This window comes from Tinamus guttatus, unplaced genomic scaffold (genome assembly GCF_059628265.1).
Source record: "Tinamus guttatus ecotype Peru unplaced genomic scaffold, ASM5962826v1 Tinamus_guttatus_pri_ptg000007l, whole genome shotgun sequence".
In the NCBI taxonomy this organism is placed as follows: domain Eukaryota; kingdom Metazoa; phylum Chordata; class Aves; order Tinamiformes; family Tinamidae; genus Tinamus; species Tinamus guttatus.
Window position 1 is genome coordinate 564,452 of NW_028288541.1, and position 72,089 is coordinate 636,540.

General features: G+C 40.6%; 2 protein-coding genes across 3 annotated transcripts; both read right to left on the reverse strand.

Annotated features, from left to right (window-relative positions):
• Positions 1 to 5,036: 5,036 nt before the first annotated feature.
• On the reverse strand, positions 5,037 to 11,741 carry CUNH5orf47 (chromosome unknown C5orf47 homolog). Its single transcript, XM_088521337.1, has 5 exons — positions 11,468 to 11,741; positions 10,013 to 10,101; positions 8,721 to 8,827; positions 5,937 to 5,982; positions 5,037 to 5,063 (listed from the first exon to the last, which is right to left on the reverse strand). Exons 1-5 carry the CDS (start codon positions 11,739 to 11,741, stop codon positions 5,037 to 5,039), a joined length of 543 nt encoding a protein of 180 aa, XP_088377463.1.
• Positions 11,742 to 18,265: 6,524 nt separating this feature from the next.
• Positions 18,266 to 60,556, reverse strand: CPEB4 (cytoplasmic polyadenylation element binding protein 4). Of its 2 annotated transcripts, XM_088521394.1 has the most exons (9): positions 58,786 to 60,556; positions 48,442 to 48,523; positions 33,042 to 33,065; positions 31,016 to 31,189; positions 28,313 to 28,402; positions 27,567 to 27,685; positions 26,552 to 26,666; positions 26,152 to 26,333; positions 18,266 to 22,692 (listed from the first exon to the last, which is right to left on the reverse strand). In XM_088521394.1, the coding sequence occupies exons 1-9, from the start codon at positions 59,905 to 59,907 to the stop codon at positions 22,465 to 22,467; spliced, it is 2,136 nt and encodes a 711-aa protein (XP_088377520.1). In that variant the 5' UTR covers positions 59,908 to 60,556; the 3' UTR covers positions 18,266 to 22,464. The 2 variants fall into 2 exon arrangements, with proteins under 2 accessions (XP_088377520.1, XP_088377525.1); XM_088521399.1 differs by lacking the exon at positions 33,042 to 33,065 and having other exon boundaries at positions 58,786 to 60,554.
• Positions 60,557 to 72,089: the final 11,533 nt, after the last annotated feature.

The window sequence follows — 72,089 nt, forward strand, 5'->3', positions numbered from 1 at the left end:
CAATAGGCAGGTATGTGCAGAAAAATACTGCATTACTCAACCCCCTCCTTAGCATTAACTAACTTACATTTCCTCCAGATGCAAGCCCTCTAGTTACTTAAGGACGGCATGCCCCCTTTCAGTTTGAAAAAAAAAAAAAAACCCACCTTTTTGCAAATTGCCAGCTGCACAAACAGATACAAATTACCAGGGGTAAGCTCATGAAGCAGGATGCTTCGCAGAAGAAATGGATGTTTAAAGTTGAGAACAAGATCTAAAAGGAGAACAGTCCCTAGGGATACCATTAAAGCAAAGTCAACAAAATACAACAAATCAAAGAGTAACTTACAGCCTTTTCTACAAAGCGAATACAGCCTGCATTTCCACCCACACAGTGGATCGGTAACTGGGAAGAAGACAAAGCAGCAATACGAGCGACATGAGACTCTGGAGAAACAAAATATTTCTTCTGTCAACAAAAATATATGCTTCTTTTTATTCTTTAATAAGACTTTCATAATATATTATTAAACGAATCAGAGGAGAGTTACTGTTTTCATTATCTGTTTGCACTAAAGATTATTGGTTCTCTTTGAGACACTTGAGATGTTTAACAGGCCCTGGCTATGACATTTCACTGTACGTTAAAGTCTGTAACTTGTAAACAAAATGTCTCAGTCACAGCATAGTTTAACTTCTATCAATTTCTAATCTGAGTGTATAAAACAACTTCTCCTCATGATCATGAATATAATTTTGCATTCTTCTTCCATGATCTATGAATTTCTTACACTATTCAACTCTCTATAGAAAATGTATTTAAAGTACAACATACTTTTTTTTTTGTATAGCTTTTACACAATATTGTAACATATTAATTCTGTTTATTTCCATCTACTGAATATCTGGGCTCAGATTCTCTGTGAAAGTATTCGGAATCATAAGGACAGGCAGTAGAAATTACTAGAAAGAGAAACTACAAAACTTACGGAGAACAAAATCCCAGGAATTCAGACCACCGTCAGATAAACTAAAATCACAGCAGTCCTAGAAGAACCTTAGCCCCATCGGAGACTGCTCTGTGGAAAGATCAGGCTTTTTTCAAGCATTCACATCAATTCTTCCCAAAATGCTCTAACAGGTCAGGAAATAAAGTGAGTACAGAATTTCAAGAGAGAGTTTAAGCCAAACCCAGTCTTTACCGGAGTCTTTTGACTGAAGAGATTTGTATGGTCATGAATTTGGACCTGTATTTTCCTGGAAATGACATGATGTGGACAGAAAGTTACATTTAGATAGAGCATGTCAACATGGGACGGATTCCTAGTACATCCTCTACCTCAAATAGCATATGGGACTATTCCCACCAAAGTGCTTGCCTGAGGGAACTGCTGAGCTGCCGAGGTGATGACGGGACAAGTCTGATCTCTGCCTAGGACCTGAACTGCTCCTTCCTGCAGGTTTCCAGTTGTTCTGCTCTGTCTAGGACAACAGAGCCAAGTGAGGGGGGCATTTCTGCTCTTTTCCCTGGAAGATTGCTCCACAGACAGATTAATGGCATAGTAAGAATTCTATAGTCAAAAAGAGTAAGTAGTTAAAGGAGTTTAAAATTACAGCAGGTATAAAAAATGATTACATATTTTAAGTAGGGGCTAACTACTTGTAGCTATTATTATGGAAGAAATCTTCTGTTATTCAAAGTTACATCACACTGTGTGTCCTATCACACACCTGTTAGTAACCACAAAACAACTATACAGCAGAAGAGGGAAAAAGCCATTTTAATTTATCATTCATTTTAAAATACAAGGATTACTACGATTCTTGAGGAGAGGCAGCAATTTTGGGGGCCTGAGTGCAATTTGCTCTTATAATCTGCCTACCTTACTTGTCTCTGCAAGGACAGAAATGCAATAAGTTTCATGCATTCATAGCATTAATGTATTCTTCTGGTGATCGCTGGGAGGATGCACAGATCAGCTTTGTAAACAGTCCAGCAACACCCATAGTTCAGCAGAACCACTTATCTCAGCCACACGACAGGGTTCACAATTTAGAGCAATAGCAAGAGATCTTCTCATTAATATGCCATAGGCACACAATACAGAACATGCAATAAGGCCATGTTAGGACAAATGCCACCATCAGTGAGTGCTGGGAGTCCAAGTCTCTCTGCGAGCGTTCAGCCTCTCTCTGGATCAAGGCATACTTACTTCTTCCTTAGGGACTGACCATATCTTTTGCTTCCAACAGAATGAAACTGTAATTACACACACCAGAGTTTTACTAGCTATAAGGCCAACAGAAAGTTCCACATGCAGTTATTCACCATCAGATCAGATGCCCATGATGCCGTCACTAAAACATTTGTAACTGTTCATGAATATTTATTAAAAAATCATGCTGGACTTAATATGCTTCCATAAAACCTGCTCTTTTCATCATAAAGTAAGCTTTATGCAAGTAAGCATAGCTTTATAAGTAAGCTTTAAGTTTGTGCAAATTTCTATTATCATTGTTATATAACATCTTGTGCAATGAAAATATACCTAATACACAAAGGTGCCTATGCCACTGAAAATCATTCACAAGATCTATAATCAGTTTGCATCCTGTTTTGTTTTGTGTTCAAGACTCTACTGCACATATTCATAAAATGTCACATATTCCCCATAATTTGCTTTAAGTCACTTTCCAAAGGAAAAACAGAATTGAACTGCTTGCTGAAGGTTAGAGACCATGCAAAATTCTAATAGAACCTTTGAAGTTACAGGAAGAACATTGACTACTAGGGAGGGCCCTACAGACTGAGGCAATTAATGAATTTGACTGTTAGTGAAGACAAAGGTCATTTTATAAATTTCCAAAATCTGACCATGATAGAAACTCCACATCCACTTCTCAGGATTTGTTTAAGGGTTTAAATTTTTATATGGAAGAAATCAGCAATTAAATATTATTAACTTTGGTGACTGACTATGTTATTATAGGCAGGTCACAATAATCTCAGGGCACGGGACTGCAGAATCTCTGCTATTAGACTGGAGGAGTCTGATTCATTGCAACAGCAAAAGAGATGAAGAATAAGCAGAAGGGCTGCCTGACTCGCAAGCTTGCAGGAAACAGGGTTTATCTGAATCAATGGCTTTGCTCCAAATCAGGCAGGAAACAAACTCTTTTGAAAATGCCCCAAACTGGGAAGTGCCAGAAAGGTCACGTCAGAAACATCAAAACATTTCCAAAACACAATTCCCAAGTTCCCACCCTGCAGCTGATCTGTCCCCCTGCGAAATTTAGCAAATCCCCTGTTGTTGGGCAGTGCTGGGGCTAGACTATCTCACCCTACTGGCTTCTAACACACAAAGCAGAAGCTGCTACCACTCCACTCCTACACGTGCGAGCAGTAAAAGCCTGAGCCTGCCCTTGTGCTTCCTGCATATTCACACACACACAGAGTGACTGCAGCAGCAGCAAGGCACTAGCAAAGAGTCCTGGCAGCCACCGACAACCAACCCATACAGACTCTTTAGATTACAAGAGGTGTAAGGATAGGGATGATCTAGATCCATGGTTATCTTCTATGAGTTCTTCCTTTTAAAATGAACCTGAAGACATTGGCCTATATTTATCAAAAGATTGTCAATGAATTTGGTATATTTCATTCAGAGCTTTAGGCTAAGGTACCTTACTATCCTCTGAAAAGGTGAATTTTACGCTTGTAAGAAATGCTAGGATTCCATGGTCCCTTAAGTCTGTGCTAGTAAAGGTATCAACTGCCGCTGTAGTTTTCAAGAAAACAAATTTTAGAGCAGCAACTCTAGAAATTATAATCTGGGATTGTAAACTAAATCCTCTCCATGCAAACATTTCAATGATAAAACTGTAAGAACAGGAAAACCATCTCCTTTATTAAAAATATACATATATGTGATTCCAAACATGTTTTTTGAAAATACCAAACTATGACATTTTTTTTCTCTGCCAGAAAAACGATCACATCTTTATGCAATACTTTGCTTTCTCCCTTCCTTTTCCAATCTGAAATGTCAGCTATTTCAGGTAAAATCAGAAAATTACTCAAATACAAATCAGAGAACTTCGATGCCAGAGTACTTATAAAAAGGCACATTCCAACTATATTTGCAGGTTTTCTATTAGGAAAACTGACCAAACCCTTCCAAATGTTTTGCTGCTTAAGGACACAAGCACTGGCATGTTACTGAAGTTCAGTACTCTGCAAATGCAGTTGTTACATCTGCAAACACTAAGACATTATGAAACGAGAAAACTATAATTTCACTGAAGAAAACGCATGTCTAATTGTCACAGGTGAATGTTTTATCTGTAGAGAAGAAACCCGTATATACATTATTTTTATATGGTCTTCATGTTCCTTTTGATGATTTTATTAGTTTAATAGGATCTAACAGTCAATCTAAAGCCTAAATATTAAATGTCATAAGGGAAGAAAATTGTATCATGTTCTTAAAGTCAGTCAGATAAACAATACCTTCTGACTGCGATATCACTGTGTTTCACAATGAACAGTAAAACAGAAAACATTCACCTGTTTTCATATTCAACATACTTGCTAAGATTCATGTATAAATAGCGGAAAGAACAGAACAGCAATTGCATCTTATTTTAATGTAACAAAATCAAAATTATTCAAATCTATAAGAATAAAAGTGCTTCTACAGATTTTATGTAGAGTTTTACTGATTTTACATTTGTTTATTATTCTGACAGGCTACAAAACAGTATGATACAAATACCGCCAACACTGAATGGGTATCTGTATTCTCTTGCAAACAAACTGTCACAGCATTATGCTCATTAAACTATCAGAGTGAAATAGTAGACTTAATGACTTCAAACAAACATCTCACAACAGTTATGTTTCAACCATGTTGCAATCAAACCTTTTAAACAGTAGCAATACATACTCCAAACAAAAAAACAGGGGACCTAATCTAGCGTTCACTGGAACTGGATCAAAAGATAAAATATAGCTACTTGTTCCTTTCTGTCAGATTCAATCGTCTTTTATTTTCTTCCTATACCCAGCCAAAGATGGACTCCTCCTAGAGGAAAAGAAGGAGACAAAAGGGAATTTGGATAGAAAGTGTGCTAAACAAATACTGTTCAAATTCTGTGTGTTGTATGTTAAACTGTTGCAGAAGGATTTAACTCAAAAGGGCACACATCACATTTCTAGACTGCCTAGGCATAGACCACAACTATATACATGAAATTACTTTAAGAAGTAAATTCAGAACTAATGGGGAGCTTCCTTAGTACCTAAATATAAATGCAGCCTCAAACTTTGCTTCATTCCCAAGATATTACGCATGTACTTCCTACTCAGACTCTTCTTGGACTAAAGCTACATGTATTTTTGTTTATTAAGTTGTGCTCTTTGCACCAAATACCACTCATGATCATAGCAGAATGTTCTAAAATAAAATCATGTGATCATAAAGATTTTACATTAAATTATTCCTAAACACTGTGGTATTCAGGCATCTGCACTTGTGCTCTGCTGTCTGTTAAGGGGAGATATGAAATGTCAGCATATGCATATAGGCAAATATCATACTTCAGCAAATTTCAGGCACATTGACTTGAGTTCTTTAACAGACTGAGTATTTTTCCAGGGGTAAAGGAGAGGAAGTTGATGGTGATGCACACCCACACTCCAGGCAAGTCAGCAAAGAGCTATGGAGACCAGGGAGGCAAACAGCTCTGATGGGAGAAGTAGGTAAGAACAGAATGGGAAGAGTCATCAACACAAATACACACACGTTTGAGCCCAATGGCAGTAATACTGAAGACGACAATTGTTACTTATTTGTAATATCAAACAATATCTATGCATCTTTTAATTTTTATTATTTTATCATTTAACTTACTTTATCATTTAAGTGTGCTTGACAGTTAACAGACTACATACATACCCTGTCCAGGTAGAATGCCTCTTTCTGTGAACTCTGGTTCATATCACTGCCTGTGCAAGAATATGATAGACAGGCGCGTCACCATTTTCAGTCATACTGAAACTAGCATTAATTGTAGCTTTCCATGGATTAAATAGGCAGCATTAGAACTCAAGAAGATTTTTGTCTCACAAGAAAACTATTTATAGAGGCAATAAAGTGCAGCATTGGTTTTCTAGTTCTATTAATCTAGTAAAAATTGAAAAGCTGAAGCCAATTAATTCAGATTTGTTGATTCATATCTAAATGTCTGCCAGAATTATTCCATTTGCTTCTCGTTTAATGAAAAATTCAAATCTCCTTGATGTGATTTTGTTTAAAATCTGTTAATTAAAAAGCAGATGTTAGGGTTGACGCTTTACAAATAAATAGAGCTTTATAGCAGATCCTCACATAAAGCTCCTAAAAATGAGGAACAATTAGGACTGAGCGTAAAATAAGTGCTTGCATGTTTTTTGTTTATTTGTTTGTTTGTTTGTAAGTCAGTGCAATTGCAGATAGAGATAATACTGTTCTCTACTTCCCTTCCCTCCTCCCACCAGATGACAAAAAGAAGTGAGTATAGGAAATGCAACAAGCCCAGTCCGTTCAGTCCCATGATAAGTACAAGCTTGACAAAGTAGCACACTGCATATCTGTAACAAACAGAAAAGTAGATAAGCAGCCCTGTGTTAAGATGGGGAGCCCAACAGAGAGACTTATATCAACAGAATTCTTGCGTTTTTCACAAGAACTTGAAATTTCACAGGCAATCACATTAAAGATTTCGATTCCTTCCTTGTCTCCTGTTCTCCCTCTCTTTAAAAATAAAGAAACAACGAAAAAAGTTATTTTTTCTTTGATAAATGCTAGACCCTACATCTACATTAAGGGTTGTGCACACACATTTCCACAATGATCTGTGGGAGGAAGTATATTGCAGGTGCTGGACCAAACCTGTACGGAGCGATGAAGCACAGTTTTGCAATGGCTGCTACAACAGACTTGTAGAGGAACAAGTCCAAAGTGCCTGTGGGGTGAAAGCCTCCCCCCTGCAAACCTCCCTTTGCCTGGCAGGAACAGAGTAGCTCAGCAGGAGGATACTCATGCCTGACCCCGTAGATTTCACAGGAACTTACTTGGACCATCACGAGTCGGATACTGTGTCAGAGCTGCCAATATTCACTGTCTTTTATTAATGCAAACACATAAGCAATAGTATCAGTGAACTAAGAACAATATACAGAATCTGGTAGCACTGTCATAGATGAAGAAGGTAAGGAAGATTATTAGATTTGGGAAACAGTTTCTCTATGAGGAAAGGGTTTTGAATTGGGATCTTCTCAGGCTGAGAGAGAGAAAACTGAGTAGAAATATGGCAGAGACCAACTGAATCATGACTGGCATGTTGAATAGTAGATAACTGATACTCCGCATCCTATAATACCTGAATTAATTGGGTTGCACTCTTTAAGCAAACAGAAAAATAAGTCCTTTTCTACATATACATAAATCATGAAAAAATATTGTTTTAGCAAGCTGTGGAAGATAAAAATATAAACGGGCTAAATAAAAAGATTAGAGAAATAACTTCAGGACAAGTCTTTTGGAAGCTAATGAACAGGGGGCCTAACAAAACACCTGATTTCAGAAAGTCAGTGAAGGCTTTTTTGGAGGGGTTAAAAGCTGAGGGGAGTACCCAGGGAAGAATAATTCCGTACTTCCCCTATTTCTTTTACTATTTCCATAACATCCACTCTCCATCACAGATTCCTGGAGTAAACGGATTTCCATTCTGAATCAGAATTGCACTTCTTTTGTTCTTACAAAAATATGTTTGATGGACTATTTTCATAGCATGCATGTGGAAATCTAATCAGTATGCAACATGCAAACTTTCACTAAAATAAGATACTGGAAATGATTTGCATACATTTTGGCATATATCCTAACATGCATATATGTGCAAAACACTAATGCAAGCTAAGCAGAAGCACTGAGGGGTGAACATACCATTTGTAATTTCTCTCTTCTGGATTCATGTATTCTCTTCCCTAAAAACTAATCAAATTGTGATGCTAGAAATTCCAATTATGTTTGTAAGCATTCACTGTATTATCTTAAATTGTACAGCAACTACAATGTCTCTAATTGAAGCTGTCTCAATGCAGAGCACCAGTTTTAATTCCCAAGCCATTTTACAGTAATGAAATAGCTGTATTCAGGGCACAGTATGAGGACATGTTTGATGGTTATTTTAAATTATATTACAGCTACCTTTGGGGAGCATCTAATTTATTTATTAGCTCAATAAAACAAATGTCTATTTTCCAATTTCCCAATGTGAAAGAAAAAAAAAAAAAAGGGCAGTATTCACCTGAGTACTTCCACCTGAGTACTGCCTTAGACCAGTCTGTGAATAATAGTTTAATTGCATATTTCATATATTCAGAAAAACTTGCAAACATTTTCATGATCTTTTATGTTAATATTTTTCATGTTACAGATGGCAGCAAACACTTCTTGCACCCTCTCCTCCCACCTGCAACTAATACACTTTCCACAAGACCCTCTGTGGAGTACAAGAGTTATTCACATATGCCTAAAAGTGTTTAAAGTATGTAATGATTCCATAACCTCAGAGTTGTAAAGCATATTATCCAAATCAAACAATCTAATGGACCTTAAATCTAGGAATCTTAAGTGAAGGCATATGCATTTATACCTTGGTTTCTTTATTATAACAAAACAGTACCAGTTCAGTACTTACCTTCTCCATTACACTGACTGCAAGCCATCAGTCGACTTCTGAACTTTTCATTTTCCTCAAGCATTTTTGAAATTACTTTCCACACTCTAAGCCAGACTTTAGACTAAAAGATAAAATCGGACTTTCTCAATACAGCATGTAAAAAAAAGGAAAAAAAAATATATCAAAACTTCTTCTATAGAACAGGACGTGGAATTCCCCAGGATGACTTTGCAGCCCAGCTTTCCTGCTTAATCTCTCCACAGCAGCTCAGTTCAAACCCCATGCTCAGATTCCTGCTCAGCAATGACCCAGCCTGTTTCCTAGCAAATTAATATTAGTCTTTCTTATAGACACTGATGACCTTTATTTTAGAGGCATAAATCTCCATCTATAGCTGGCACATTTCAATTTTTTGTCATGATAAACAATAAACTGGAACTGTTGACAACAGCATAAGCATTAAGACAGAGAGGCAAACGAGTAAATATAAATGGCTGTTAACATGCAGATGTTGTGACTTTTGCTGGACCTCATCTATGAAACTGGTTTAAATCTAAAGGACTCCTTTCTCATGGACATTTATTGCTAAAGCATAATACATATGCCTCATTCCATTTGAAGACTATTTAATGAGCTAGAACAGCAATATTATTGTATGTTATTAGCTCATCTTCTGAAGTCAGTAGTATTTTCCTAGTTTTAAATCAAGTAGCTGTGACATTTCAATATTATAGTCTAGCTGATTACTTGTAGTTCACACATTACAAAATCTCATAATGAGTTACTATTTTAATAAGTGTGTTTTTTAAATTTCAAGCACTTGTTGAACTACTGAACAGGAACAGAAATGCTTTTATGAAATGGTAATTTTATATTGCTACTAGCATAGCGATAATACCTATTACTCTGTCCTTTGCTTATTTGTAACCTGCGGACTTTCTTTGTTCAAAATAATCAGAAGAGGAGGAGCAGTAACAGAGTTTTTCCTTGCCGGGTTTCACCCAGCAAGGTGTGGAGCTCCCTGGCCCCAATCCAGGAAAACATTTCAGTACATGCTTTAAGTCAATAGAATACTCTCACTCCTCAAGGTAAGCACATACTTAAGTGCTTTATTGAACGAGAGCCAGAGTTTTAAAGCCCCAAGAGAGAGAAAATAATCCCATTTTTCTTTCCTGTAAGTGAGGTTTTCAGTAACAGACTACCAATTCAAGCTTTTAATCTCCCTCATGCTCTCCCACACAAAGAACAAGTGGGCCACTATTTTCATAGATGCAAAGGCAGCTCATTCAACTACTGTGTTTTCTACCTTTTGCGTCTTTCGTTTCGTTGCTTCATCAACATTTCTTGAAGGGCAAGGAAAATCAAAGACGTCAGCCTTATCCTCTCGACGGTCACCTAGAAAGAGAGTTTAGGAGGCATACCCTGGGTGTTTACACTATATTTTCCTGGGGAAGCTGTAGATTCCACATCTTCCAGAGAGGTATTTACTTCTGGTCTCAGCAGATTACAAAATATAAGCCCTCACACGGCACTATCACCTTGCTTATTTTCTCCATTAGAAGCAGAGGGCAAATCAGTTGCTCCCACGCTTCATAAAAACAGATTTGAAAATGCTACAGCAATCAAAAGTGAAGACATCAGGCTTCTGGGCAATACAGCCTGTTGATAACTCCCTCTTTTCTGCCCTCAGTATAGTAGTTACTAATATCTTGCCTGAGCTAAAAGAGGAAATGGTGACTGGGCTGAGGCAAGAGATCAGCCAAATTGCCTCTAGTAGCACAGAAAAAGGAGAAGAAAGGACAGGCAAAACTCTTGGGCTAGTTTCCTCTCACAGCAAGGCTGCAGAGAAAGCAGTGCCCTCCAGGCCACCACAGCCCCTCGGCCACCATGCGAGGTGGCCACGTCCCAGGAGCAACTGCTTGAGCCACTGACCACCACAGGCATCACTTAGATCAGCAAACCAGCAGACCTGGGCTTCTAATGCAAACTCATGCAGTGCAGGAGAAAAATAATCCAAGAGCATCATAATATCTGAGGATCAGCGAGTTAGTGAACTCGCTAACTTGCAGATTGGTCTGACCCTCCCCAACGCTTCTGGCTGGCACCTCTGCATCTTCCCCAGCAGCCAGGTCACGTTCCCTGTTTTTACCCCCTTTCATCCCATGCAGTAAAACTGTGTTTCATAATAGACTGTAACCAGTGGAAAGCTGCCTAATCTTTTTTGTTGCCTTAAAAATAATAATAAAAAAAAAAACACACCCAAGCCCATCCCAACTTTGTTTAGTCCCAGCCACAATGAAAGAAAATTGAGAAACATATTTAGGCTCTCACAACGAGGGAGCAGAAAGTACATGGGCACCCCCTCTGCGTGGTGGGAATCCAGTGAGAAAAGGCAGAAAGGATTCAGATGTTCAGTGTGGAAAAGGGCTGCTCCGAAGGATTTATTTGAGTTTTGGCCTTACTGTTTACATGATTGCTTTTGGAAAGGCCCAGGGAAGGCTCAACAGCCTGGCATTGCCTTGCCTGAGATCACGGAGACACTGCAGCACAGCAGCAGGGGAGCTTAGGGTAAAAACAATGAGTTTTTTACCTCCCACCCTCCATTAATTTAACATCTTTTTTTTGGAAATCCTTCCTATTGGTGACATGAACAGCACGATGCCCCACAAGAAAATGGCGGGTTCCAGGACAAGGAGGGACCTGGGGCTCGAGCTCCCCATGCTGGGGAACACATGAGCTCCATGGGCTCCTCAGCACGTACCATGGTGCCGGCCAACAGCCTCGGGGCTGCCACGGCTCCTCGCTGCACGCGGCTGGCCCTGGGCAATGCCCGCCGGGGAGGGTGATTCTATCACAGGGCTGGGGCACCTCATGTCAGCGCTCGCAGCGCCCGTCTGTGGGCTGCCCTCGCTCCCCGACCTGCCGGTGCCTGGGACCCAGCCATAGCGCACGACAGTGCCGCAGCGGTGGGTGCCAAAGCTGTTGACGTAAACCATCGGCACGCGGGGCCAGCCAAGGGCAGAGCCAGGCTCCATTTTGGGCAGGGCCGCGCTGTGGCAGCGCTGTGAGGAGAGACGAGAGGGATGGCGGGAGGCTGAGCGGCGACGGCCGCCGCCGGGGCCCGTGGGGTCCCTTCTTGCTCGCCCCATCTCAGCAGTGAGAGCCGGGAAGGAAGCAGTGACTGGCAGCACACAGCGTAGGAGCTGCTTTGTCCTCACAAACGGCTCCCCACAAAACCCCCTGGGTCTTCACGGGGTGGGCGCTCTCGTTGGTGACCCTGCTCCAAGCGCGTTATAATTCACTCCTCTGCCTAAAAGTAAACGACCAGGCTGAGAGCGCAGCCTCCCGCACCCAGCTGCACTCGGCCAGCATTAATTACAGCTTAGCACAGAGCACGCTGCCTTCAGCCCGGAGCCATGTATCGATGTCTTTGATGTATATCGTTGATACGCGGATAGATGAGACTCCAGGCTGAAGGCAGCGATGTCTTCCTGTGTCCCTGCGGACGTGCACAGGGCAAGAGCCAGCGCCGGCCCTTTGCTGCGGGCGAGTCCACAGCGTCTGCTCAGATACTGCAGATTTCCACAGCGAACCATCAAACAGGCATCTGCCGCTGCACAGGCAGGGAGGTCCCACTACGCCATGAACCCTGTTTAAGTAACATCAGTCTTAACATGCGAGGTCACTTTGCTCCTTGAGCAGCAGCGGGTATAAAGGCTGGTGGCCAACCCTGAGAAGCTGCAAATTCAAAATTCCTGCCTTGCGCCTTTGCGGAGAAGATACTTCCACCGCAGCGCATGGTGTGATTTGGCACGGCCTGTGACAAGTGGGATTTCTCCAGTCACTTAAGACCCCAGGTCGCATTGATTTTTGCTTTCACATTGAAATACGGCTCAGTATTATTTCTCAGAGCTTCAGGCTGTAGAAGTGCTCACAGGAATGAAAGTGCTACAAATGAGAGTAAATTCCACCAAAATGCCTTTTTTTAAAAAAAAATCCCCAGCAGCAGAATATGAATTGCATACGAGATGCGGCACCCACCAGATGGCAGGCTTACCTCCTGCAAAGGAGCCTGGCGGATCCAGGGAGGGAAGAAAAAAGGGGGAAAATTATTTTAAAAATAAATGTTAAAAAAAAAGAAGAAAAACAAGCCCTCCCTCTTAAAAAAAAAAAGAAAAAAAAAAACTCTTCTGCAAAGTATCCCAGGATTTTCAGCTAACTTTTTTTTCGGCTACTATTATATCCAAACACCAGAGATGCCCACCATCCCTGCAAAAACCTGAGCTAACGAATTGGTCTAGTGAGGTAACCTACGAGTTCAATTCGGGGGCATTACACAGAGAGAGAAGTGGGAACAGCTTCATTAAAAAACGATCCTGGAGTGCCAACTTTGTCACATCCATTAATCACAAAGCCCTGGGAAAGAAAGTGCTTTGCTCCCAATGCTGAAAATACATGAGCCTCAATCCACCCCCACATAAACCTAAATAGCACCCTTTTTCTTTACACAACTTTCTTAATGCTGTGCGTGAGCGCTTGCCTGCATCTTCCTAACCAGGAGCATGCCCTTCTGGGTGACAGGCAGATCTCCTTCCTACTGTTCAGAGCCTCTTCACACACGACAGCTTTAAAAGGGCTCCCGAATGAGAGGATTTCCCAACATCTGTGTTTCATGGAATATTCTTCCACTGTGCTGATGCAAATACGCATCTCTTGTGTGACAGCTTTTTCCCAACAACAGATTGCTGCAGTTCTGATTTCAAAAGCAAATTCAGCTCAGATCCCATCCATCATTGCTGACAAAAATCAATGCCATCTAAGATCTACAAGCATCCTGCAGAACGGGAAAACTCGGCTATTTTGGCTGCACACTGATCCTCACTCTCCTTTCCACACACATAAATTGCCTCTACCAGCTAGTCACTACCTCTGGTGATACCGGGGTGCTATTTGTTGCTTTGAACAAACATCTTGACTCCACCACTTCTTCAACTGTCTGGTTATAAACAGATCAGATTCTAGCTTTCAGTCTGCAGCTCATCAATGCCATTTGTTTTGAATTCAAATGTCAGCTCTCCAATTCGGAGCTTGCATTGTTTCCCAGATCCCATTGTTCAGGACGCCTTGTCTCCCCCTGTTAACCTTGATTATTGTTTTAAAATACCACAGGTTTTGGGGTTGGCATGCTGACGCTTATGCCAGGGAGAAGGACGGGAAGTGCCAAGGGGACATTACTGCATGCACATTCAGTGATTTATCTCATCCCTGCAGAAAGGAATCTTGCTCTGCTGCTTAAGATGTGTTGCTTCTCTGCGAGGCCTTTTTGCAGTGGACTTGCACAGAATACTTACATGATTCAACATACCACTGGCAAGGCGGAGTGCTTATGAAATATTTCTTTGTCTTGATCACTTTGCCATCTTGAAAGCATGAATCCATCTGAAATTGGAATCCTTAGCACTGTTAGCAAGTTTTCTTGTGGAAACTATGCCAGTTCTGAGAACTACGGCTACCCTCAAACCTTGTTAACTACCCCTGCTGCAACAGTGCAGATACAGTAATTCTCGTTTTCACAGACAACTTATTAAGAACCACTGGAATGAAGTGTTTTTATTAGAATGTGGTTACTTTACAAAATACACTGGAGACTATTTATTAGCATAACAAGGAATCATTACAAAAACAAAACTCACCACTTTCTGGTAAATTGAAGCAAGTGTCTTCAGTTTTTGCTTACTTTTACATTTCTTAATTTACTATAGGTTTCACAGTTAATGCAAGCAACAACACAGTGCAGCAGAGATAAAGTGGCTAGCTGCATTAAAACACCTGCATTTCATACCAATGAACTTGCATAGCTCTGATGGCTTTATGAATCATATATGTGGGAATCACTTCATTCACACCACTCATAAGCATATTCTCCCATTTATCCATGTTGCACATAAATTTAGTTAGCAGATTATGAAGTTTGTTACATGAAAGTCTAACTCTCTCCTTGAGGGATTTTCAAATCCACAGATCATAGTCAGAACTCTGATCAACAAGACTGCAACCCTTAGCTCAGAAAGACTTTGTGTTAGAGTTTTTAAATAAAGAATCCCAATCTGAAATAAAACCATAGGAGAACTCAAAAGGGCAAAATCACTGAAACTGAACAACAGAGCTAAACAGCCTTATTTGGGAAGAAGATTTATAGTCAATGGATGTGGCACAAGGCAGACCAGGACTGCGGTTTCTCTGACTCCATTTTCCCTTGCACATGTGCAAGCTACTGGCATTAATGATGACACAATTGCTTCCAAATTAAAGGGAGCAAAATTTCACCTTCACTCTCTCAAACATTGGGCTACAGGGACCACAAAACTACCTGTTCCTAGTTATTCTGGGGAACATGTGGTGAGGCCCTTGGTGAGCACACAAAATTTACTCTCATCCAAGATAAATGCCCAGATACTGTTCTCCCACATCCTGGAAGCACAGCCGTTCAGTATAGGATAAAAAAAGCAACTAAATCATCAGATTCAGCAATCTGGACCCTCCAAGACTCCCTTTCCAAGCACAGAAAGTTCATGTTTTCTTAGCTGCTGAAACCTAACAATCTCAGTTCGAAGCATGCCTGCAGGTTAATGTAATCATCAATACATCTGTCCACATAGTTCAGACAGTTTTATTTAACTACAGTACTAGTATCACTGAACATACTTGCTCCTTAGCAGTAGATCCACTTTGTAACGGTCCTAAGGTCTTTGCAGAACTATTCCAAGCCTTGTACATTCACTGCCTTCTAGCCCCAAAGACATAAGGCTGCTGCCAAGAAAGAAACAGAGTAGGGCTTCTGTCTCGAAGGATTGCTAGTTCTGCAAAGAAAATTAAAGCAGTCACTGCTTTGTTCTGTTGCTGACTTCTTCCAAAGACATTTCCCTGAAAAAAGGCAAGCCTTGAGCAAATTTTCTTGCTACTGACTGAAGAACTGAGTCAATTCTGCCAGTGTACAGAGCAGCATCTGCCTGGGAGCAGCTGGCCTGCTGGAGCCGAGCTGGGGGCTATTCCATGATGCTTATGATGAGAACGTTCCTCAGACAACCCGAAAGTCACATTTAACTCACTGAAAGAAAATTTAGAAACACTTGGGATGAATGTGCCCAGTACCCAAATCAGTACTGAGCATGAGCTTAGAGTAACTTGCACTGTCTTGAAGAAAGGCACTTTTCTCAAAAGACCTCTTAAAGCTTCCATATGCACAGCAAGGCATAAACCATCCCCGAGCAAACTGAGCCCTGTTCATGAGTCAGCAGCAGTGAGTTAGACGGGGCAAATATTTTCACAAGCCCTGGGCTGGGCTGTAAGGGTGGGCAGAGACATCAAAAAAAAAAATTTTTAATGCATTATTTTGCATGTGAATTGATACCCTGCAGATCACAAAACTGCGTTAGTGCAGCACGCAGCTCCTGTCAAATGCATCTACACTATTAATCCATCATTTAAATAAAACCAATTTTCTCCACTCATAAAAATGACCAACTCACCCTATCGTATAGCTTCAGAATTGAAAAATGCCACTTAGCTAAAACCCAGTTTAATAACACATTAAACACAAAACGGACAATGTGTTCCACCAAAAACCCTTTACCTACTTTGTGTTTAGAGGACTTAATCTCAGAAGAAAGACAATATCAAAAACAGACCTTATGCATTTCTGTATTTTACACATACAAGGAGGATTGATGACCTTAGATACCTTCAAATAAAGCAGCATTTAGAAATCAAAAACCTCCCCAAAAGCAGCCCTACAAAAAGTCAGATTTTAGTTTGGATACCAGGAAAATGGCTGCTGAGAATTAATCAGAGCCTCGAGCTTCAGAAAGCCTCTCCTCCCATCTCCAACGGGGAGTTCAGAAATGTACTTAGAGCACCAGTTCATCTCCCCCCCACTCAACTCCTACAACTGCAGAGACAGCTGCAAGAGTATTCTTATCCCAGAGGCTGTTTTCATACTGACAGACTGAATCAGCTTATTTTACACAGAGGAGGAGATGTCAGTGTTTCTGCCTCATCTCTCCTTTTTGAGGCTGTTATTTGTCTTAAGATTTCCTGTAGGCAAGCAGTGTGCATCCAGGACCGTGCTTGAGCCGGCTATCATGGCACTGAACAAGCAGCAGCTGCGGATTCAGGAGCGACAGTAGAAACTGCCCAGCAACGACCCAACAATTAAGAGACTTTCTTTAAAGTACACCTTTGCCTTTAAGTCTGCAGATAGATTTATCTATCACTATGGATATCCACCCATGACCAGATTTCTTTCATCTCCACTCGAGTTGCTTTCACTGATGTGAAATGCAGCAGTTCATTTACTGAAGGTAGTGCCCAAGAGAAAGCCGGTGGCTAACTAAGTGTTCAACAAGCGGCTTGTGCTGAAGGAAGAGTTGTGCTTCACGTACTGTGGAAATTCTCCAGTTCTACCCCCCAGGCACACCTCTAGCTTCTGCAGTCCGCCTGTAGTGTTTATTTGTAGTTTCAGGACATACAGAAACCCAAAGGGATTTATCATTTTTCCCAGAAAGCTGCTTCTCAGCAAGTCAGATTCAGGCAAGGCCATCACTACTAAGAGTGACTGTTATTTTTGACCACTCCAGACTTTGGGCATTTCACCTCCTTGAGCTGTATTTTTTAAACTCTGCCTGGGAAATGAGATTTAACCTATTAAACACTTACAGAGTATTTCTGCAGTCTTCAGACAGGAAAAGTCAGACTTCTCCGAATCTCAGATCACAACCGCGACACATGTAAACAGACCCCTAGTTCATCCACGCCATGCTTGGCCATATCCAGCATCCTTTCTGGCTTGGCAGTGGTTCTGTCTGATGTGCAGGACTCCCTGTGCCGCAGGGGTGCTCCCCTCACTGAACACGCCACCTGCCCAGGTATGCTGGATTTCTTAGCTGTGTACTGCTCTTTATCTTTGTCCCTATTACCGTGCAGCAGAGAACACCAAGTAGAAACAAGTGATCAAACACGTGGCTACCGCTCTTTGGCCATACTGGACATGTTTAAGGCTGTTTAAAAATAGTGCTGAATCTGAGGTGTGTTTCCAAAGCTAGATGAGATTTCTAGACAATATTCAACAAGCTGCAAATTCACAATATTTAGTACTCAGCACCCAACAACCCCTAAAGACACCACCTGGACAGCAGCAGTAAAGACGCTGCTTCCTTTGCCCTGAAGCAGAGTGCAGTTCTGCAGCCCTGGAGAAACATCTCCCCGCCGTTTCTGCAGTGCTGCACATCTGCCTCACGCCAACTTAACGCAGTGCTCAGGGTACCAGCATCTCTCACGTGGTTAGTGCTCCCCCCTCACACTTACCCCCTGAGAAACCAAGCTCCAAACCCGTATGAATTCTGACCAGAACTGCAGAACGTGGCCTAAGGCACTTAGCACATCGCAGAGCCACACGTGTGCTGTATTCTTCACCAAAATCACTTCCCCAGCCCCATGCGCCGCCGCCACAAAGGAATGTGATGCTACAGGAAGCTTAAAATAAAACAGTTAAGAAGAAAAACTGAGTTAAAAGTTTTATTCATTCAACATCTCACATTACAAATATTTAAAAATTATATGCATACTGGTATAAATAGTCATTTGCAAACTATTTAATAACATTAATTTTTCACTAGCACTTCAACAAATGAACTCTTTAAAAAAAGTAACTTGTGTTATATAACTTAGAGTAGAACATACAAAAATATGAACTTAAAACGTGAAAATGACTTTAATAAAAAATGAATTACCCTTATTTAAAATGCTATAATAAATACTACAACCTCCCCATACACAGTAAAAACTATATGGAAATTCAGCCAAGTAGTACAATTAACTGACATACTTAAATAACTTTTCCTTCTGATAATATGAGCAATACGTTGGGGGAAAAACATATTAGGGATTAGTAAAAACTAGACACCCACTTGCTAAAAGTTTCACTTCCAAAAAATATAACAAAAAATCTGATGAAAATTATAAAAACTAATTATACTTTAAAATTTAAAAATATAAAAAATAAAACAGTTGAATACAATATTGTCCCAATTCTTACAATGCTATCACAGTAGCTTTAAAATAAGATAATAAAATAAAGCAAATGACCAAAACCTTTTATTCCATTTTTTTAAAAATAATCTCAAATTTACATTAGTAGAAAGATTGATTTCTGATTCTTTTCTTTAGAAACACCAGCAAGAAAGAGGATTTACTAGAACAGTAGAAAATGACATTTTTAAATGTCTGCAATTAAAAACAAAGAATTACACTGCAAAGATCTTCCAGAAGTCTGAAATAGGTATTGCACATAACTTGAAGTTAACTTGCCACAATTCATCACATTCAAGTTTTAAATCACCTTTTAACAGAAGGTTTTAACTCTTCAAAAACAAAAGGGGTGAATTATCAAGTCTTTCCAACAGCATCCTTATAAAACGCTAAATTCATTCACTGCAAGTTTTAAATTTGCATTCTGCAGAGGTCTGTGTATGGAGAAGTAGATACTATACCAAAAAGCACGGGGCAGTGGGGTTCCTTTACATATAAAATAATCAGAAACACTTTATTTTACATTGCAAAAATAACCATGTAATTACTCTGTAACTACATTGTAAATACATGGCCAGTGCCATGCTAGTGTGATAAAACTACATGCTTGTTAACCCCTTTGCAAATCGAAGTGATACCCTAAGACTTGAAACTAATTACATGTTAATTATATTTGGAGCAACTTGGTCGCTCCAACTACAAATCCCATGTAACCAGAAGGACATGTAATCACTATTTAAGTACAGAGTAATGTATATAATTGTTTATGCCCTGTAAATCGAAGTGTAACCAAATAATCTGTAAACACGCTTGTCACACAATCACAAGTGAATATTAGTAGAATAACAATTTCTTACATTAGTCATGCATACTAACATTACATGCCTGCCACCTAGCAGGCTCTCTTTTATTCTTTAAATATAATTTAAAAGAGCAGACACATTTCTGCATCAAACACCTAACATCAATTTGTTATTAATATTAAAAATGGCTAAACATTCACCAAAAACGTCTGCATTTGTGTATAATTTTTAAAAACTTAGTAAGAAGCGGTAGACAATTTTGATGTTTCTTTACTTTTAAATTTCTACACTATATTTATGCATTTAAATTTCAGGGTCTAAAGACAGTGTCATTTGTCACTTTCATGCTTTTCTTCTTTAATTCTCAACTTTACATATACTATTTCTTAAATTATATGTACACCAAATACCTGGTGCTGGGCTAAGATGTTTAAGCAACATGCTTTCTTTTCTCTGCAGATTCTAAAATAGCATTGCCAGTGCACAACATCCATAATTCAAAATGTATGCAGAGCACTGAAATGTATAAAAAGCAGAATATAAGAAAATAAAATTTATTAAAATTATTTATATTAAAAAATGAAGTATATGAAGATCTCTCAGTAATAAAAGTACAAAAAGCTACTCTTTGCAATATGAAAAATTGAGGTATTGCATAAAGAGATATCCCGTCAGTGAAAAGTGTGCCTAAAAATGCTCACTGTTGGAAAAACAAGATATACAAAAGTAGTGCATAACAAATATACATTATGTGCATGACAAAATAAGTTAGCTACAAAAACACTGTACCGAAATTCAGCAGGTCATGTACAAAGGGAAAATTATTATTCAAAGCTAGTTCTCAAACAGTGTTATTTCTTGTAATGGTAACCCATCTCACCTGTTAACTGGGTAGGATCGGCACAATAGCACACCCCAAGCCAACTACAAGCATTAAAAAAATTAAAGGAACATTCCAACTATAATTATGTACTTCAGAGAAAAAAAAGTCCCTGACAATCTACACAAGAGCACTCTGCATTTGCATTACTGTTGTCAATATTTTCAGGGATTTCATTAAAAGCAGCTCCCTTTCTATACTTGACTAGTAGACAGCAAATGTCTCCATTTTGACCTTTGGAACTTGATAAGGTATAGTTCATTAAAGCCTGTATTGAAAATAAAAACTGCTTCTCATAAAGATAATTTGGGGTGGGGGGAATGGGATGAGGGGGGCCAGCAAAGGCTTTTAGGGAGCAGAAGTTATCCAAGCAGTGCTGAGGCAGGTCTTTGGTTTGAGGGAGTCCACGATGGTACCATGCCGGTCGGGCAGCTTACAACATTGCCACTGAGTTTGTTTGCACACTGCTAAAAATCACTTTAGAAGTTGGCCAGGGCATTAGTTTAAAAGCAATAAAAATAGTTTTCAGAACTACTCCTTCATTCGACTATTTCAAACTAAACCGCTGCACCCACTCGTCATCATTCAATTAACACAGACTGTGTTAATGCTTCTCAAGGTAGAACTTTTTATAATAAAGCAGACATTAACTTAGCAATGTTGGCACTTCAAATACTTATGTTTCCTTATTTTCCCATATTAAGTTCTGAAGAGGAGGAATTTTAGTTGGGATATTTTTCTACAGGAAGAGTAAGAAAGGCATATGCATGTCTGCACCATTTCACACAAAATTCAGGGAATAGTGCAAAGCACAACTGGGAAGATACTTAGATATATGCCTTCTGTTACAACTAAGTTAGAGGATATTCAAAACTAACTTTACATCCAAGATGGGAAACTAATGAGCAGTCAATTTCACTTTGTGTGACACACACTGGAATATCAAAACTTCAATAAAAATCAGTCATATCCTTGAGGTATCTTTAGGTTTTCTACTTTTTTTCATGTCAAAATGGAGAGCAAAGGCTGACCCCTGAAGAACGTTAGTAGATTAGGATATAGAATTATATATAGCCATCAAAAATAAAATCTATATATTCATCCTTCAAGAGAGGAAATGCCAGTTAACTAGTTGTCATTTTTCTAGCTTTGGTAGAATTTCTAGGGCTGTAACCAGACAATTGAATTCTCTTAAAGAAAAAAAAAAAGTGCACCCCCCCTCAGTAGTAACTTTACTCAACTTTTACATTCAGAAATTCTTAAAATGTGATCATTCTGATGAAAATATAGTAAGCTCTGCCTATCTCATTAGTAATTTGGATGTGGGTGGTCATCAGAGGCATGGCCAGATACATACCAAGCTAAAATTCGGCCTCAAAACCCTTAACAAGATTAAAAATTCACTACTATAATGCTGCTTGAACTTTGCTCATGCATTTTTGTTGCTTTAAACATGCTCTTTCCTTTTGATAGGTAAATGCTAACTTCATCTGTTGCTGGAAAAACTGAAAAGTCAAAGAAAAAGAAAGGCAAAAACAGGCTTCCCTGGGGGAAAGTGTCAGAACAGACTGATAGTGTTATTGTTACATGGTTATTTTAATAAAAGTATTCTTATGTTCTTTATTAACAATAATTTAATTAAAAAACCAAAATACTCTATTGTTTCAATTCTCTTAATATTTTTCTCTCCTCTAAGAAAATGTTGCACGAAATTAAGTGTTCTCTTGGTAGTAAAGACAAGAGAATGCAACTTGCTCGCAACATGTTATCAATACGAAAAGGAGTTCCCAATACAGTTTTCAATGACAAGATTCTACAAAATACCCATATTATAGGTCATTCTTCCATTATACTATTGTTAAATTACAGACTACTACAAAAGGACATGCTATCTTGAATAAGAGAAAGGGTCAGGTGGGGTAGGGACAATCAGGATAACAGAAGAGTGCACTTAATTTGACGCCTGCATATGAGCACTGCAGTAATCACTTAGTTCCAGCGGAATGAAATATGTCTTGGGCGATCTCCTCCCTCCTTCACCAGGGGCTTGTGGAATTCCCTGCCAGCGCGTGAATGGATAGCAGCCCAGCAATATTCACAGTAATACTGCAGACAGGTAACGTTAGCACAGAAAAATGGAGCGAATTTTCCACCACAACGGGCCCCCTGACATTCATCGCAAAGCTGATCATCCAAGACATATGGCTTAACTTCCACCTGTATGCAGAAAACAAGAGGAAAGTTTGCAATTCTTAATAATACAGTAGGCAATGAATATTCCACATTATATCCCATCCACATAATATCCTAGCAGGATTGTGATCACTTGATCATAGCCATTAAACACTCCAAACTATGAGCACTTAGCTTGAGAAGAGCCCTGCTCCCACTGTTCCTCCTGCAGCTTAAAAACAAAAATCAAAAAATTGATGCTCACCATCTTCATCACACATGCTGTAACCTATTTACAAAAAGTACCAATCAGCACGTCGTTAGAGAATTCACGTGCACAGATATTTAGCAAAAACTTGGAGAATTCTGCGGGGTCTGAAAGTATGGGGATGCACAATTAAGCTCCTTTCCTTTCAGGTAAGAATGTAAAATGCTTGCACAACACTGTAACTGCAAATTAAAATTGCACACAGTTTGCAAATTTCAATGCCTGAATTTTCAGCTTAAAAAATTATTTCACATCACATCATTAATAAATAGTACATTTCTGTTTCCTTTTACTGTGGCTTACTCCACTCAGCAAAAAGAACTAGTTAATCCTGCTGGTATCAAATCTGGAGCTTAAAACGCCAACCTACACAGCTGGCATTAAGGATAAGATGATGAGCAGTAATTCAGCACAAGAACAGAGAGGAAATTTTTCTTCAAGTTCTTAACTGTTAATAACTCACAGGAACTTACCAGCTGGTGCTCCAAGGACACATCTACACTACAACATCTGCAGGCTTTTAATCTATGCATTTGCTTACCAAAAACAAGCCCACCACAAAACCCTGGCCTCAGCACTCCAGAGTGCTTCCTCCTCAGTGCCCGAGCTGCTCATGTAGACGTGTGTAAAGTCACAACTGCAGCACTGCCACCCCCTAAAAGGGTCTGTTTCACCTCATACCTAAAGACCCCCTTCACTCCCACTCCTCTGCTTTTTAGGACTGCTCAAGGTTGATGCATGGACTGCTCAGAAAGGCAGCACAAAGCCCCAAGTTAAGAAAAAGTGTAGCTACACCATGAGTTCCTATTCTAGAAGTACTTGTGAGCCTTCTCTGGAGCTTGTGAAACCATTTTCTTTCAAAAACATTTCCAATTACGTACACCAAGAGCAGTATCTCGAATGTTATCCTTCTCTTTCTGCATCTGGCACAGTGATGTCTTTCGTACACGTTTGGGATCCCAGAGCCGTTTGCCCACTAACCCAAATAAGGACATTCACAAGTTCCTGTGTTTTTAAACTTACCCAGTTTTACCATGGTTGAGAAAAGTCACTGCAGTGGTTGGTTCCATTTGTGCTTACAGCACAAATAAACTGCTCACAGCAATGCAGCAGCCTTGCTTTTCCCCTCACTAGTTTCTGTTGGGCAGTATTCTGTTTCTCTAACATCCTTCCACGCTAATCCAGAACAATAAGTGTGTCAAACAGCAGAGACCCATATTCATAACCCTTCAACACCTACTTTGTCTAACTAGTCTCAGGCAAGTACCCAGTGATGTTTGTCTTCTTCTGCAAGCACCAAGGAGCAGAAGCCACAAGTGCTCCGCAGGCCTCCTGCACATGGCAGGAACCTTCCTCTCCTACCAGCCTTCCCAGACATACTCAGAGGCTGCTCCTGGCTGTAACCTGAAAACCCAACTGCAGCACCAATAATTACCCCTCTGCCTGCCTTGGCCTGCAACCACAGCAGTGGCTTTTGTGCGAGTCAGCAACCCACAGACACCAGAGTCTTCAGCACATTTCCCTGTGCCACGTGCTCCAGGTGTCCCTGCTGGAGCACGGGGGTTGGACTAGATGATCTCTAGAGGTCCCTTCCAACCTTAACCATTCTGTCATTCTGTGATTTACTGCGTGCTGAAACACATATGCCATGTTTGACTTTTTCAAAACATTACTTGCAAATATGACCTGCTACTTGTGCTACACATAATCAAGTTCCCCAAATGTGCACTGTAAAGTAGCTTAAGTTAACAGCAGTTTCATCAGAAACTGTTAAGGGTGGCAGCTCTCATGAGAACCTCTACAGCGCTGGGTGCTGCAGGCCCTGAGCATTTAACTCGTGTTACCTCACTGAAGGGCACACCCTTTAACCCTTGCCTCATTCTACAGGAAATCCTTCTTTGTTGCTCATTTTTATGTATATATTAAAATGTATTATACAAAATAATTAAAAATAGTATCTTAATAATAAATAGTAGTATTGTTGCTCTTCCATTTTTTCCTCTCTCGTACATCCAAAACCACCGTTCTAACGAATCCACTGAGCATCTGTCTCCCCATGTTTCTTCTGAACCCCGTACAAAATGGGGAAATAAGGAGGAGCCGGAAGGGAGAAGGAAGGGGAAACAGATTGCAAAATCTTTGCTAGAGTTCACAAGTACTTACAGCACTCCTACCAGCTTCAATAGAGCCATTCACCCAAGTGTCTGCTTATGCAAACAGAAGTTGCACAAGGGGGAGCGGGGGGCAAATTATTTGTTCAAAGCCATACAGAATTTATTCCTGAGCCAAGATTAGAACAAAGACATTCCAATTCCCAGGCCCACAGTCAAACTGTTGTTCCAATTCTTCTTCCCCAGCTTTTTAGCCAAGCAGGAGTGAAATGATAATCGACTAATCAGCCATTTAGTGATGACTGACTGAAGTTTAAAGGTAAAGGCTTTGGGGCTTCCCCTCTCCAGTTATTATAGAATTAAAAATCAATAATGACAGTCACATAATCCTGAGTCCTGAAAATCTTGAGACAAAGACCAAACTAGAAAGAACAGGGTATGCAAGGATCTGAGTTTCTCAAAACTGCAGCCCTAAGATAACCAAAATAGGTCAGTTACATTCTATATTAGAGTGCAGAGAAAAGCAAGCTCCAAATCCATTTGGTGTACTACTTTAATTTATGTTAATTCATGAATAAGCTGCAAATAATTCTAATTATTAGTTAAGAAGTTAACTGTGCATAGCCTTGAAGAGAATGGAGGGTGACCCGAGTTCACCACGCATTGCCAGGATGCTCTTCAGGACCAGCCAGCAGGTATAACAACTGGGCCAGACTCTGACTACTCTCTACAGAGAGCAGAACAGGAATGGGAACTGCTCCATCCTTAGCAGCTACCTTGCTTCCTGCCTTTCCACAAACACTAGAAAGGCAAACACTTGCAGTGGGAGTGCAATACGTGTGGAATATTCTTACAGAAGGGCAAGGCAGCTGAAATGCTTCTCATTATGCTAGGATATTCAAGAAAGTCTGCTTCACAGTTGCCACCCACGCTCCCGAAGTGAGAGCTCTGCACCACTCCTTCATTTTTATTCTGTGTTGTATCTAAGTGGCACAATCTAGCCTTAAATATGCAATGAATCCGATCTAACATTTACAGCCTTCACAGTGACGCACTCATGTTTACAAGGAAAACCATTTCTAGAGAAGGCACAAAACAAAAATAGAATGTGCTTGAAGACCTTACCCGTTTATCTATCTCTCCATGCTGCAGCTGAACAAAGCGAGCGCTGATAGCAGCTATGTAACTCTGTTGATTAGAAAATGCAACCCGCCCAGCTCCTTTTGGGTATTTCAGCTCAGGGTCTGTGTCAATTCCAGCATAGCACACCCCTCCGTACAGGCGATCCATTATCATTGCAAGTTCCACTAAACCAGAAAGGAAAAGAAAACAGTAGTGTCAATTCAGTATTTTTTTCCTCCCTTCCTAGAAGCACCAAATATGGCAGTTCATTTGTATTCACGTTCCCCACTTTAAGCGTCGAGAGCACTAAATGTTTCCCTTACTGAAATCATCTGTCTCCCCCGTGCTCCCCCAATCAGACAACATATTCAACATGCCCAATGCTGCAGAACACACAGTGTACCTGCTCGTAAAGGCCGAGGAACACCACCAACAAAAATGGTTTTTCGTGGGTCAAGAGGCTGTGAACCATCCATAACAAAATCACTATCACTAAGGTTCCAAGGCCGGATCTGAACCTATGGACAAAAAGCCTTTTTTTTTTTAAACCATTCACAATCCAGAAAATATTTCAGTAACAGAAATTAACAGATTCCTATAAAGCATAAAATCTCTTCAAAAATATTTATTTTTAAACTCATTTTCTACTGGCTCAGCAACTGCTTCCTGAGATTAAATGGTAAATACTGTCTACTGAGACAGACCTCTTGATCATACCAAATTTCACCAATTGTGTACGTGCATTTTTTTCTCCTTACAAATCCAGGTAACATTTACTTAATTGTGACTGAACTGCAGTGTATGCACTATGTTAATGCCTGTGTGTCCATGCTATTTGTGTTGTGCTAGCCAAGCGTAAGCACGAGACTAGCGTTATCTCAATGGAACAGGCTCCAGTGTGCAAGGTTGTGTGTTTATTTACTACGCAGGACTAGCAACTTTGCCTACAAGTACAGAAATACAATCTACATCTCTCCCATTACTGACTTGTTTCAGCCCCCAAAATCATATGTACTAGTAATGTACAATTCATTGCCACGTTATGTTTTTTTGCAGTTCAGTTTACAGCACTACATACAGCATGAATTCTGCATCATATTCAATAATAAGCATAAAATACCTGTTTGCATTTATATTACATCAACAAAAAGGAATGAGTAGAAAAATAGGATTTTTTTTGAACTGAAACTAGCCTAAAAAACTCGTGACTTCTATGTAATGCACATTATTGAGGATTAATTTCAGAGTTTAGAAATACCCATCTAACTTGATCATTTCTTTGAGAACTTGATGATTTAAAGAAATTTAGAGACCAGTGCTCTAAAGGCAGAAAAAAGCGAAAAGAAAAAAGGGTACCTGAAGAGCACAATTTCTAATTATCCTACAGACACTGCACAGCTGCTGAAAATTTTACCTACCGGTTTGTCCTTGATAGTGGGGCTGGAGACACAAAGATACAGTTTTCCATCTTCTTCAATACATGCATCAATCAGTGCCTGAACAGAGCTTTCATCTTGGAACAGCAAAAACGCATATCCTAGAAAAACAAATATATCATTTCCTTTTTTACTGTCACATAGGATATAGTCAAGAACTTAACCCAGAATTTTGCTTGCCGCCATTTCATGAGGCTACAGCACAATAAAGGACAAATTGAACAGAGCTCTTGGAAACTCACAGTCTGGTCTGCTGCAAGTCCTCTGCATTGACAAGAAGGAAAGCAGGGCCATTCATGACCAACACCCTCTCTCCACCTCATCTTTGGCAAAGGATAAGCCAGGAGTATTAAATGAACAAGAGGCAGAGCATGTCTCAAGTAAGACTGTGAATATAAGGTAGAAATCCTTCTCGAGTTCAGTGGGGGGCATTCAGCCCCTTTAGGAAGGGCTGATCTTGACTATTACTATAAAAATGAGTAAAGCAGAAAAATGAACAACAGAAAAAAAAAGGAATAAAGTAAAAAAAAAAAAAAAAAGGAAATTAAGGAAGAAGTGTAAAATAATCACGACTATGTTCTACAGACCATCTGTGCACAACTGCCCTAAGGATTCACTTTTTCTTTTCTAAACGTAGGCCCACACACAAAAATCTTACCCAAAATGGAACTTTACATAGAAAAAAAACAATTAAAAAGTAATTGTATGATAGTAATTATCAAATTTACCTTTAGGAGGAAAATAAGATTTGCTCTCTGCCTTGTGTGGCCAGTCTACAATCAGAGGTCCAAAACGGCGAAAACTAGCAGTAATCTCATCTATAAAGGTGAAAAAAACATTAATTGAAAATGCGAACATGAATGAGTCAGCTCTCTGACATGTAAGACATTTGAAGAACATGGATCTTGGGTGATTTCTTCCCAGTCTATGCACATTTTACAATCCTGAAAGTTGAGCAGTTTGTAGAAATGCTTACTAAGTGATGGCAAATCTTTCTGACAAGTCAGAACATTCATTAGAAAACAAGGCAGTTGAAAGATTAAGATTTTCTTCCTACCAATAGTTATAAACAAAAGCTCATAACTCTCTAATTCACAGAAACGGAATCAGTGAATCTATACAGCTACCATAATCTAGCTTCAGGCACTTTCCCACAAAGAGTTTACAGACAACTTGCTGACTTGCTAGTAGGTCATCAGATCTGCCAAGCTGGCTGGCAATTGTGAAAAGACTGGAGAGAAAAGGAGGAACTATCACAGCAGCCAGCCACGTCCGTCCATGTCACTTGCTAATGACACATCTGCAAATCTTATCTGAGCCTAAGCCCGGACTAACTTAAGAGTAAGCTTGCAAAACACAGTTAAAACATCTTATAGGAGAGATGGCAAGCAGCATGTCACTGTAGCACCACTGTTGCATAAAGCAACTTCATATTCATTCAAATTTGTCTTACATTTCACATTTCTGGAAAAGAATTTACATATGCTAGCCCTACGGAAGCTTTCTAATTACAGCTCTGCTCTTCTTGAAAATGATTATTCCCTTCCCTTCTCCACAAACACACTTGAATCCTCAGCAGGGAAAAAAAATTCTCTGGACAAGGAACGTTAATTAAAAAATTGAAACAGAGATAAAATGTCCTGTTGCTGGAGTGTCATCGAAGCTGGCACACTGCTCAGCAGCATTCTGCTCAAGGTATTACAGGGCTTTCCATATTAGCAATATTTAACACAACTGCTTTCCCCACAGCCATTTCAACATCCTTCCCTTTGCCATACTGTGTTTCTCAGAAAAATGTTTAATTAAGAAATCTCTCGATTTTCATCCGCTACTGACACGGTCTGAAGAACAGCCACAACTCCACTGGGGGCTGCTCAAAGCTCTCTGACAAACAGTCAGAATCAAAAGCATACAGGAAGGTACTTCACGTGTTCCCGCCTGTCCTACCCAGAGGGTACTGCAGGACCGGGATGAAAACCTGTGTTTTGCAGGGGGTTCTTAGCACACAATTTAGAGAAGTTTCCTACCCTCAACCTCCGTTAGAAAACTAACGGGGTGTTACTAGCTCTGTCCTTTTCAGCTTGTTTATCCTCTTTGCCCACATTGCTAAGGTAACAGCAACTGACAGGCCGCTACCCTGAGGGCTCTTGGTGCGCGGCGGGTCAGCAGGACACCCGCCGCAGCGCGTGCCAAGGTGAAGACACACCACAAAGCAGTGCTCGCTATGCAGCGACTCTTAAAATAGATCTCCATGATCTACTGCACTAGCACAGGCTTAATGTTCAAGCACACTTACAACTCCTCAAAAATTGGGTTGTGCAGTAAAGTTTAAACCGTGTAGTCCTTATCGGCACGTGCAATTTACGGGAAGTGCTGCCAGAGGCAACCTTGGAAAATGCAGGCTGCTCTCTGAGCGCAGGTTTCACAAAGGTCTTATGCTTCAAAAACTAGTGCCCACACAGAGCAGCCTATTTGTGTGCTCAGACGCTTTTAAAACAACAAAGGTGGGGGAAAAAGAAATGTTTTCTTGTAGCTGCCATTATCATCTTCAATCTTTTAAATGCTAAAGGCCTAAGCAACGGTAACCGTGATGCAAGTAGCTTTTACGTTTGCATGAAAGTCAGGTGGACATGTCACAGTCATATGCAATGACATGTATGACCATTAAAACAAAAAATTTGGAAAAAGCAATAAACCATGACTTTTTCAGGTTTACAGTTCCCACAGATACTTTAACCATTGTGCTTTTAGGCTCATATATAGAAAAACATTAACCTCTGCTAAAATAAGATCCATGGCAATTGCATATGATAAATTGTTTTAAGATTCCTGTATTCTGTCACCAATGCAACCAACAGAAATTCCTGGTTCCTCAATATATGCAACTGCTTCTGTATAGGTCCTTCCCCCACCGCCCCGGCGTCTTCAACACACATGTATGTTAGAATTTACTACAGGACATAATCACTGGCCAAAAACAACCTCTGAGCAGTTTCACATAAGCATCTAAATAAATAAAGAGCTAAGACTTATCAGGACTACACAAACTTTACAAAAATCAGCAACACTTCTCCTACCACTACCTTCTGCTGCCTATAAGTAGGCTCCAAAGTACTTGCAAATTTCAACAGAGCATATTTATTTATTTTCCCATCAGAAACCCTTTTTAAAATAATTTTGTATTGTTAAATGTGTGATGAATACAGAATTTTATTCTTCAAAGGTAGAACACTTCTGTAGCCGAAACCAGTTGAAATTATCTTACATCTGACATGGACTGAGTGGTGACATACAGAGATCTATTTACACATCAAAGGTCTTCTGCAGAGTTTGGAAAACAACCATGCCTTAGCTAACAGACAAAAGGTTTCCCACTGCAGTTTTGTCACTAAGCCAGGAGGGTATTTCTGGTTACATTTTTCCAGACATACCTTCATCGATATCTGGGGGCAGTCCACCAACAAAGACTTTCCGGGAATACCGCTCCACTCTTTCTCCATTCTGGTGAGAGAAGCAGTGAGGTGATCCTAAACCACTGTGAAGAGTCTGATCCCCACGGCCATCATCCAAGAACCCGTCTTCCATTGGAAACAGTGAAGACTGACCTAAAGGGGGGTAAAAAAAAAAATTATAAAAATAGAAGAAGAAAAAAATACAGAAGAAAATACTGCTTAAATGAAAAAAAAAAGAATAAAAGAAAACCCCATGCTGGTTACTGTGTTAGCAGTCTTCCCTTTTAATGATAGTTATGCTATTTAATATAAAACCTTATAGGTTTCAGTACCATTCAGTTGCTCAAATAAATTATTTAAGAGAAAAAGTCACTATCTGCTTCATAACTAAACTACAACTAACAAAAATTTGAAACAAAACAGTATTTCCAATGGATGCTCAAAATCACTTTTCCTAATACTTTGTGTTTCTAAACAAATTTCTTTTAAAAGATGTAAAGCAGAAGAGACCATAAGCCCAATGACTTAAAGATCTTTCCCAACAGCAGACATTACTCAAGCCTAAGCCACATATTCCACTTCCCAGTGAACACCCTCCTAAGCTGAGCAAACACAATTCCACAGCACAAATGGGAAAACAAAGAATTCTACCAGCTAAAAACATTACACATACAAACCACCTGCTATCAAAACCCTTCATAAACCATCCACTTGTGAATAAAAAAACACCCTAATAAAAACACTGATTCACTGTAATGGCCTGCAAGAAATGCCTGAAAACTAGGCCATACTGTGTCATTCCTCAGGAAGACCAGGTTTACTTAGATGTTACAAAAAATAATGGTTAATGGACTCAGTCTAAGAGAAAACGTTGCAGTGTGCTTCTCCTACAGTCCAACGTTCTCCTACTTTAAACTTTTATTATAGATTTTATAGGGTTTTTTTTACTGTTAAATAGGATTCTTATTTTGTATAACATCATAACAGAGCATACCAACTTAACTCTTCAGTAACTTCACCCTTTAGTTACATTATTCAGTATACAGAAAATAAATGAGTAGAAGTCTGTTCAGTTTAATGGGTGTAATAGGAATAAATAAATGTACGATTATACGCCACGATATACTACGTCTGCCTTTTGAGAATCCATTAACAATCTAACATAGTGTATTGGTAAAGTTAATTTATCCTGCTCTGTTATTCATTTTCCATGTAAAAAATCAAAGAACTCACAAATTTAACAGATAAATAAAGTTCAACAGCCCATATAATTATATGAATATAAAATGAAGACTTGATCAGCTTTCTTTATTTGAGCTTTCAAGAATCTTTTTATGCCTTTAACTAAAATGGCACCCTGAAAACGAACAATCCCCTGTAATCCACCCTACTTCTGTAATTTGACAAACCTGGCTTTCTACCATAATAAAAAATATTGCAAGATAGACTTAAAGGTGATTTTGCTTCCCCCTAATGAATTGATACTTTTTTTTCCTGGTCTCTTACAACCCCCATCCTGCAGGTACTTTTGGAAGGCAGCAATTCTCCAAATGAAACGAAGAAATCATTTCTGAGGTTCACCAGCATTACTGCTTGTGTTGCCTGACTCAATGTGCATTCTTGCAGGATCTGATTCTTTAACCTCGTCGGCCAGGACAAGTACTCACTATACGCTGCATCAATAAAGTCATCACCACCCAGAGAACCAAAAATAAACTTCCCCAGGATTGCCCTTGGTAGCATACACACAATGCAGCTCTCCAGGGCAACTATTCATGGATGATGTCCACTGAAAGGATTATGACCATTTCAAGCTAAAGAGTATATCTGGAGTACAATTTAATTCAGTTAAAATGTTTGTTTATGGCATGCAGACTACACAAACTTATGTGAAGCTCATGTTTTTTAATCTTAAATTTGGGGGTTTGCTTTCTAGTAAAAACTTAAGGTTATTTCTCCCATGAGACATTGTCAACATTAGAAAATTAAATAGGAATACTGTTACCTCGCCTTCTCCCATATGTCCTTGCTGCATGTTAAATGAGAAAGAAAACAGCCTTTCAAACATTGTTATAAGGACCAAAAGACCTTGTTTAATCTTCTTTATACTAGCTCAGTGATTCTCAAGCCCTTCCATACTCCAGGTTATTTAAATTGGTATTCAAAAGTTTATCTCCCCACCACCCACAACACCATGCCTTCCTTGCACCACCTCGTTACTCATCGATAAGAAACATTGATACGAGGCCAGCAAAGGATGTACGTGAACTCAAGAGGCTTTTTGAGACTGACTTTGGTTCTTAAATTGCACGTTCCTTTTAGCATCTATTCCTTCCTCCTCTGCGGGACGTATGCCTGTTAGGAAATGGATGTTTTCCCCTGCACCAGGCCTCTCGACACATCCTGCAGCGCACCGAGCTCCCTATCTCCTGAGCTTCGAGCAGACCCCAGCATCGACCTCCGAACTGTAGGAAAAGCCCAAACATAAGGAACATGAGGGACAAACGTGTTTATTTCTGGTTTGAGATTAGATCACTAAAAAAAGCTTTGCGCAACCCACAAAGCGCGTGGTTAAGCTTTTAGTGGCAAACAACCAGCTAAAATCTTACAAGACAGAGATAACATCTGGGCCACTAAAACTGGTTTTCAGACCTCCTGCATTCTGTGCTCATCAGTAGAGATTTTCATATACTAGCTTAGAAATTCACCATAATTATTAGGCAGTCACCTACCGCCGCCTCCTTTTCTCTCCCCCAAGCAAATCAGTTCTCCCACAGTATGACATTTTTTCATTGCTGGCTTCCAGGACCTGTTGTCAGAATATGGCCAAGCTTTCTACTCAAACTTGCACATTCTTTCAGCTTTAAAGATAATCTCATTAAAATCTCTATCTGAAAGGAAGCCAATCGTTTTCAAAACTTGGATCCTCCTGGCAAGCGCTATGAGAAACTCTGAACACATCACACATTTTGTTTTGCTTCCTCTTTCAAAATTGAGCCTGACAATTAGTTGAAGCATTTAAATACTTGTAAACCACAACTAAACACAAGTAGTTTCCTCTTTCAGGATGAAATCATATCAATCCTATTTACTTCATGATTATTTAACATTGGTAGGATCATCTACTTCGCTGGTCTTTTGCAGATAGAAATATTCAAAATTAATGCCAAGATGGGAGAAAAAAAAAAAAAGAAAAGAAAACACAAATTTTAGTGTTCAGACCAGAACATACCCCCGAGTGCTCATGCAAGATATTAGCTTTACCAAAAACTGTAAGTTTAGGCCAAGGGCCCTTGCAAGTATAAACTCTCCAGAGTGATTTTTAATTTAGAAATCCAAGACACTGATGCAGTCCTCAAAGTGAAAGTTTTAATGAACTTGTCTCTCATGCAAAACAATCCGCAAGTTTACTGAGTTCCTGACAAAGTTCAGAAGCTTTTGCACATTTTAAAAAACTTCAAGCACTTTCAAAGCCAGCCGTGCCTACAAAGCCATAAAATCTTGCCTGTGGTTTCTGAATTACTAACAAAACCACACAAGCGCCTGTGCTTGGTACAGCCGTTCTCGGCAACACCTCGCTCAGCACAGACACAACTCCGCAGCTCTGTGACCGTGATCCAGGTCAGCAGACTCCTCACTGCTTTGCCATCTGTGTCATCCGGACAACAGGATTTTTCTCCTTTAGCAGTATGGAAAAGCAGCTCGGCCAACAGCTTTAAAGCATTTCCAATGCCAAACATTACTGAAGAGGTTTTGAGAAATCATTTTTTTTTTTTTAATTTACAGTAGGAAATATTCTGCATTTGCTTCCTCTAACCCGCAAAATACCAAGATGTGACATTTCAAAACACTCCTCGGCAGCCACAGACTATAAATCAGCCCAGTGCAACATGGACAGAAACTTTCTCTCCGAGTTGAATTCAAAGGCCATCACATGCCATTAATTTCCCACAATGTAATACAAGCCCGAAACAAAAGGACGCTCTTTTGGCAGGCAGGAAGGCGGCTAACTGCAACGCACCCATCCTGCCTCTGGCTTCCAGAATTTCATATTCAGAGAAATCTTTGCTCTGGACGTGCCCTAGCTAAGCCTGAACGCAAGTGATACGTTAAGGTGATCGTTTACAACAGGAAGGAGACTTAATTCTAAAGATTTATATCTGCCTATTCCATGGGGAGAAATAGGAGAACTACAGTATGGTTTGGGATTCCTGAAATCTAGTTGTTTCTGTTTCTTTCAAGTTTCAGGAAAATGCATCCAGGGCTTAGGACAGATTTACTGACCTTGTAAGGTATTTGAGCAAGAATTATATCACAAAACCTATAAACAAAAAGTGTTTATACAACCCACTCAACTGCTTATTAATGACTCACGAAAAGATGTTTTCCTATTCAGTCTGCACAAAATATCAAATGCTCTTGAGCATTTACTTCAATCCTTTGTCATCTCAGCCCTCCTTGCAACACTTTTATGCAATAACGTAGCTCCAATTAAATGTGCTCAGCTTTTTTTTCTTTATAGGAAGCACCAAAACAACTGTCAGCATGAGGTGCAGAAACCCACATGCAATTCTATAAAGAGGCTCTCGGTCCTTCTATAAAGCATCTTTATAAAAAAAAAAAATCTTCATAAAACATCTTTATAGAAGGACCTACAGCCCTTTATAAAGGGCCTAGAGCCCGGTGACAGAGACACCTTGCTGAAGGTCCATGAAAAACGCGTGAGACTGTTCTGGGTCCCTTAAGCCTCAAAATTACTACAAGCTGCTTCTGCAAACAGATCCCTCTTTAATGATTTCTTGCCGTTGGAGCTACCTACCTTACGGCAGTGGCTGCAAGGAGACTTTGTGCTAGGGAGGGTTGAACTCAGGCCAGTACAAGCTGTAGAGTGCTTCACACAAAGGGACAGCAAACACAACAATGCCTATGCTTAATGGAAAATGTCACCCCAGATTTCCAAACCACATGACAACCAGGAGGAGTTACTCAAGCACTGAAAAGCCTGTGTATTAAACTACTTAATATAAATGTAACAGCCCCATGTAATGAACAGAGCAATTGTATGTGCCAAGTTAAAGTATGGGGTTATCTTCTTTAGCACTAATTTGTCAGCATCGTTTTAAGATTGGCAAAGCCCAGGTTGATGTAATACCTGTCCAAGGCGTCCAATTCACATGTTTAGTCCAAGCACTCCTGGAGGCACCGGTTCTGTTCTCTACCTTGGCACACAGGCCAATATAACAACACCCTGCCTTTTTTCACTCTCATGCTAGTCACTCATATGCTGTCCCTGGAATATCAACATCGACTGGTTTCATTAGCTCCATGCAATTTCAGGTTCCTATGCACATTATCAGTGAAGTGATATTTTCAAATTTTAAGAGGGACAAACATTCATGTTAAGCTTTTGTTTCATAATCAAGCTCTTCCATAATCTGACCATAAGCACAAGTATGATCCAGTCACATCCTTTTACTGGGAATTAGTTCCACCACTGAGATAATTTCTTATTATTTATATTCATGAAAGCTAGGAAGGTTATGCCAATTGGAATATATCTTCATAATCTACACCAATCACGCACTTCGGCCTGAGCTTTTAGAAAAACAGAAATATCAAAGAGTCACAGAATTATTTCTAGGGGAGCTGGGTATCTTTAAACTATTACACAGAATATGCTTCCACGAGTTTTATTTTTAAATTATAGAAAAATAACTGAACTAGATATAAGGTGCTCTTGTAGGACTTATTTCTACAATATTCTACAGTAAACTGTATTTTGTATGAGAAGAGCATTAAAATATGAATAATAAATATGACTGTTTATTAAAATTTTTCTCTCCATCTTCTAAAGCCAGGCGGGTTGGATTATGACTCAAGTTAGATTTTTATCATACTTTATATTTCATAATGCATTTCATAAGCAATGCATAGATCATGTGTTTTAAGTAAATTCTATCACAGAGTTCACACAATGTGTGTAAGAACATCTCAATCTTGGCTTTACTTTTGAGAAAATAACTTTATCCATAATCAAATCAAAAGCAGAAAAACAAAAGTGATATGGAACATCTACATTTGAATAGCCCATGGTTAAATTATCTACGCATATGAAGCAGCAATTCAGAGTCCAAATAGGATGTTTTCAAGTGAATATACAAAGTAGAACTAATAGTGAAACCATCAGCATGTATACATAAAGGTGATAGATTTTTTTTCTGATTAAATGCGTTTCACAACTGAAGTTTTACATGACATTTTCCATCTGAAGAAAGACAATATGGTAAACTATTGTAGAGCGTGGGGAAAAAAAAAAAGGCTTTTTATACATTCCTTTATTTTAGTTCTAAAATATTGAGGACAAAAGAATTAGGCCACAGTTCCATGATTAGTAACACAAATTATCCTGTCAAATTATCCTTGGTACACAACACAGTTATGTTGCTGTGACAGATGCTAAAGATGAAGAGTGGCGCAGACACCTAATACCTGATCCACCATAAAAACTGCCAATATAGAAGGAATCTTTCAAAATTAAGAAAAATATCGGAACTGACAGCAAATTTATTCCATATCAGAACTCTGCATCTTACCAGCCACAGCCATCTGCAGGATACTGTCAAATGAGATCGCTGTTTTAAAACTGTTGTCAAAGACAAGCTACTAAAAAGGGACACACAAGAGACCATATAACAGAGGTTTCAAATACTGCCAAACTTCAAAGAATGAAGAACATTAAAACAGTATTTTCTTAACAAAAGACAATCTTAGAAAAAGTAAACACCTCTGTATATACATCTCAAGAATGCATATTTGTCACACTTTCAGCCGTGTCAAAATCAGCATGAAACCAAAAAAAGTAGAGTACATTTGGCTGCACTGAAAACATCAAGGACTGACACCTCTGGAAGTACTGATTCTGCAGAATTAAGCAGCAGAGATGTTAAAATTGCTTTTTTCCTCCTAATTTCTTTTCAAATAAACATAGGATAAAAAACAGCATGTGATGAGAAATATCACTCCAATTTAAGAGGTCTTTGTATTAAAATATTCCTTCAAAAGGAAGTAAGTGGATATGATCATTTCCAAATGACAGCAGCCTCTCTATATGTAAAAAATCATTTTAAGGTTGTTCTGGGTCATGCATGCTTGGGAAAAAAAGAGGATTAATTGATGCACATTCATGATTTTTAAATTAGAAATACTAAAGCCTATGTGTTTTACTTCAACAGAAAAGTGATGACCTAGCAAATCCAAAATTTATGTCACATATCTCTCATTGGCTACCAGTGGTCTAATGTACATCATGGGGGTAAAAATATATATTTTTCTTTTCACTAGCATCACTGAAAATCAGGCCTACTATTAGACCACAAGTTAAAAAATTCTAAGTACATAAGTTTATGAATTCCACCACTGTTCCAAAACTCAAAGTGGTGCTCAAATGCCAAGCACCTAGTGGTGCAGAATAAAACTATTAGAATGAGCAGGTCAAATATTTTGAACTCAGTTGATAGGTCAATTAAAAGCAAAACTCTAGAATCCCAGTCACTATCCAAAGAATCTATAGAGAAATAAACTGGTATAGACTTGTAACAAACACAGAAATTTGTGGAATGAGTTCAAAAATCAATTACAAAAATATGGATCCTGATATTTAAACTCCAAAATGTCCAAACCACTGCCAAAACACGAAAGTACTATTACAGGGACAAGCATTATGCTGTGTTTCAAGTAAAACCAGATACCTAAAGTATTTACCCATTACTCTTTCAGAAAAGAAATAATGAAGATTCAGGTATTTCAGAGCACTGGAATACAAGTCTAACTGGAATCTTTCATTTTAAATTCAAGGCTATCATCACACAGCACAACCACCATACAATAAGCAGACAAGTTTCTCTTCTTCCAAAGCCTGAAGAGGATCTATAAAAACCTGAGGAATAATTATAAAAGCACTGTTTCTCTGATGGAGGCATTGTTTTATCTCTGATCACATAAAATTAAATGGGCTCACAAGGTAAAAATACAGAAGCTGACTGTATGGCACCACGCAGGTTAACCGCGTAATAAATTTAAGCTAATAATTGAGCAACTAAGACACCAAGTCCTGGACATAGCTTCACCATGTTATTCACGTGTCCTCGGGTAGGAAAAAACAGAAAGAAACGGTACCAACTATTAAAACATCACAACTTTGTGCAAGAGCTTTAGAAAACACCACCGCTATCACCGCTTACTGCTGATGCTACCAGGGAGACCATCACACCAACACTGAGGCACTTCATAGACTGAACCTCAAGAAATTATCTTGCACACACTGCAGAAACCACTTGCCTGTTCATAAGAGGTGACAAACCAAATCTTGGCTCACTCCTCTCAAAAATACAGAAGCTTCAAAGGTAACTTTGAAGTTTTCTTTTCCGTCAAAGAGAAAAATAGAGAGAACTCTCTACCTGAACAAATCTGCTTTGAATTCAAAACATAGCAGTAAGGTTGTCTACAAGGCACCAATACCTTTTTTTGTAATGCCAGTTATGGTAAACTGGTTACAACTTAAATGGAACACTTGAATACTGTTTTTTGACTATAACTCTTCCCTCTCCTCAAGTAACCTACACAGGGTCACAGATAAGCAATCAAGAGCAGAAAAGCAAATGATGCATCATAACCCAATGCTGCAGAAGGGAGGTTAACTTAAATTATATGTGCATTTTGAAGAAAAAAATACACATTCTCTAGTGCTGGTGGCACTGAGTTTTATTTTATATTAATGCATGACTTGTAAGCCATACACAAGAGGTTGTAACAGCGGCCCATTTTTTTTCAACATGTCTTCCAAATTACTTCCACTATGGAGGAATTAGCTTAAATGTTAGAAAGAAACTGCTATTATTCTATTCATATCAAAAATAACGATTCAAAGCCAGTTTGGTGCTGAAAGGAGGAAAGGAATTAGACTGCTTTCGCAGCAAAAAATAAAGCACGTTCTTAGCTACGGAATTACTTGAAGCACAGCAACTTCAGCAAATCACAAAATAGCCCATCAGTAGCATCTTTCTTGGACTTTGACAAGAGGAAATGAGAGAGGAAGGGATATTACATGCTAAAAGTTGCTGGACAGGATATATTTTCTAAGGTGACGGAGTAACAATTTATTGAGCCTTTTGGGAGAGAGGAGAGAAAAACGTCTGTGGAAGGTGTAAAAACTTCACGAAGTTCCCATTTGCAGCCGTGGTTGGCAGCACGCAGGGCTCCTGGACACGCCGCAGGGCCTCTGCCCTCAGCAGACCCTGCCCCTGCTCTCGGGGTGGTTACGTAAAGCTGCAGGCTCCGTCCTGCCCGCGCTTTAATGAAGCACCTGAGACGCGGCCCCTGCGTGTGACTCAGGGCTGGATTTACGCTGGCATGTGCTGGCGTGCTGCAAGATTCAAAGCACGGCTCCCTGAGCACAGTAAGAGGTTCAAAGCAACTTATTTTTGTCCATGGAGGAGAGCATCACAAAACAGCTTGGAATGCTCCGGGAGCACTTTGTTCCCTTTTTAAGCATCCTCTCACTTTGCTTCCAAACAATAAGGAAACGGTAATACCAGCAAAAGCAACATCAAACACAATTAGCTCTCTGCAGCGTAACACCTCCCCATTGCTCATTTTTACAGCAACCACCACAGTTAAGATGCTGATTTTTCTAGTAATTCACATGAAAGAGAATTGTACTATACATCTCCCCAACCCAAATGGGAAGAGATAATAAAAAAAAATGCATTTAAAGTAAACCGGCACTTTTTCCTCCACCTAGATCCCTGATGATACAAAGGATGAGACATCGACAATATTTATTACATCCATTTAAGAATACTCATAAATAACCAAGACATTCTCTGGGATATTTTCAAAAAATTGCCCCATCATCTATGTATTTGCGTGCTAGCAGGAATCACAATATAAAGATTTGTGTGTAACATTAAATTACTGGGAATTTAAGTATAATAACACATAAAATAATTTAAAATAAATGCCTCTACATTCCAAAGGCAACGTTTATACTTTCCTTATACCTACTGGATTCGAATGCTGAACGGTCAGCAGCATTTAAAACTTAGTCTGATTTTCTCCCCCTATAGCCCCCAGTAAAAAGCATTTTTAAAAGACTAATAAACAAAAACAAGCATCTCATATGTGGGAAATGCTGTATTTGTTTGCATATACACTCTTAATTTGTCCCTCTTGGCATATGGATTCCTTTATTATAGCCAGTATCTTAAGTAAGTTGAAGTCAGCTCCATTGCCTGTCCTTGAAATGACAAGCACTAAAAACTGATCGCCACGTTTGTATACCCAAACCCTCCAAAGAATCCAAATTCTGCTTATTGCAGCCTGATGCAGTCCTATTTGGAAAAACACTATTCCAAATCCACCAAAGCCCTAACAGATAAAACAAAGACAAAATACACATATAACAGAAGAGAACCTCCAACAGCTCATCCAATTCATCTCCCGTGAGATGACTGTAGTTCATTAGTCCTCAACATGAGCAGCTCAGAAAAATTTCTACAAGAGCAATGACACTTTTACAACTACCTGACCCGTAACCGCAAGAGTAACCATCTATCCAGTGTCCCTTTCCTCCCCAAAACGACACGAGCAGCAGACAACATCCACAGCGGTGCAGATTTCCTACTTACACAGCTGATTCTTGCTCCCATTTCTACTTAGTGCTAATGCTGTATTTTTGTCATCTCATCTTTTTTCAAAGTGTCCTCATTTTCATTGTACCTCTCATTTCCTCTTTGCCTCAAGGTTTAAGACAAGCACTTCAGGCTTCTCCTGCTGCTCCTTTCATGCTATCTCTAGCCTGCTGCACATGACAGTAGGCTATGCAAAACGTGGCTAACGAAGGACTAAAAGGGCTACCAATTCAACATCAAGGGAAAAAAACATGAATAAAGTCAGCAAAAAACCAAAAGTCAGACATGTAGTCGCAGCAGGTTGGGAGGGGAGATGAGGAACAGGAACTAACAAACACTGATGGAATACAGTTCCAAACTCAAGGCTGATCCAGAAGCAGCCTTTGACAGATCTTGGCTGGTCCAAGATCATCAAAACAAGAATTCAAAAAAAGAAAGAAAGAAAAAAAGTACCTGGTGGACAGTGATAATGATCAAGACAGAAGATTAAACGCAATTCTTTAATATAACAAATGCATAAATATACAAAGTAAGAAAACACTTAAAAAATGTTTTAATGATATTTGCAAGATTTGGAAAGACTTGCTGCTTCCATGGAATTCAGCACGAGTCTATCAGCTTTAACACTTCTCAAAATCAAATCACAGATCCAGACATTTTTTGATGTTCCACTGTGCTTTGAAAAATCTGCAACTACCACATCATTTGCAGAACATGCATTCCTAGGAAATACCTTGTCTAAGGGGTATGGAAAGCATTTCATTTTCCATGCAGACGCCAGGGATGGCACGGCACGCGCCCTGCGAGAAGCGTTTCAAGACTGGACAGAAAAAGCCCACGGGCCTCTAACTCCGCCGAAGTGAGCAGCCATCTCAAAGCTGGATGAGGACCAGAGAAGCCTGGGGTATTTGTACTTCTCTGCAGTGGCATGGGAAGGAATTTCCCAGTCTCAAAGGGTGGTTAAGTTATTACCCTCTGGCTTATTACTCAATGGCTCAATTTTAGGACCCATAGCAAAGGTGTTACTCTTGGTCAACTGAATTTAAACCATACCTCAAAAACCTTTAACATACAAATCACCAGTTATTTGACATCCGCTTTATCAAGCACTATTCTTTGCTAAAATCAAAGATGGTACCATAAAGTAGTACCAGCAGAGGCAACCAACAGTATTTCTCTCCTTATTTTCTCCCAGCACCATATCTAAGTCAAGTTAAATTTCTGAATGTAGTTCCAAAGGCAAAATTGTCAATATTTGGAAAAAGTCCCCAAACTCTGAGAAACACTATAACCTAAATACTTCACACACTTAAGGGTATCAGTAAACCCAAGAGAATTAATTTAGGGTAAACAGCAATTGACCTTTTCCAACTGATATTCTCCATAATTGAGAATAAATAGTAACCAGTCCTGTTTCCCAGATTACTGCAGATGACTGCAAAAAAACAGTAATTAACCATCTTAAATACTGTATTCCTGATTTTTGCCTTATTCACAGTGATATGAAGTTACAGAAAATAGCAAAACCAACAAAAGCTTAACCTTTACTTTATTCTTGTTTTTTTAATCAAACACATAGAACAAGTGCTTTAAAATATTTATAATGTAGCGCATACTACTTTCTGAACCAGTATAAATGGGTTTTGAATTTTCACAGTTGAAAATTTTTTTTCACTGTTATTTCTTGACTTCGACACCTTAAATCTCACAACTCTGAAACTACAAGAGCCTGAGGGCAAGCTGTGTTCCGGTCCGCATACATCTCCCAAATAAAGTGAAAATTCTCAATTCACTTCCATCAGCCTAAACGGGGCCAAATGCCGACTTCCATAAATCTAAAAACAAATAAATACCATTTGACCCTGTTCTCCTATGGCTCAGAGTCTCCCCCAACCAGGCAGCCGCCCGCTAACCTGGCGAGCCCGTTTATTTCCAGGAGGTAACGCATCGCCCTGGTACCCTGGAAGCCCTTGTGCACTGCACTAGGAACAGTTTCTACGAATACTTTCTACTTTGCACGTTGCTCGTGAGCTTGCAGGTGGTGCACGTGTTAGGAACCGCAATCCTGAACTATGAAGGAAAAAAAACAAAGCGGGGTGGGGGGGGGAGGAGAACAATAATAAATGATACTAATGGCTGCGACTGAAAGGCTCCGGCCATGTTAGGGACCCCCCCGACGCCAGCCTTCCCCCCAGCGCCGGCCGGGCGCGCAGCGCAGCGCGGGGGCTGCGCACAAAGCTCCCGCCGCAGCCCCGCGTAGCCCCCCGGGAGCCCCCGGGGCCCCGCGCAGCCCCCGCTTACCCGGCCCCGGCCCCGGGCCCCGCGGCGGCTCCCGGCGGCTCCCGCGGGCCGCGGCGCTCGGGACACTCCACCGGGCGGCGGCAGCAGGGGGGCTCCCGGCGCCTTCCTCCCTTCTCTTTCCCTTTCCCTCATTTTTACCGATTCTTTCAACACGCCACGCGTGACCCTGCGCCCACACGTTGCACGCTATAACCCACGTGTCGGGGGCGGCATCTCTTTTTTTCCTCCCCGCTTCGCCCCTTTCCGGGCTCCCCTCCCCTATGGAGCAGTTGGGCGCTCCGAGCCAGAGCGCTCGCCGCGGTTCGGGACCCGCGGCAACGAGGGGCCGCTCAGAAGAGCCTCTCCATCACACTAAATAACCAACTAAATAAAAACGTAGCTGTATTCTTATGCTTTTTAAATACATATATGTAGTGCATGTTCGAGTGTTCATATTTTTGCAAGTTCCAGGCATGCTTTTTTCTTGCTGCTAGAGTTTTTCCACTGTCTCACCCAACAGCATCTCGTGCAAAGCCCCATTTGCGTCAAGCCGCAGAGCTCCTCATCTTACAGCTCATTTTAAACAAAAAATTAAACGTTTGTTGGGTAACAGGCAAGGAATGTAAAATCACCACGTTATACACGGTTGTGACCACCTCTGTCTTTAAAGCAATTATAAAACCTGTGCCCTAACCCAGTTCAAAAGAGCGGAATGCGACAGCACGGATGGCTGCCGATGCCAACTGAACTGCAAAGCCACCGCTTCCCACCCCAGCTCTGTCAGCAGCAGGTCTAGTTTTTGGCTTTAAGCTCAGCAACGTTTTTGAGAGTATTTCAGCTGGCTACGCTCTTAATTAATATTCGCTCACTCTGCAAATCCCATTAGCCCTTTCCCAATTACTGGGTAGGAAGTAAAAAATGGGCAAACCCTTAGTAGGAATTGTTCAGTACAGTCACCCTCCAACAGCTCCTGAAGGCAATTATCCCAGAGCATTTTTGGGGTAACCGCGTCCAAGTCTGACGCAGTGACAGCGAAAGTTTTTGCACATTTTATACTAATTATATCAATTATTTGGTAATAATAAAGCTGGTAGCGAGTAATCCTTACGTAAAAGCGCACAGTCCCCAAACTGGCTCAGCAGCTCAGCTTGCTCACACAGGCCCGAGGTAAGAACGTCTCGTTCCCCGTGAGAAAGCTCTCTCCCTGGGCACGAGGCGTCAGAGATCACGAGGACACCGGCAGCACCTCCAAACAGGCAGGCACATTTGTCTAAGGCCTTAGGTTTCAGCACTCAGCAAACAGCCCGTGTATCTCACGAGAGCGGGAAATAAAAGTTGGCTTTAGCCACCAGCTTTAAGGTTTCTATGAAAAACATAAAGGTTTTGTACTTAAACAAAGCTCATTTTTTATCCTGCACATATGTAAGCACTACTTGTCTACCAAGACTTGTAGCCTTTCTTATTTAGCCCTCAGCAAAAATTGGGTCCCATTTCTCCCTACACTCTGTAAATCACCTGGTGCATATGGGAAACCAAATAACATGTTCTACTCGATTAATGGGAATGCAGTGCTCACTCCATGGGACTAGGAAAGCAACAGCTAGTTCAGTTTCTTCTCTGACATTTAGAGCATTGTCAAAACTGCTTTTTTGACAGGTATATGAGCTCACTAAAAGAAATCCCAAGTAGTGAGTCATTGGGGGAAAAATAATAAATCCTCCAGTTCTCTTCACACCTTCTCATCTCTCAAATTTAGAGCTGCTGTTCCACAACCCCTCCCCGTGGTGCACATACAGTCTGCTCGGCCCTTCTGCTACTTTGAAACCCTTCCTTTCCATCCATACGGATCTTCAGTCTTGTTTTTCACCACATGGCACTCATGCAGACACTGAGCTATCCACGCCACAGTTTTACAAGAGTGCCTTGCTATCCTAGAGGCTGATGCACTCGTCTGCTTCTTGAATCCTTTTCACCTTGCAGTGTTCCGGGCAATAACCCTCTACCTGAACGGAAGTATAGGATATCTCACTAATAAAACAGTCTGCTGCTATAAAGTATTTAAAGACATTTCAGTGTCAGTTAACAAGGAAATATTTAGGCAACCGAGCACTATTACAGTAATGCTCAAATTGCCATCTGGAAGACCCAGATTCAAAAAAAAAAAAAATCAGGCTCTGGATCCCAGGCTCAGTTCATGAAGGCCAAATACATTGTAAAGAAGATGCAATTAGTCTCCAGGGAAAGGCTTCTGCAGATTGTCATTGGCTATGCAGAACGCAGCACAGTCATTCGTGTGGATAAAAATAACATATTGAAATGGCAGCTGCTCAGCAAAGGAAGAGGATTCAAGCAGGGATAAAAATATAAATTAGAATGAGAAAGAAAATGATGAAATACCTATGAAAAACGTTAAAGGGTAATTGACTATACTAAGTCAATGATATTTAAGATGCACCTTTAAACCTCTACCAGAAAACACAACTTTTATTTCTTACAGCACAGCAAGGTAATTAATATTCTCCTGAACAAGCTCATGACTAACAGAGCTAACTACCTTAGCCAGCATGTACACACAGCAAATGATTTTTGTTAAATTTAGAACTCCTGGTGATTATTTTCATTACCCAAAACCCACTACTCTGAAAATACCATTTAAAGACACAGGATTTCTTCGAAGTTTCAAGAGACAGTGACTTCAATCTTGAGATCTCTTCCATGTTTAAGGTGCTTGGAATATACACTTGAACAAAGCACCTGTTCTCCTAGAGCCTGCTACAACAATATGGAAGGGGCGGTGTTAGTGCTGTGTGTTAAGCACATCTAAGTCAATATTAAAGCCTCTCAAAGACTTAAGAGATAGCAGTGAGACCTATTAGACCATGTGAATTATTTCCATGCCATTCTGAGATTGCTCTCTATAGTATGTTTTTTTTTTTCCTTTTTTTTTTTCAGTACAGAACCTATTTTTAAAGTTCTAAGCCCAGAAGCTTTTCCTTTGAGACAAACCATCTTCAGCTTAAAAGCATCGTATGCAGTGATAACCTATTTAAACGCAAAATAAAAATATTTTAAAGGATCTGCTTATATAACTGTCCCTGTTTGAAATGGAAGGCCTGATTTTGAACCAACCACCAAAACTTGTCATATTTTAAGACTTCCATAGCGAGGTTTTTAAAGATTCCTTCCAATTGGTTTAAGTGAAGGTGATACAAAGATTTGTAGAGAAACAGGAACTGTTAAGATATAATCTTAAAGCAACTGATATAAATAGGAAATATATAAATATATATATAATATATATATACATATATATATATATATATAAAAAAAGAGGATCGGGGTCACAGGAGCCCTTCATCAGACGTGATTTGAAATGTGTTTTGGACCATGAGGCAGCAATTTTTTCCAGCTGCATCAGTTGGTTTGACTAAAGGTATTTCCTCTTCTTACCAACCCTGCCCTACTTGCAGACCAAGTCATATTTCAGACCGAAGGGAACGCAATGAACACAAAACATTGCCAGTTTGTCCAAGATTGCTCCTCCAAGCAAGAATCACTATTAAAACAAGTCAAATTTCACTAACACCACAAGCCATGTTATGAAAAGAAACTGACTTTAAAAAAAAAACATAAATCCATGTTGCTTTTTAGTGGTCTCATGATTAGTAACAAAACTGAATTCTTAGATAATCAGTACAAATAAAAATTTACTACTTGAACTGAAACAAAGATTACCGTGTAATACCAAAAAAAAAAAAAAAAAAGAGAGAGAGAGAAACGAAACTTCTGAATGTTACACTATAAGTCATTTCTATTCAGGTATAGATAAATAAAATATGCAGACAACACTGAGTAATCAGTAAGCTAAGGTTTTTCAAAGAAAGATTATGTTTGGCAAAACAAAATAAAGAAAAGATAAACCCCAAGTGCAAGTTTGTTGTCTGTTCAACGCCCTTCCTTTCCCCTAGTATACAAAGAACTCCGCAATTCAAGTCGGCAAAAATAAAGAACTGAAAAAAAAAAATGTGATGAAGTATTCAATGTTGTTCTTAAACTAGTTAAACCTCATTCTTCCCCAAGACAGAAAGTACTTTGACGTCAAGCAAAAAGTTGTATCTTACCGATGTGAGAAAGATTCCTGAGGCTGATCATTTTCATAGATGGCACATACTGCATCCATCAAAAACAGCACAGGCAACTTAATTAAAAGATCAGCTTAGATTTCTATTTCTTATTGTTTTGGATAAAGGCAGAAGACACTTAAGTGCTCACCTGCTGCAAGAGCTTCATCTAGAGACAACTGGAAAAGTGATGCCTTCATGAGTTGACCTACATGCACTAGGTGCACAATTTAACTGTTTTCGTCCTAACCAAAACTGAAGTTTCTTATTCTAAGCGACCACATTGCTGCAGGAAATAGTCTCTTTCTAAATTTACCTTTCAGTGAATCATTTTCAGCTCTCATTATGTCAATTAGCGAGTTCTCCAATGAATGCATGTCAAAAGTCCTTGTGCGATCCTGCAGATAAACATAAACAAAGCCAGTTTAGGCAACATACAGTGTTAAATAAAGCTATCTCAAAAGTAAAGAACTTCACTCTTGTTCTACATCGTTACAGCAGAACCAGCAAAAGCACATACCTATACGCTGCTAAAGTCAGGGTGACACAAAAATAATGCAAACTAAAATATTCCTATTTACGAGTTGGATCCCCAATTCCTTTGTATGTCTTGTTAAATTTTATTAAACATTTAAAAATACTTTCAGTTCAGAGACGGAAAGTAAAGATCATGGGATACTGGGAAACACATTGTAAGGAAAAATCATAAGAGAGTACTTCAACCTAACTAGAGAAAATGTGAATTCTGGAAACTTCTATCACTTCCTGCACCTAAACTACTATACTATAAACTGCACTAATCTAGTTCTGCACAGTTATTTCAGATTCTGCATAAATAGCACTATTCCAAATAGTTTGGTTTACTGCGTGAAAAGTTAGTTGTGATTTTTATTTCAAGAAGTTCTAAAATTTGATAATTCACACATTAGTAGAAATGAAGGAAGATGCAACACGTCAGAGGCAATATGACTTATGTGCCCATTATCTCAATCTTTCTGAAGCATACTTACCAAATATTTATCTTTCATATTAGCCAAAGCCACCATTTAAAACCTATATAGCTCAGTCTTTCCCAATTAAGACTTCAAATTCTACATCTTGCAAATCTGGCATGAATGTAAGCCACAAGAAAATATCACAGTTACATTACTTTAATTAGAAAATACAGGACAACCAAAGTAAATATAAATTTTGAAATCTTTATAGTATCATAAAAGGTCACTAAGGTAAGCCAAAAAAAAAAAAAAAAAAAACCACACCTCTGATTCCCAAAATTATTCATCAATCCATCTTCTTCATCTATTTATACATACAGATATTTTTGGAAACAGCTAGATAGAATTTTTAAAAACTGAACCTTGCATCTAATTTTTCTGTTCAAGAAGAATGCTCAGTTACTTGAAGGTTATGAAGGTTATATTTCAGTCACTAAGAGATTCATTTCTGAACCAAGATCAAGCATGAAAAGTATCTGCTCACATCTGAGAGCAAGGTATGTGCAGCTCGAGATGGACGTTTGCTCTGAACTGCTTCTCTCCTACAACTATCATTAGTACAGCAGTGCATACATAGTTTTTGTCCCCAGTTGTATTTGTGAAACTGAAAATTCTGCAAAGCAAACAGACTTAGATTTAAAACTATGAGTATCAAGAAACATTGTCTTTTGCCTGCGTTATTAAAGTGCTAAAAGCAGTACCAAAGTCAGTGTGAAAGAGGCATTCCTTGAATCAGCCAGTGATCAGTCATCTGGGACCTTAAATGTCTAATACTATTTTAAGAGCAGGAATCTGCTAGCCTCTAGGGTCCTGATCCATTTCCAAGTGAGTAGATTACATTCCTACTGATAGAAACAGTTTTTCATCTCAATTTACTGTTATTTTTCTTAGATTATGGACACAGAGCAGGTGAAACATTTCTACCCAGCTGTACTGCATTATAAATATCATTAGAATGATTAGAGTTTAGAACCAATTGCTGTATTAGTCTAGTCCAAAATCAAAAATGCTCTGAAAAGTTGTCCAGTCTCTCCACAGTATTTACTTCCTTGCTCATAGTTTAAGAGAATAGATGAACCCATTACAAACATTTGCATTCTTAAGTTCTGTTTTTTGTTACTGTTGTTTCATGCATTTTCTCCTGGTTTCTTCCTTTCCTGGTAATATTTATTTTATTGGCATGGTTTATATGTTACTGCTGCCTAACTATTTCAAGCTCTAGTTACAATAAAATACATTTGGAAGGTTGAAATTAAATAGCATAAGCAGGTAAAGGTGTAAACATGGTAGTGTATACACCACTAGAATGGATCCATTAGATTCCAGCAGGATCCAGCCCAAGAACAGACAGCGGAAGACAAACTCTGTGTTTTCAGGAATCTCCACAAAGTGGCAAAAATAGTCAAAAACACAGGTAGAAGCATTTCCTAAAAAACAGACATTCCTTAGTTGCTATTCTTTTTCCATTTTGGTTTCTCTATTGCATTGCATATATTTTTATGGAATTAATCTCAACTCAAAACCATGACCAGCTACAAAATTCCTACCTCACAAATTGCAAAACCTTAGGAGTTTTGAGTCTGTGTTAAAATTATGGCACTTAACATTTCACTTTTCTGAAGGAGACTAAAGGAAAAAACAAAGTCAAGTACTTTGACAATAAACACAGGTTTATTGTGCTGTGCTGCATGAGCCCTCTGCTAGTATCTTGTCCCTCAAACGCCTGCGTTAGCTGAAGCAGGGCTACAACGGTGAACAGAGTTTCACTGAAATAGGTAGTTTTCAGCACTGAGAAGAGAGTTCAGCTGTTCAGAGATGGAATTGAACTGGTTATCTGATAGGACACCACAAAGCAAACGGAACTTTCTGTGGAGACGAGTTCCTGGCTTTCCTTTTCTGAGTGAATACGAAGGATGCAAGCAGATCTTAATTCCTTTTTTTGGGTGTATGGCCCACAAGCTCCTAAACCTACTGCGAACATTTCGAAGCACAACCTTGTGCACAGCATAAAAGATTAAGTGACCATAGTCACATCAGTAGCTATTAGCTATGGCTTAGAAAGGACTTACTGTAAAGCATGCCTAAAATCCAGTCCACGCTCATACTCCTTGTGCTTCAATGGCTCCAGACCCTGCTTGGTACTAATCTGAAACACGGAATCTAAGGGCTCCTATTGTCCTGTCTCACGTGACAGTTTAGATGCCACAGCTATCTAGAGCATCCTTAAAATGCTGATATACTAATAGCCATTTCTCCTTTAGGTTTCCAACAGAAAGCTCTCTATGCCTAGAACGTGCTTGTTAGTTCAAGGTGCTGCTCCAGCCTCAATACCCTTGGGAAGATCAGTCTTGTTCCCAAGCTGTTCAAAACAGATTATTCTTCCACATCTCTGCTCATTGTAGCTATTCATTAGAAAACAGCAAACCATATTAAGCTCCTAGTGCTGTACCTTCACCAAAAGCAGCCACTTCTGAGGGAAAGTAGAGCAGAAGCTAGAGTAATTCTCACCAGGAGCTGACAATTATTATAAGCTGCTCACTCACTATTTTTAGAAGCATTAGGTTATTAGCATCAGGTTATTTCATGACAAATCCCATTGAACTCCACATTCCTTTGCTACAGAATATGAATCACAGATTTACTGTTCTTTACCATAACCCTTGTGCTTTACAAGCACGGCTTAAGACAGGTGTACTGATGCTACTGTTGGACTAAATTTGGATATATTCCTGAAATTAATGCAGCAACCCATCCCTTTGGGTAAGCAAAATAAACTCAAGAACTCTGTATATCCTGTGACAAGTTGTCAGAGTTTTAGATGACCTAAATAAAATTAGCCAAAGTGCCTTACTCAACTGGTTCGGAGTTTTGCACAGCCCTTACTTTAGCTGACTACCTATCAGGAGTTTTTCAGTTTTTACAGCATTTAAATAGCTTTTGAGACTGCCTTAAAAGTAGCAACACTAATTTTGCTTCTCTAAAAGCACAAGGCAATGAGCACATTTTTACCAAGCTGACAGACCACATCTGAAGTATGTGTATCTGATACATCCAGCATAACTGAAAATAAAGACTGATGATGATAATGATCAATATCCACTGATCTTTGATTGGTAACTAAAAATTAAGGAAGAGCTGCTCTCCTCAGAAGCATGTTATGAGTTATAAAGCACATGAACTAGGCTGTACTTCAGAAAAAAAGTCATCTTTAGGAGATTTCATAAATAGAAAATTAATAAGAATGTAATAGCACTTTTAATGAATTAATTCATGAAGTTAACAGTGCTCTTCAGGAAGCTGTACTGCTTACTGCATACTTCTTTAATAAAAGACATAGAATCACTGACTAGTTGGAGTTGGCAGGGACCTCTGGAGATCATCTGGTTCAACCCTCCTGCTCAAACACGGCCAGCCCCAGGGCCATGTCCAGTTGAATTTGGAATATTTTCAAGCATGGAGACTCCACAGCCTCTCTGGACAACCTGTTCCAGTCTCAACCACCCTCACAGTGAAGAAGTGTTGTTTTATGTTCAGCTGGAATTTCCTGTGTTTCAATAGGGGTAATGCCGACCCAGGAATAAAGCAGTGTGTGTACACTTCACTAACAAATTACGTTAACTACAGCCTGATACTGTTTACACAAGTTGATCACAAGAACTTTGCTTTACAGGAGTTTGTTTTAGTGTATCTAAAATTTTGCTTTATCAGAGGGCTCAAAGGGCATGCACATTTACCCTTGGGAAAGGGGAACAGAGGCAGAAAACAAGACCATTAAAAAACATGCACAAAAATCAACCTGCAGTCTTAATACACGACTGTGTTCAAAAGTCAGTAACATTTATATTTCTTGAACATCATTTTGAATAGTTGCATTGTTTGCACAAAACATACAGGAGGTAACAGCTATCAAATCTGGCTGAGAGAGCTATGGATACTATCAATAACCTTTTGAGCTAAACACTGGCCAGTTCTATCTACAGAAAAATAAAGTTATTCTGATTATCCTACTAGCTAGAAATCATTTGAAAGTATGCAGAGTGCTCACACTAATGAAATCTCATCATTAAAGCATTCAGAGTAGAATCCATGAGTTCATGTCACAACTTTGTCATGAGATTCATCCAGGCAAACCACTTCATCTCTGTGAGTACAGCACTTTCCCCACCAGCATCTGCATGGATCGTTTTACATTTAGAGGTGCTATAAAACTGAAGCCACTTGCAGACAGCAAATCACTAGGTTCTAATTCCTGTTCCATTTTTGCTTTTGAAAGTCCAAAGGCATTTCAGTCTAAAAGGACAGAAATTTGCTACTAAGCACATACAACAAATCCTCACACACAATAGAAATTAAACAAGAATTTTTCCCACATAGGAAGATCGTGCTTAGCATTCAGAAATTCCGTATCTAAATCCTCTTGTGTATCAGAGAAATGTATGTCCAACGTCACTATTAAAAGTGGAGACCCATTATATGTAATCTGTACCCACCGCATTCCTATCACTTGAACAAATAAGACTTCAGAACCTGAGTGCTTCTGTTCAGTCCTTCCCAAGAAGAGCGTGCCAGTGCCAAAAGCCCAAACTGCACAGAAGTAAAACGTGTCACTTGGAGCTAAGGTTGTGCCTACTCTTACACAATTTCTCTGAAGAATGAAAAATCAGTAATAATGCAATGCGAGCCCGTGCATTAAGCAATTTATTGAAGGTGAGGAAGCCCTATTTATGGGGCCAGTGTAGTTGTTACAATGCTTAAAATCAGGGCATATTTTATATATTTAAATCTTTGCCAAATGAAGATACTAGTGAAAAATCAGAAAACTCATAGCTATGCTTGCCAACCTCTTTATCTCCCATAAATAAAAATCCTGACATCACAGGAAAAGTGCAGGGTAGAAAAAGGTAATACTGAAGACATAATAAAAATTCCACATTTTTCTCTTAATTATTAAGAAAATTGGACTTGATGCTAATTCTGAGTATGCTTCTCTGCCTGCCCACCACCTTGCAAATGCTGAATTACAGCTCCCAGTCCAGGATCCAGTGAATTAAAGGCTCTGAATAAACAGGTTTTTCCTGAAAGGATGTTGCCTTGATCATCTTTTATAGCTTCACCAGGGAACAATAAGAAAACGCTGGAAAAGTGACGCATAATACAGGAACTTTGGGAGGGAGTGCTTGAGGTTTGTCAAACTTGAACTTATTTTTATGCATTAGAAATTATAGACAAAGAATTCTAGTAACATGTTCAATCCTATTTTAGCCACTTTTTTATTTATAAATACATATAATTTTCTAAAAATTATTTTCCATGATATCTTGTGTTCTCAGTCTTTATGCTGGGCTAACTATGCAATGCATTTTCAAAGCAAAATGCTTAATAAGAGTATTCCTTTTAATCTCTGCAAAATACAAACATAACTCAAATAACTTCTAACAAAAGCTCTCTTTAAAAAGAAACCCTGAGGTCAAAAACGCACAGGAGGGCCAAGGCTGAAGTATTAACGTCAGAAGTAAGTTTATAAAACAAGAACAGTGTTAACTTCCATAGTCCTCAACTTGTGCATGTCATACCACATTAGAGTGCTTCTAATTCCACAGACCAATAGCTGTGGGGAACAGCACAAAACACTAATTACTGCACAGCTGATGTAGTTACAGAAAAATGGGTGACTAGACATTTAAAAATCCAACTTCAAATACTCTTTTTTTAAATGATAGCCCAAAATTTCAGAGTAATTGCTGTTACGAGGATGAAGGAAAAAAATTGCCAAACTTTCTGCAAAACAAGTAGCCTCATTTTTTGCAACCAGACAGCTTGATTTCTAAAAGGTTCCTCAACAGAAAATTACTATGCTTTTAAAAGATATTTGTTAAGAAATTTGCAAAAATTCTTTAAGAAGAAAAACTGGCAAATGTACTCAAAAGTTTTTTTTTTTTTTTTAATTACACTTCCTGAGAATTAGTTGTTTTAATGCGCTTAAGTCAAACTATTTCTACCTGCAAATAAATAATCACTTTAGAAATAAAGCACATTCTATAATCACGCATGTGCTCTCTCAGACATTCTGTATCTCCTAGAGGAAGAGAAAGTCCTTTTGGCACAGACCCTCATTGGATTTGGAAGGAGTTATATACCTGGAAATTAACCACTACAGAAAAAAAGGAAAAAACATTTTGAACAAGTGGATATAATGAATTATCCTCATGTACAAAATTCTTTGAAATGGACAGTTATTTTCAAGTCTGAGTCCAGAAATAAACACAAATTATTTTGAAGTACTTTTCTAAAAACTGAAATGCTAATGCTTAACTTGCTAATGGTTTCAAAGACCAATACAAAAAGTATCATCGTGCATTTGAGGATGAGATCTGGAAACCTGGAAATGCCTATAAAAGCAAGATTTATGCATTGCATAACAAGCAGGATGTTCCCCTCTCATGAGGAAGTGCAAGCACACAGCAAAAGCAAAGCCCAAACAGTCTGGAGGACAATGCTACAGTAAAATGCAATTACTGAGCACTTACTCTGACACTGCTGCAAGGAGGAAAGTAGAAGGAATTATTTTTTAAAAAATCAGTAACTTTGTCAGATGTAATAGTCACATTCGCGTCTCTCTTCACTTATTCACGGGCAGGGGAGGTTATGGTATCCACAAGCACTCAAATGTCTTTATTCGGGAACCATTTTTTCATTTGGAGACCATTTCCTTTTCAAATGGACACACAAAGAACAATGGCTTTTCTCTTTTCAAAACATCTCCGAAGGGAGAAGGCTGCCCGCTGGTTAAAGCACAGTATTGAGCCTTAATTTCATTAACAGGTCTGGTAATTGTCTTCTCTGACCTTGCCTCAATTTCCACATCCGCAACGAGAGGTTGCTATAGATATGTGCTTGTGAGGTGTAATGAGACAGAATTCCAAGGGACAAACACTTTGGGGAAAAAAAACAGCACAGGGTTTCCTTGCAACTCTCAGCACCATGCAAGCAACCACCAAAATCGCATGATTATCAAAGCGAATCAACACAGACTTTTCCTTTCATCGATGAGGGCCCATTTCATCACAAGTGATTAAGAGCTGTAGGCAGAAACATCTGAAGTGAGGAGTAGTTTGCATTAGTGGTTTATAGGGACATTGTGCAATGTTGTCCTCTCCAAAGAGGAAATGAGCATTTATGCTCGGTTACCCTACGATTTCCATCAAAACATATACTTCTGTGTTTCACTAAGCATTAAAGGTAACCTTTGCTAACACACGCACAAAAGTGAGCTCCAAATATCTGCAACTGCTGCTTTACATCTTGCCTCCTAAAGAAACTCATTTTCACTCTATTACTGCAACACTAGTTAATCATTTAAGTAACAAAACATAAATATTAAATGAGAGGGAGAGTTGTCTCAAATTACTCCATTATTTGGCTGCAGCAAAGACAGCTTTCAATTATTTCCTAAATAGAAATCCAAGAAGATTCCATTAACAAAATAGCCTTGTCCAATACTTGATTGACTCAAAGATGCTTCATATATATATGTGCATATATATATATATATGCATGCACGCATATACCATAAGCAAAACTGCTCATTTCTGCTTTAAGCCACGCAAGCAGCATAATCAAGAAAAAAATCTAAAGGTCAAATTTTACATCTTTTTTTCTCCAGCAATTCAAAAATGCTGTGTGCTTTTGAAACCTAAATCACTAGGTGACCAAAGGAGATTAAGATTTTGCATGAATAAAAGTTATAAAAAGCAGTTGTCCAAGATGGCTTCAAAATTAATCAGCATCTTTTTCAGTGTGCGGTGCTGAAGTCCTGTTTTTCGGCCCTGCCCTTTTTTTCACAGAAGTGATAGTAACAGACTGGAAGGCCCTTCACTTTAACACTTTCCCTTTCTTGGCATGTAGAAGTGTCAGACTTTGTCTTGACATGTACAGCTTCATCCTAGTGTTTATGTAAACAGATACCAACATGCTACATAACAATTATTTCTGACCACGATCAAAATACAGGTCCTTGTATTTTTACCCTCACAACATAACCCTAAAGCCCAGCTTGATTTTGTCAGTTCCCTGAAATTTCCTTTACACCAAACCAAGCCCATCCCTATCACTGCATGTACATTTGGCCCTAAAGCGAGCAGCAAGGGCACACTTGATCTCATTCTGTCAGTGTGTACATCAGCTGTGTGTCAGGGTACAGAGCAAATCGTGAGCCAAGGCTTGCTGCAGTGAAAAAGTGCAGTCTTTGCTGCAGTGAAAGAAGTCTTGCTGCAGAGAAAAGAGACCAGCTCCCGCTGTGTCCCTTTTTCTAATGGTTTTGGGGCATAAATCCAGTGTGCTAGACACATGTTGCTTATATTCATTCCAAATCCTAGCATTAAAATCAGTTATTAAAGGGCATTCTAAAGCTACACAGGCTCTACCTGATATTTAACCAGCCAGTAGCTCTGCAGTAGAAAGAAAGGTCTTTAATGGAAAGTTATCACCAGCAGCTGCTGTGTGGTCAGAAAGCTGCCTAGGCCGGTAAGGCACAGAGAACCTGAGCAGTCTGCAAGGAGAACTGAACTCTTCCTCCGTCTGAATCCACAAGGTCACTCCTAAGCATATTTCTTTTTCTTTAGGGTGGTTTAGGGCATGAGACATATTGCATGGTTCTTATCTACTGATCTCTCAAATTATTTAGAAGTAGGTCATCCTGCTTCTTACACCATGGTTAGAAATCTTGCAACCGTTTTGAAATTTTTACTTTTCCTCTCATTTGAAAGTCCTGAAAAACAACCCGATGGATGTTAAAGTTTTCTTACATTTTTAAATTCACCCAAGGAGACCACAAAAAGCACACGCACAGAAAATCTAGGTTTCAGTAGCAGTTAGATGAAGAGTATTTCAACATTTACTGCAAATTAGGTTCCACATTATACAGTTCTTTTCAAAATCATACACAGTCAGCCTAGAAGGAGAGGCTGAAATGTCAGACAACCTGCCTCCTGCCAGGACAAGGCCATATTGAAATACAGGAGACCACCAACTGACATTTGTACAGATCTATTTTTGGTAATGATTTAATGATCTGTAACCAAAATTTGCTACCGTTGCTGAGGAAAGCAAAATATGTTAATTATCAATACAGAAAAAACCTAAGTTTTAAAAAAAAGTCTCCAAAAATCATGATACACTGCAAGTCCATATGATACCGTAAAACAAAATACAGTAACAATAGGGTTTTTCCCCCCCCTCTCAGATTTGCTGCTTCTTCAAATGCTCTAAAAAGCCTCAGGTCTTTTGCACTTCATCAGGAAACTTTTTTTTCCTACTTGTCCTTGGAAATCTACTTCCTATTTGTAACTATATATATTCATCAATTATTTTTTAATGTGCGTAAGTCCTAGGATCAAGGAAACAGACTAATTATGGATGTCTGGTAGGCTATAGATATGACCAGCACTGTTAAAAAAAGCATGATTCACAGCCCTGATCGTGGAGACTGTAATTCACACTGTGACATTTCAAGCGAGGCTTTTTTTTTTTTTTTTAAAGTTACAAACATACAGGTCATACAACCAGACTGCATTATTCCAACCTCCCCCCCACCATCCCACCCTTTCTAGAGCATTTTAATGCACTTATCTGTTATTTTCCTTGCAGATATAATGGAATACACTCACCTGAAAAGGAAAAATGTTTTCGGCTCTATTCAAACTGTCTTCCATCCAAGATTTTGGAGCAAAGGCAGAGCTGGGTCGAGCATATTTCTGCAACTGGATATGATTACTTGCAAAATTCTTCTTTAAGGGTGAGATGGAGTTCAGGGGTGTTATCCCTCCATTCAGTCCCCTGCGGTGGTCTCGACCTTGGGACCCTCCCCACCCACCGTATCCGCCACCACCTGGGCTCCATGAAGATGGTGTAGGCGATGGGCTTTGGTAGCTGCTCCATGGAGAAGGTGGCTTGTTAAGATTATTAGCCAGATGAGGCAATTGATTAAAAGCAGCATTTCTATGTGTAAATGGTGGCGGGTGAGGACTTGCAGGAGACCTTCTCTGTTGCTGATGCTGATTGTGGTGATGCTGAAAATGGGGGTGATGAGGGTGGTGTTGAGAGAGGGGTCCAATCTGGGGGGAAAAGCTACCACCAAAGCCAGGGCTGACGTGATGTGGAAAATTCTGAAATAGCAGAGCACCATTATTAGCCGAGGCAGCAGGGACCCCTCCCTGGTGAAAAAAGCTTGCATCTTCATTGATTATTGTAGAAGAAGAAGGAGCAATAGCCGCAGACCAGTTGCTGAAACCAGTCAGGGAAGATGCGGTGGACGTCAAGGGCTGCGTCGAAGTACCTAGCCCTGAAGCCTCTTGATAATCAAACGCTGTTAACACCGGCGACTCTATTCTTATTTTCTCCTTCCCACTGCCGTTCTCCGAAGAGTTATCGCCCTGATTTTCTTCGCTTTTAGCTTTCTCGGGTTCTGACAGCATGCCTGCTTCCTGACTTTGACTAGGGGAAAGCTGCTGTTTTTCTAGGGACTCTTGCTTTTCCTGTTGCTGAGCTTTAGATTTTTCTGACCCCAGAATCTCATCCTGAATATTATGGGCAGCTGGAGCAGGAAAGAGCCAAGCTGACCCAGCACTACTGCCATTGGCAGCTGTGTTATTATTTATAAAAGCAGCAGGGCTGGGGGTTGCATTTTGATGATGGTGCGGAGGCTGCAGATGTGGATGAAATCTGACTGGAAAAGCTGACTTGTTTCCAGTGTTGTTTTGCACTAACACTCCAAACCCGTAATCCCCCATTTATTATATTTAGGGTTTGAATCCTCCTTGTAAGAACAAGTTGATGTTTAGTGTTTACCTCTTCCTCTTCTGAGGAGAGATTAGTAAGTATCCCGGTTTTAGCTAGATATTCCAGTTTCTCCCTCCACACTATTTTAGATTCAGATATAGATTTTTTTTTTTCTGTAAAAGATAATCTCTTTGACTATTTAAGTGTGTCAATTTATCTGTTTCCTTCCTTTGGCCAGGAGGAAGGGAAAAATAAATCTTTGGTTCACAAAATAAGAGGTTTCCTTTTTCAAAAGGAAATGCACGGCAATGAGAGGAAAAAAAAAAAAAAAGCTTCCGTGGATAAGGATAAAGGGATTTTAACTACGCTGTTTCTTTCCTCCTCAGCAGCCTTGACTCACCCATAAAATGAGTTAAGAGGAAAAAAAAAATATATATATATACACGATGATGTCTGGTCCCCCCTACTCCTTGGCAGCAAAAAAATAGATTTAAATCTGGAATAATTTAATACATCTCTATAATCTAATATATATTTGCGTCCTGTTCAAAAAAGAGTCTCTGCTGTGTGTGAGGGGAAAAATTACCTCAGGATCTCGGTATCCAGTGGGGGTGAAAAGCAGGGTGTGGGGGCAAGTGAGGTGCAGAGGCGGCTTTTCCGCGTGCTGCCGGGTTTGCCTGTTCTAGGTGGTGACAACCTACAAGCTGCACCCTCCGCTGCGTGTGCGGTGCGGCCGGGGCGCGGAGTCGGGCGCCGGTCTCGCCTCGGGGAAGCGGCGCCCGGGCCGGGGACGGGAGGGTTCTGGCCGCTGCGCTGGGTCTCCGCGCTCGCTCCTTATTTACGATCCCGTGCCGGCGCGTCCTTCACACGAGTCCTGGCTGTCCGGAGAGGGAGGTTTTCATCTCAGAAAGCAGCAATTCAGTGTCCGGGAAGGGCGGGGGGGTGGAACAAAAAGAAGCAAAAAAGGAAGGGAAGGGAGGGAGGCGGCGAGCGCTGCCGCGGCAAGGGCAAGGCGCTCTCCTGGCGCTGGCCGCCGCGGGCAGGGCGGCTCTGCAGCCGGGCTCGCCGCCGAGGCGGGCGGCCGCGGTGACAGGCGGGGTGCGGGGCTCGGTGTCGCTCCTCCTCGGCGGGGCCGGGCCGGAGGCTGCGGGAGGCTCCGCTCGGCTGCGCTCGCCAGGCCCCGGGGGTCCCCCCGCCGTGTCCCCCCTCCCTCGCAACAGTCCTGGCGTCGGGGGAGGGATTTTGTTGGTGCTGTTTTGTTAGGTCTTTCTCTCTTTTTTTGTAATTTTTTTTTTTTTTTACCTCAGGAGAGGAGCAGCCTCCGGCAGGGAGGGGAAGGTGCAGGCGGCGGGGGGCCGGGCTCCTCTCTCCCCCATGGAAGGTGTTTAACCGGTTCTCCCAAATCGCCCGGAGGTGACGGGACGGGGTCTCGGCCGCGGGGCGGAGCGCAGGGGGGAGCCCGGCGGACTAACCGGGGCGCGGGGTCCGGCGGCGGCGGCTCCGCGGCGGGGTCCTTCCCGGGCTGCGCGTCTTCTGGGCTCCGGGCGGGCGGCCGGGCCCCTCATGAACGGCGGCCGGAGCGGGAGGGCGGCGGCGGGGACGCTGCTGCCGGGCGCTGCGAGGAGGGGGCAGGGCGGCCGCGGCACCGGCTCCGGGGAGGCGCTGCACTAGCCGGCGAGCGCGGCCGCCACGGGTCCTCCGCGCTGAGTCGCTGCTGGCTCGTTTTGCCTTTTTTTTTTTTTTCTTCTCTTTTTTTCCCCCCCTCTCCTTTCTCTCCTCCTTCCCTTCCCTACCCCTCCCACCCCCCCCCGGCGGCCGCCGCTTCCTGCCTCGGTGCGGCAGCCGGTGCCTCCCTCCTCCGCCTCCTGCCCAGCCGGCCGCTGCCGAGCCCCGTCTCGTCCGGAGCTGCCGCACGAAATGACAACCAGCTGGCGGAGGCAGCGCGGCACTTCCGGTCCGCCGCCGGGCGCGCCCCCCGCCCCGCCCCGCGCACGGCGCCTCGGGGGGCGCTGGCCACGCCCCCACTCAGGGCCACGCCCCCTGGCTTCATCTCCCGCAGCTCGGCCGCCCCGGGTGGCCATTTTTGGTAGGGGCAAAGGAAGAGCGCGGGCTAAGGAGCGGCCACCTTTGGTCCGGGCACGCTGCCGCAGCAGTGTAGCCTCGGTACGTCATGGCGAAGGGTGGATCCGGCGCCAGCGCTGCCGCCATCTTGGAGGGAGCAGCGCTGTCACCGCTGAGGGCAGCCATCTTTGTGCAGGGCAGGCGGATGGGGCGGGCTGGCGGGGGAGCCGGCCGCCAGCACCGGCCTCCCCTCTAGGAACCGGCCGGATAAAACACGGGAAAGGAAAGAGCGACCGCTCACCCGCCGTTAAATAGCCAGGCTATGAGAATCCCGCGGGCTGCCAAAGCCAGGGCCCATTCCCAACCTGGTCTCCCTGTGGTGGCTGATACCTACATTGTCAATGGGACCTTAGACCCTAAAGCTAAACCCAGCCTCTTGCCGAGGGCCCTCACACATTCCCCTTCCCTAACACAGCCCTTTCTTGAACCCCGAAAGTCACCCAGCGCCCGGGCCCTGCCCTAGCACTGCCTCACACACACACAACACGGAGCAAATTAGCTAATTTAATAAATTGTGTGGAGAGCCTCTTGATTTGGAGGGAACCCAGCCATGGCTTCACGTCGCTTTGGCTTTTCAGCTCTCGAAACATAGGCACGAGATCCCTACACATGAGTTCTGGCAAATAGACCCTTCTTAGGAATGGTTGCTCTTTTTTTGCACACATAGAAATAAAAAATAATAATAAAAATACAGTTCAAAATTACATAACAAAAGGATAGTGAAATTAAAATAGCTATATTGAGATACACCAGTAAAAAAAACAGCTGAAAATGGAAGCCTGCAGAAACATCTGAAAAATTTGTATTCACTAGTGGTCTATTCACATTTCCTTTGAAATCATATAGCCCATGTTTCCGTGTGTGGTAACGTACTTGGTTACATATGGTGAAACATGAAAATACCAGCTTACAAAATTCCCCCTTGATTTTTATTTGCAACCTTTGTGAGCCCATCTGCTATTAAATTCTATTTTCCCTTTATACTCTTCTTGTCATAGAGTTGTCATCATCATCAGATTCAGAGTTAACCAGCACGTCTCTCAAGACGCTGTGCACCTGGCTGCACTAATACACTGCTGCCAAGAGAGTCTTTGGGAAAGGCTGATTAGGTTGCCCTAATTTAATTCAGACACATCCTTGCAATGCGTTAGGGTAGATGCAGACCAGCTAGAGGGATGCGACCAGCACCTCCAAAATCTGGCGTTAATCTGGTTGCTTGACAAACGTGGTTTGCTGATTTCATAGGAGCTTTCTTAATGGCTGACATTTTGTTGCCCAGCAGGATATGTGTCATTTTAGTCAACATCTTTGAGGAAAAATATCGGAGCCGTGTACAAGGATTGCAGTCACTACATTCGGTTACAAAGAGGAATAAATTACTGAAGAAAATAAGTAGTATGTAGAAACAAGTACATTTAACAGCCTGTGAGGAAGTTGCCATTTTGATGATTCGATGATGTAAAGAAAGTCTCAAATGCGTCTGAGTTTTATCTGGAATGCATGAGAACCAAGCAGATTTTTTTTGATTTGCTATTTAAGTTTTGCAGAAACTAATCATTAGATCAGCTACATGATTAGCTTGCACATTTGTCAAACATTTTAAAATCAATCACTTTTAATAGCAATAGAATTTCATTTGCTGCATTCTTTTATGGAGGAATATCCTATTTTCCTAGCTAACAATGCAAGATCAAGCTAATTTCCAGGGAATCATGAAGTTATTATTATTACTGCTTTTCATTACAGACACACTAAAGTAGTGACAAGCATTCCTAAAAACTTTCTTATTGCTGTAATTCAGTATATATCTAGCAGTGTAAGCAGTATTTTTTTTTATTGCTCAAACAATAAGCTCAAATCTCTGCAGTCAAATCCTGGAGCAAGTGACATACAGATTTTCCTATAGCTTACATCATGACCTAACTTTGAAATCTTTAAAACATAGGTGAAATCTCTAAACATAGGACATGAATAATTTTTAAAAAGCTTGGGCAGCTTAAGTAATGTGACTCTACATAATTTAGAAATATAATCCTAAATTTCTCTTACTCTGCCTCAACTATAAAAATCCAAGGATATTTTCAAAGGGAGGAAAAGGGGGAAGTTGTCCTGGTATCGTTTCCTTTGCCCTTGCTAACCTTCACCGCCCGAGATTCCGCGTCCAGATTTGCTGCCGTGTTCACCGCAGAGGGCTGCAGCTCCGTAGTGATGGATGCAGCTCGCGCCTTTCACCTGGAAAGGGTTTAGAACTGAATGACACTTGAAGTACTTTTAGTCATTACGATACCTTACGCTAATCACTATCAGCACCTAATGGCTTCATTTCGGGAGGCCGTTTAACTCCTCACCCTCCCCGGCTGGCAGCACGGGCTGGAGAATCCAGCTGGGATTGCGGGTGGCACCGCACAGGCATCCCCAGGATCAACCTCCGGGATCACAAACCCCTCAACAGCCTCTCACCGAGAGGCTAAATCACAAGTGGGAACATACGGCTCTCTGCTGAGAGGAGATTTTTTTTCGCCTGCTCTTATTCGGACTGTCTCCCTGTAACACATCCCCCCATCAGTGTTTGATTGTGACTCGGGGTCATAGTAAAAGCCAGGAATGGCTGAAATCTGTTTGCTCGCTTCACGCGCTTCAGTGTCAGATGGGTGGCTTGTTTGCCTTTAATAAAGCACCCATCCAAACTTCCAGCGATAAAACACAACAAAGGACAAATATCTCCAGTGCAACAGCTTTGTCAGAAGGGCTGCATAGCCCTGGCAAGCCCAGGTGACCTTTAGGAGGTGGTATCACTAACTGATAATTTAATACAGTGAGCTCACAAAACAGCTAGCAAAAAAAAAAAAAAAACCATAATAAAGTGGAATGCCCCAATGAGAAACCTCCCCAGATCAGTCCCGCTTCTCATCACGGCAGAGCAGATGTGCTGCTTGTGATACACCCTGAGTGTTATCAAATCAGGGCACTATTGAGCCAAGATGTGAAAGGAGTTACAGAGCTCGGAAGAGCTCCTTATGGAAAATACCTTGCCAACAAGCCCCTTCTTTTCTATCAAAGGATGGCAGCTCTCATACATCTGCTGATTGCAGCTGTCATGGTGTCATCTGGAAAGAAAGGTGAGCCCTGAGTGACTCAACACACCAACTTCAAATATTAGCACTGCACACATTGCTAGTACAGAAACATTGCATTGATGCGCCTATTTAACACTGCTGATGAGGCAACTGAGAAGTCCCACTGCCATAAATTTGTAGTCATCTGCCTTAAAAATGGGTTAGGAAAGAGGTAAGAATCTCGTTTCTAGAAACAGATAATATTAGTTCAATTCTATATATCAAAAACCATAACAGGGACAGATGTTTTCTTGAATGTCAAAAGCCCTATTGGGATGTCCAGATCTCCAGTTTTATATTAATAATGTTTGCTGTAGGTTCCCACAAACGTCTACAGCCTATTAATACAATACAATAAATCAAATTAAAAGCCAGAATTAGCACTCTACTTGGAGCACAAGGACTTTAGGAAGGGGGCACTGGGCTGCATTAAAATTCACAGGGCTCGTTTATGAGATTATTAGTCAGTTCAGGTGTTCCTCCACATTACTGTAGGTCTAATGTATCACGTAAGACACGGGACTTGCTCATGTTCAGTGGTAACAAAAGCAACCAACAGACCTTAAAAGCTGCATCAACATTTTACACTGAACGATTGCTCACAAAGCCAAAAACTCTAGGCAAGCTGTCAGTAAGTAACATTAGCCTACACACAGAGAAAATTTTAATTTCAGAGTAGTTTTCAAAGCCTGCAGAAAGTCTTCCTAGGCCTCAGAGAAAATCCAGAGTTCAATTTTTGTGCTGATGCAGCTGCAGCCGCTGTTCCCTAGATCATATCTCAGCTTGGTCATTGCAATATGAAAGTATGATTCTATAAACCCAGTAAACCATTTAAATCTTGTGCAAAAGACATTATACATGCTAATGGCTTCATTTGGCTAAGCTGCCTTCCTCATTTTTCTGCAGCTGGATGAAGGTATCATATACTGATATACCCTCATGTGTTAAGCAACCATTTAATGGAGTACATTGCCTTGGAATCTTTAGTCTTTATGGAAAAAACCCTCATTGCTGCCCAGAGAACTATTTTGTGTACAGTAATTATGTAATATTAATGAAAATATTACGTACAACCGTATTTTCCAGCCCTATTCTTTGTATGGAATGTACTTTAGAATGACCTGACACTGCAAAAATGCCTCTAGCTTCCACAGCTCATGTAAAATACAATAAACACATACATAATTTAGAAGTGGAAATAGGTAGCCTTGTGACAGAAAAGAACTAGAGTTCTTTTTGCTACACTTCAAAATCTGCAACATGGCCTTTGGAAAGGCTTATTTTTATTTAAGGGCGTCATTCTCAAACTGGGCAAAGAATTCCATATGGATACACAGCTTTAAAATACAAATCCGAAAGCAAATTTTATAACTTCACTTCTGAAGCTGCAGAAGGAAAAAAGGATCCAAGGGGGTATTTACCCACCACAGGGTTTCGCAAAGAGCCTGGTGGATGTCGGTACGGAGACGGGATCGAGAGCTCCTGGATGCGGAACGATGCCCTGAGCACGGCACCGCGGCCAGGAACGGGGAGGCATCTCCTTGGTGCCTGGTCTGCAGGCACAGCGCTGCCCCTGGACCCTCTCCAGGGCAGCCCTGTCTGCCCTGAACACAGTCTGCAAGCTGGGCACCTCTAAAATAAAATAATTAAATATCTAATTCTCATTAATAAAGCAGGAATGCATCAGGATTGATGCAAGGGTCAATTAGTTGAAGCTTATGAAGTGCAAGGGCATTACGTGTGATTTTTGCTGGAACATGGTGACGCCTTCAATTCTCAAATAAAAAGATTTCATAGCCTGTTCATTTGCAAAGTGGGCTAGTGCCTTTGGGTATTTGGGAAGGGCAAAAAGACAAATTGAAAAGCACCGAATCATTTAATTTCAAAGTGCATTGAGCACATGCCTTCCAATTTTCAGGCTAAAGTGTTCATCAGCTTTTTCCAAAGAGGTTTGTATTCAGGGCATAGAAAAAAAGAAATTGTGGATTTTAGATTCCTGAAATACTTGGCAATATTATTCAGGGAAAAAGCACTGGCTTCTTGTCCTAAAAAAAAAAAAAAGGAAAAAAAAAACACATCAAAAGTACTAATAATTCCAAGTGACTGGTTAAAGATTTAAAAAAAAAAAAAAAACCCTTCAAATATAAACTTTAACTAAGCAAATGTTTTCAGGGACTGATTTTCACCCAGGGCATGGGATACTACTCCAAAAGCGCAGAGGAAGCGCTGTCAGGAGGAGCGAGGGGTGCAGGAGCTGCGCGAGGCTCCCGGCCGGCTCCCCTGCTGAAGGGCAGCGCAGGGGCAATCTGCTCCATTTTAGGCAAATTAAGCGCAGCTCTTCAGCTCCTGGCGCATTCCCAGGACAGCTCCGTTTTGAACGTAATTCCACAAAATCTGTAACATTCAGAATTCGGAGGCTGCCCCCGTTCCCGCTTGCCCAGGCCTTGCGGATCGCCCAGCGCCCTGCCGGGTGCTTCGGAGGGAGAGACGCTCTGTGCGGGGACCTGTTGAGCCCCGGCCTCCCGGGCTGCAGGAGGGCGTTTCAGCCTCCCCTCCGCCGTCTCCGTCCTGGGGGTTCCATGTCCTAACTCTCCTGGCAAGGCAGCAGGGATGTTGCATATCCAGGACTCCCCTCCCGGTGCCGTTGAGGGGGAAAAGGGGGCTGCTTCCAGGGCAGAGCAGAACGAACGCGCTTTCCGGTGTGTCCCCATGTTAGGAAATGGGTCCTGTCTCATTACTGGTGACAGCACATATCGGTAGGTCATAGAGCAAAGGGAGAGCCTTGCGTAGAACAGCTGGGGCCCAGAGCCAGAAATCTCATTAAAGTAAGCTGCTGCTATTTCCAGCCTGTAATAGAGCTTTGGAGCTTGATTATATTCAGTGAAAGCAGGTCATTACAAACACAGTGCTTTTTGCATATTATCTAAACTGAAATAATAATATGCTCTCTCCTTTCATGTGCTATATTGATAAATCCCAACTTATGAATGAAACATGTTGATTAGTTAGTTAAAAATAATTAGTTCCATATTATGCCTCAAAGTTTAAGGCTTGATTAGTGAAAACAAATAACTTTTCTTGATAATAAGTCGTTTACAGATTATTCTTTTAAATGGAACACAGAACCACACAAATAATCTTTTGAGATAAATTATTGTGCTATTTGTTTTCTCTTGCTTTCCTCTTTAACTTGAAATATAATAGTCCTTTTAGAACTTGACAGAGTATCTATATGCAGATTCTGAGCTCAACAGCAATTACAGCAATGCAACTGGAGTTGTTTGATTGGAACAGTGACGTAGCAGATAAGTATTTGACCCACAAGTGTTCTTTGTTTCAATCTTTTAGTCATATAGTCCCCAAAGAAAAACAATTATTGCTTACATTGACTTCTAATATTGCTCTGTTCAGCTTCTCATTATTTAACTCACATTTAAATGTTCTGATATTTACATCAGACCTGAGCTTAGCAGTGATTGCTGCTGGTTTTAGGTTTTTCTTAGTAGCGATAGCACTAAATAACCTTTTCAGTTCTTCTGAAGGAAAACAAATCCCTGCATCCACATTTTTTCTAGCTGTCAGTTCACTGAGGCCAACAGGATTTAAGAATGCCCATAAAGCTCTAATGCAGTCCTGAAAATGAATAATTTCCTGAACCAGGGCCTAGGGCATTCATAAGGACTGGGTCTTTTACTTATCTCCCCTCGAGTTGTTCTCACAAAGGATGGCCTATAACTACGCACAGGCGACATCCACCAACAAAAGGCTATACATTGAGAGGATTATGGTATTTTCACTCTAATTAATTAGATAATATCCTAGTAAAAAGCCTTGACTCTGTTGACGCTCCTGTCTCTGCTATTGCTCCCCCGTGGAAAGTTAATCATTGTGAAAATCCAGCCCTATTTTGGGAGTGCTTATAACTTTCAGCAGTCATCCATGGGCAGGAGTTTGATGTCGTTCTTAAATAATATAAGCGTGAGTATTTAGGGTTTTTTTTTTTAGGAGCACAACAATGCTGGATGAGGCCAAAACCACACTTTTGTAAAGCTTTTTATAAACACTTTTCTAACTGATTGACAGAAAAAAAAATATAAACTGGAAAGACCCTCTTTTCAGATTGGCATCAAGGGAGCTGCTTTGATAGCAGCATTTGTGGGATGGACACTTGTCCACTGGGACGTGACTAAGACCACCCAATTACCATCCGCACGTACCCACCAAACAGCCAGGAGCTAGAAACGACCAAGTCTGCCCGTGCTATGAAAGACCTCATGTGACTTACTGGTTAAAAACTCCTTAATCCTTCCCAGTCCTCTTAGAGGGCACTTACTGCGGAATAGTAATGGGCTACAGTTTCAGAGTGCTTTTAAGGCACTCAGCATCAGAAAAAAAAATGGCATTAATCCAGCCCCCTCCCCATATCCTGAACCTGTAGATTCTAAATGTCATTTGCAAGCAATTTCACTGAAGGGAATTAAGCAAGTATAAGACCTGTGTAAAAGTGGAACCAGATCCATGTATTGTACAGTTAAGGCTTCTGACAAAATATGTAATATTTGCCTGAGAAAATTAAAGCTTTTCAAAGAATCTCCATGATTTAGGAGCTATGCTCTTATTTCCTAGAAATTAGAATAGTACATCAGGTAATCAATAAACATATTAAACCACCTAAAATGCCTGTAGCGCATCGGTTAGGAATGGAAAAACTGCAGCTCAAATCACCTTACATGATATACCGGAAAAACAACATTATTTGTACCAAGGGCACTAAGGAGCCATTGCAAGAAGCAAGAAACTGAATTAATGGTTAGGCAAACAACATATGTTTCAAAAACCCAATTTTCTGCCACTTCTATTACAAGCAAAACTAAACACAAAATTAGGTTGCTTCAGTTAATCACTTTGGCACTAACCTCCCTTGAAGAAACCCAGGGAACAAGTTTTTGGGCTGGGGCTGAATCATTCAAAATCTGTATCTGAACCACTGTATTCAAACCACAGTGTCAGGATTTCTTTTCACTTGGGATCACAAGTACCAGGAGGTGTGTACATCTCCTCGGTGGTCCATAATAGAAATTCCTCAATTACATGTGAAACCTCTCCAGGGTGTTCCACAAGCAGAGGCCCCGTTCACACTACTGGAAGGGCTGATCCTGCACAAAATCTGCAGGAAAGAAATGGGATCTGATACAGGGAGGGAGTCACTCAGCTCTAAAAGAGCTGCTTGCTGAGGCCTGGCACTAACCGCTTAACTGTGCGTCATTTTCAGGCTTGTAATAGTTAACTAACTCTTCAGAAAGGGGAACACACAAACACTTCTCTGCTCCTCCTTCCCCTCGTGTTACGATAGACCAAGGCTTGTGATGTTTGGCCAAAGAATGGGGAAACCTAGGAGTGACTTTGGACAGCACACCCTGGTGATCGTGAGTCACCAGCTACTGCTAAAGACAGGCCTAAAGTCAGAGGTGGTGTGTCTGAGAGTTAGCCTTATTCGACATCGGTGGAGTTACCGTCTGCCTGCGCCTGATCTGAAGTTTGCTTCACGTTGGCTCCTAATGGCATTAAAGGGAATTTTTGTGCCTGCACAGTGAGGGGGAATAAACCCCTGCAGTGTCAGCCTTGGTTTTCAATGGGTTGTTTTTTTTTCTTTTTGTCTGTCACATCTTTCTAGTCTCTAAACCTCTGCCTTTGTATTGTAATGTGGCATGCTGTAAATATCTGTAATGGAACGGATTACATCAGCTAAGTTAGTGTTGCCAATCTCAATATTAAACTCGGCAGCAGTCAGGAGCCCTGCCCAAAGGACTATGACAAGTATTCAGCTCCATTTATATTGTAACACAAAGTACAGAATAAACCCACATCATTTCTGGCAACTGATATGACCTGTCAGATAAGAATGGCAGAGGGGAAAACAATACCATGCCATGGAAGTTCCTTCTCGAAACGAGGAGGTGTGGTGTACTTGATACATGCCCTTCCTGAATGTGCTGTAGGTTAGCACTAACAATAAGTAAAACAAAAAATCCTATCCTCAGTGCACAAGCAAAAGCAAAAAGTAGTTCCCTATATCTATATCCATTGATTGTCCGTTCTATTATGGCCGTATTAGGTGGAACAAGGGAGGGAGAAACCCGTGTTTTTACCTAACTTCAGATATGCAAAAAACAGCTGTTTGAAAAGCTTAAAAATATGCTAAGCATTTTCCTGTGGTTTCCATATACTCAGTCAGCTGCACATTGACAGCACTGTTCTAAATGCAATTTCACTTGAGGTGTTTGGCACCAAATAAAAACCCCATTCCTATTGGATAAGTCACCATCAGATTCCAGGGAGTTTGGCCCAAACTATTGTCCAAATGTTAGACTGCCCATGTGAACTTTTTCAACTGTCACTGTGAATATTCCTGGAAGAGACTTCTCAAAGATTTATGTAGCCAAGTGTGAAATAGTTGGACTCAGAGGAGCACAAGTGCTCAAGTGTGGGAGGCGTGATTCAGCACTCCATCTTCCCAACACGACTGCTTTGTTGTTTACCCTTTTGGAGATTTGCAATAGAAAACTGGACTCATTTCTCTGTATGGGACTTGAAGATTCTGTAACCGAAAGCTGAAGAATTTGGCAAGACCTTCCTGTGTCTGCCATGATGCTTTCTGACAGCTGCGAGACACCAAAATGTGTCAAGCTTCATTTCTTCAGTATTTACTGCTTGCAGATTGCAAACAGTGTGCTGATATCCTTTGAGGAGAGAGGCAAGAGGAACACAAAAAATACGTGTGCTCAAAAATATTGATCTTGTGTGCTTACGAAGATAGAATCGGATCCCGGGATCCTGTGCCTTTATCTGCGTTGAGGAGCTGGCCTGTTGTTTCTATTTAAAGGTGGTTGCCATGGTGGTATCATCCGGGCTTTCACCCTGATGAAATTTGTTTGCGCCTGTGACGCAGCAGCACT

Bases quoted from the DNA above. Each gene is read 5' to 3' on its own strand.
- CUNH5orf47 (XM_088521337.1), bottom strand. From the start codon at position 11,741: ATGGAGCCTGGCTCTGCCCTTGGCTGGCCCCGCGTGCCGATGGTTTAC. The intron at 10,102-11,467 runs GTACGTGCTGAG...CTCTCTTTCTAG, and splicing joins GGCTGTTGGCCGGCACCATG to GTGACCGTCGAGAGGATAAG. The intron at 8,828-10,012 runs GTAGAAAACACA...TTTATCTTTTAG, and splicing joins CGAAACGAAAGACGCAAAAG to TCTAAAGTCTGGCTTAGAGT.
- CPEB4 (XM_088521394.1), bottom strand. From the start codon at position 59,907: ATGGGGGATTACGGGTTTGGAGTGTTAGTGCAAAACAACACTGGAAAC. The intron at 48,524-58,785 runs GTGAGTGTATTC...GTTTATCTGCAG, and splicing joins AAAACATTTTTCCTTTTCAG to GATCGCACAAGGACTTTTGA. The intron at 26,334-26,551 runs GTACACTGTGTG...TTTCTGGTTTAG, and splicing joins TCCTCGGCCTTTACGAGCAG to TGGAACTTGCAATGATAATG.